General features: G+C 38.8%; 2 protein-coding genes across 3 annotated transcripts; one reads left to right on the top strand and one right to left on the bottom strand.

Annotated features, from left to right (window-relative positions):
• The first annotated feature begins 36667 nt into the window (after positions 1-36667).
• LOC307157820 (uncharacterized protein) lies at positions 36668-40383 on the top strand. 2 transcript variants are annotated; one of them, XM_079869770.1, is made up of 4 exons: positions 36668-37287; positions 37386-37469; positions 39868-39927; positions 40036-40383. In XM_079869770.1, exons 1-4 carry the CDS (start codon positions 36687-36689, stop codon positions 40272-40274), a joined length of 984 nt encoding a protein of 327 aa, XP_079725896.1. In that variant the 5' UTR covers positions 36668-36686; the 3' UTR covers positions 40275-40383. The 2 variants fall into 2 exon arrangements, with proteins under 2 accessions (XP_079725896.1, XP_079725895.1); XM_079869769.1 differs by having other exon boundaries at positions 37386-37475.
• Positions 40384-70230: 29847 nt separating this feature from the next.
• On the bottom strand, positions 70231-72052 carry LOC307157647 (uncharacterized protein; the record flags this gene model as incomplete). Its single annotated transcript, XM_079869573.1, has 2 exons — positions 70231-71128; positions 71739-72052. 2 exons carry the CDS (start codon positions 72050-72052, stop codon positions 70231-70233), a joined length of 1212 nt encoding a protein of 403 aa, XP_079725699.1.
• Positions 72053-72089: the final 37 nt, after the last annotated feature.

Genomic DNA, 72089 nt, shown 5'->3' with positions numbered 1-72089 from the left:
ACCCTAGCAACCGCCTAGCAACACCATATCAACCACCCAGAACAACCTAATTAATTTAAACTAAATTAAACTTCAAACTACTTTAAACTTTAAAGGTGCTCTAGGTAACTTTTTAACCTTAACTGAACAGCTTCGGAGTCAGTGGAATGGTTATATTACTTATTTCGGGTTGAATGGTGGTGGTTTCGCACCCCCCTGGTGCCCGAGAGCGGAAAAAACTCACTTGCAACTTTGGGACGCGGGTCGTGTTCCAGGAAGTATCGCGTGATATCAGGTCTCGCGATGTAACGAATTGCTTGACGGCACTGCACACGTACACGCCCCTATTCAAGCACCGGCGGGCTAGCCGCCTAGCAACACCATAACAACCACCCAGAACACCCTAGCAACCGCCTAGCAACACCATAGCAACCACCCAAAATACCCTAGCAACCACCTAGCAACCACCCAGAATACCTTAGCAACCGCCTAGCAACACCATAGCAACCACCCAGAACAACCTAGCAACCGCCTAACAACACCCTAGCAACCGCCTAGCAACACCATAGCAACCACACAGAACACCCTAGCAATCGCCTAGCAACCACCCAGAATACCCTAGCAACCACCCAGAACACCCTAGCAACCGCCTAGCAAAAAACGTTCTGGTCCAAACTTTCTCAAGCCAACTTAAAGTTTGTCTCGACGAACTTTTGCATCTAGTTATTATTATTCTTCTGAGCGTAAAAATTTACAACTCAAACTCCTCCTAGAGCTTTAACTCCACATACTCCAAACTCGGCACAGACACTCAAACTGATCTGACTCGGTGTGCTATATCTTTTCAGACTGATCGGACTTACGGTTTTCCTAAAAATGACGATCAAAACTCGAAAAAACTCATTCAAAAACTCCCATTGACTTACATTGGGAGTTCTAAAAAATTCAAACCGACAAAAATTTAAATCTAAACACCTTGAAGACTAAACCAAACTGCCATTCTATATACTATATGAGCCATTGAGACTAATTTAAACTAATGCACTCTAAACTCATACACTTATAAACTAATTAACTTATAAACTCATGAATTCATAGACTTATGACCTCTTAAACTCATAAATTAATAAACTTTGAACTCTTAAACTCATTTAAACTCATTTAAACTTATAAACTGTAAACTCATTTAAACTTATAAACTAAACTCAAAAACTTGTACACTTATAAACTCATCCATTTATACACTTATAAACTCTAAACTTATAAACTCTGAGTGTGTGTGTGTGTGTGTGTGTGTGTGTGTGTGTGTGTGTGTGTGTGTGTGTGTGTGTGTGAACACACACACACACACACTTTAAACTCTAAACTCATTTAAACTTATAATCACAAAACTCAAAAACTCGTAAACTACTTTAAACTTCAAACCACTTTAAACTTCTTAAGTTTAAAGCTTCCAGCTCCCAAGCAACTCCATAGCAACCAAACTTGAGTACCCTAGCAACCGTTTTGCAAGACCTATATCTCTGTATCAGAACATCGTATAGAGATGAGGTTTGGCTCTTTTGACTCATGCTAGCAAACAGCACTTCCAACATGCTACACATGCTAGCAGTGAATAGCTACATGCTAATAGCGATTAGTTAAATGCTAAATCATGCCAAGATAATGCTAAGAACTCTATAAAAACCCCATAGTAACCATATGTGACAACTACCAATCACCTAGTAACACCATAGCAACCGCCCAGAACACCCTAGCAACCACCTAGCAACACCCTAGCAACCACCCAGAATACCCTAGCAACCACCCAGAATACCCTAGCAACACCATAGCAACCACCAAAACACCCTAGCAACCACCTAGCAACAGCATAGCAACCACCCAGAACAACCTAGCAACCGCCTAGCAACCACCAAAACACCCTAGCAACATCCTAGCAACCACCTAGAATACCCTAGCAACCGCCTAGCAACACCCTAGCAACCACCCAGAATACCCTAGCAACCGCCTTGCAACACCATAGCAACCACCAAAACACCCTAGCAACCACCTAGCAACATCATAGCAACCACCCAGAACACCCTAGCAACCGCCTAGCAACACCATAGCAACCACCAAAACACCCTAGCAACCACCTAGCAACACCCTAGCAACCACCCAGAATACCCTAGCAACCACCCAGAATACCCTAGCAACACCATAGCAACCACCAAAACACCATAGCAACCACCTAGCAACAGCATAGCAACCACCCAGAACAACCTAGCAACCGCCTAGCAACCACCAAAACACCCTAGCAACATCCTAGCAACCACCTAGAATACCCTAGCAACCGCCTAGCAACACCCTAGCAACCACCCAGAATACCCTAGCAACCGCCTTGCAACACCATAGCAACCACCAAAACACCCTAGCAACCACCTAGCAACATCATAGCAACCACCCAGAACACCCTAGCAACCGCCTAGTAACACCATAGCAACCGCCCAGAACACCCTAGCAACCACCCAGAATACCCTAGCAACCACCCAGAATACCCTAGCAACACCATAGCAACCACCAAAACCCCCTAGCAACCACCTAGCAACAGCATAGCAACCACCCAGAACAACCTAGCAACCGCCTAGCAACCACCAAAACACCCTAGCAACATCCTAGCAACCACCTAGAATACCCTAGCAACCGCCTAGCAACACCCTAGCAACCACCCAGAATACCCTAGCAACCGCCTTGCAACACCATAGCAACCACCAAAACACCCTAGCAACCACCTAGCAACATCATAGCAACCACCCAGAACACCCTAGCAACCGCCTAGCAACACCATAGCAACCACCAAAACACCCTAGCAACCGCCTAGCAACATCATAGCAACCACCCAGAACACCCTAGCAACCACCTAGCAACACCCTAGCAACCACCCAGAACACCCTAGCAACCGCTTAGCAACAGCATAGCAACCACCCAGAACACCCTAGCAACAGCATAGCAACCACCCAAAATACCCTAGCAACCGCCTAGCAACCACCCAGAACACCCTAGCAACCGCCTAGCAACCACCCAGAATACCCTAGCAACCGCCTAGCAACACCATAGCAACCACCCAGAACACCCTAGCAACCGCCTAGCAACCACCAGAATACCATAGCAACCGCCTAGCAACACCATAGCAACCACCCAGAACACCCTAGCAACCGCCTAGCAACCACCCAGAATACCTTAGCAACCACCTAGCAACACCATAGCAACCACCCAGAACACCCTAGCAACCGCCTAGCAACCACCCAGAATACCCTAGCAACCGCCTAGCAACACCATAGCAACCACCCAGAACACCCTAGCAAACCGCCTAGCAACCACCCAGAATACCCTAGCAACCGGCTAGCAATACCATATCAACCACCCAGAACACCCTAATTAATTTAAACTAAATTAAACTTCAAACTACTTTAAACTTTACACTAAATTAAACTTCAAACTACTTTAAACTTTAAACTAATTTAAACTTTAAACTACTTTAAACTTCAAACTATTTTAAACTTCAAACTACTTTAAACTTTAAACTAATTTAAACTTCAAACTTCTTCAAACTTTCTGGTCCGGCTTTCTCAAGCCAACTTAAAGTTTGTCTCGACGAACTTTTTAATCTAGTTAAGTTGGCTTGAGAGAGCCAACATATTGAAATCCTATTTAAACTTATTATTATTATTATTATTATTATTCTTCTGAGCGTAAAAATTTACAACTCAAACTCCTCCTAGAGCTTTAACTCCACATACTCCAAACTCGGCACAGACACTCAAACTGATCTGACTCGGTGTGCTATATCTTTTCAGACTGATCCGACTTACGGTTTTCCTAAAAATGACGATCAAAACTCGAAAAAACTCATTCAAAAACTCCCATTGACTTACATTGGGGAGTTCTAAAAAATTCAAACCGACAAAATTTAAATCTAAACACCTTGAAGACTAAACCAAACTGCCATTCTATATACTATATGAGCCATTGAGACTCATTTAAACTAATAAACTCTAAACTCATACACTTATAAACTAATTAACTTATAAACTCATGAATTCATAGACTTATGAACTCTTAAACTCATAAATTAATAAACTCTGAACTCTTAAACTCATTTAAACTTATAAACTCTAAACTCATTAAAACTTATAAACTCTAAACTCATTTAAAACTTATAAACTCTAAACTCAAAAACTCTTACACTTATAAACTCATCATTTTATACACTTATAAACTCTAAACTCATAAACTCTGAGTGTGTGTGTGTGTGTGTGTGAACACACACACACACACACACACACACACACACACACACACTAAACTCATTTAAACTTAAACTCTAAACTCATTTAAACTTATAAACTCAAAACTCAAAAACTCGTAAACTACTTTAAACTTCAAACCACTTCTTAAGTTTAAAGCTTCCAGCTCCCAAGCAACTCCATAGCAACCAAACTTGAGTACCCTAGCAACCGTTTTGCAAGACCTATATCTCTGTATCAGAACATCGTATAGAGATGAGGTTTGGCTCTTTTGACTCATGCTAGCAAACAGCACTTCCAACATGCTACACATGCTAGCACTGAATAGCTACATGCTAATAACGATTAGTTAAGTGCTATATCATGCCAAGATCATGCTAAGAACTCTATAAAGACTCCATAGTAACCATCTGTGACAACTACCAACCACCTAGCAACACCATAGCAACCGCCCAGAACACCCTAGCAACCGCCTAGTAACCGCCCAGAATACCTTAGCAACCGCCTAGCAACACCATAGCAACCACCCAGAACACCCTAGCAACCGCCTAGCAACAACTCAGAATACCCTAGCAACCGCCTAGCAACACCATAGCAACCACCCAGAACACCCTAGCAACCGCCTAGCAACCACCCAGAATACCCTAGCAACCGCCTAGCAACACCATAGCAACCACCCAGAACACCCTAGCAACCGCCTAGCAACCACCCAGAACACCCTAGCAACAGCATAGCAACCACTCCGAACACCCTAGCAACCGCCTAGCAACCACCCAGAATACCTTAGCAACCGCCTAGCAACACCATATCAACCACCCAGAACACCCTAGCAACCGCCTAGCAACACCATAGCAACCACCCAGAACACCCTAGCAACCGCCTAGCAACACCATAGCAACCACCCAGAACACCCTAGCAACCGCCTAGCAACCACCCAAAACACCCTAGCAACCGCCTAGCAACCACCCAGAATACCCTAGCAACCGCCTAGAAACAGCATAGCAACCACCCAAAAGACCCTAGCAACCGCCTAGCAAAAAGCGTTCTGGTCCAAACTTTCTCAAGCCAACTTAAAGTTTGTCTCGACGAACTTTTGCATCTAGTTATTATTATTCTTCTGAGCGTAAAAATTTACAACTCAAACTCCTCCTAGAGCTTTAACTCCACATACTCCAAACTCGGCACAGACACTCAAACTGATCTGACTCGGTGTGCTATATCTTTTCAGACTGATCGGACTTACGGTTTTCCTAAAAATGACGATCAAAACTCGAAAAAACTCATTCAAAAACTCCCATTGACTTACATTGGGAGTTCTAAAAAATTCAAACCGACAAAAATTTAAATCTAAACACCTTGAAGACTAAACCAAACTGCCATTCTATATACTATATGAGCCATTGAGACTAATTAAGTTGGCTTGAGAGAGCCAACTTACTGAAATCCTATTTAAACTTATTATTATTATTATTATTATTATTCCGAGACTAAAATTTCTATATGAAACTCCTCCTAGAGCTTTAACTCTACATACTCCAAACTCGGCTCAGACACTCAAACTGATCTGACCAAGTGTGCTATATCTTTTCAGACTGATCGGACTTACGGTTTTCCTAAAAATGACGATCAAAACTCGGAAAAACTCCCATTGACTTGCATTGGGGAGTTCTAAAAAATTCAAATTTAGATTCAAACTCACCAACCGACAAAAATTTAAATCTAAACACCTTGAAGACTAAACCAAACTGCCATTCTATACAACCACCTAGAACCCAAAACTCAAAAACTCATAAGAGCCATTGAGACTCATTTAAACTAATGAACTCTAAACTCATACACTTATAAACTAATTAACTTATAAACTCATGAATTCATAGACTTATGAACTCTTAAACTCATAAATTAATAAACTCTGAACTCTTTAAACTCATTTACACATATAAACTCTAAACTCATTTAAACTTATAAACTCAAAACTCAATTAAACTTATAAACTAAACTCAAAAACTTGTACACTTATAAACTCATGCATTTATACACTTATAAACTCTAAACTCATAAACTCTGAGTGTGTGTGTGTGTGTGTGTGTGTGTGTGTGAACACACACACACACACACACACACACACTCACTCTAAACTCATTTAAACTTAAACTCTAAACTCATTTAAACTTATAAACTCAAAACTCAAAAACTCGTAAACTACTTTAAACTTCAAACCACTTTAAACTTCTTAAGTTTAAAGCTTCCAGCTCCCAAGCAACTCCATAGCAACCAAACTTGAGTACCCTAGCAACCGTTTTGCAAGACCTATATCTCTGTATCAGAACATTGTATAGAGATGAGGTTTGGCTCTTTTGACTCATGCTAGCAAACAGCACTTCCAACATGCTACACATGCTAGCAGTAAATAGCTACATGCTAATAGCGATTAGTTAAGTGCTATATCATGCCAAGATCATGCTAAGAACTCTGTAAAGACTCCATAGTAACCATCTGTGACAACTACCAACCACCTAGTAACACCATAGCAACAGCCCAGAACACCCTAGCAACCGCCTAGCAACCACCCAGAATACCTTAGTAACCGCCTAGCAACACCATAGCAACCACCCAGAACACCCTAGAAACCGCCTAGAAACCACCCAGAATACCTTAGTAACCGCCTAGCATCACCATAGCAACCACCAAAACACCCTAGCAACCGCCTAGCAACCACCCAGAACACCCTAGCAACCGCCTAGCAACCACCCAGAATACCCTAGCAACCGCCTAGCAACAGCATAGCAACCACCCAGAACACCCTAGCAACCGCCTAGCAACACCATAGCAACCACCCAAAACACCCTAGCAACCGCCTAGCAACCACCCAGAATACCCAAGCAACCGCCTAGCAACACCATAGCAACCACCCAAAACACCCTAGCAACTGCCTAGCAACCACCCAGAATACCCTAGCAACCGCCTAGCAACAGCATAGCAACCACCCAGAACACCCTAGCAACCGCCTAGCAACCACCTAAAACACCCTAGCAACCGCCTAGCAACCACCCAGAACACCCTAGCAACCACCCAGAATACCCTAGCAACTGCCTAGCAACACCCTAGCAACCACCCAGAACACCCTAGCAACCACCCAAAATACCTTAGCAACCGCCTAGCAACACCATAGCAACCACCCAGAACACCCTAGCAACCGCCTAGCAACCACCAACATACCTTAGCAACTGCCTAGCAACACCCTAGCAACCACCAAAAATACCCTAGCAACCGCTTAGCAACACCCTAACAACCACCCAGAACACCCTAGCAACCACCCAGAAAACCCTAGCAACCACCAAAAATACCTTAGCAACCGCCTAGCAACACCATAGCAACCACCCAGAACACCCTAGCAACCACCTAGCAACCATCCAAAACACCCTAGCAACCACCCAAAACACCCTAGCAACCACCAAGCAACACCCTAGCAACAACCCAGAACACCCTAACAACCACCCAAAAACCTTAGCAACCGCATAGCAACCACCCAGAACACCCTAGCAACCGCCTAGCAACCACCCAGAACACCTTAGCAACCCACTAGAAAACCCCCAACAACTTTTTAACTTTAAACTACTTTAAACTTTAAACTAATTAAAACTTTAAGCTAATTTTAACTTCAAACTAATTTAAACTTTAAACTACTTTAAACTTTAAACTAATTTACTTCAAACTAATTTAAACTTTAGACTAATTTAAACTTTAAACTAATTTAAACTTCAAACTAATTTAAACTTTAGACTAATTTAAACTTTAAACTAAATTAAACTTTAAACTAAATTAAACTTCAAACTACTTTAATCTTCAAACTACTTTAAACTTCAAACTTTCCAGTACAAACTTTCTCAAGCCAACTTAAAGTTTGTCTCGACGAACTTTTTAATCTAGTTTAAACTAATGCACTCTAAACTCATACACTTATAAACTAATTAACTTATAAACTCATGAATTCTTAGACTTATGACCTCTTAAACTCATAAATTAATAAACTTTGAACTCTTAAACTCATTTAAACTTATAAACTCTAAACTCATTTAAACTTACAAACTCAAAACTCAAAAAATCTTACACTTATAAACTCATCAATTTATACACTTATAAACTCTAAACTCATAAACTCTGAGTGTGTGTGTGTGTGTGTGTGTGTGTGTGTGTGTGTGTGAACACACACACACACTCTAAGCTCATTTAAACTTACAGATGGTGGTCAACCAGAATGCCTATTACCGCGGCGAAAATAAACCAGCCGCATTTCAAAGTCGTTCCCGAAATGACCGCCAGGTGGCGCAAAGGGACATTGTGCAAAACAGCAGCAATTGCCGTATTTTAAAATGTAAGTGGGTTAAATAATAGGCATATTTTTCATATATATAAATAGGCCTATTAGGCTACAACAGAATAGAACCAAAGATAGAATCAATTTTACAGCTAAAAAAATAGAATCAAAAGTTAAAAATAGAGACGATGTTAGGAGCAATGACGCTGAATATTTTTACTATTCTATTGAGGAATTAGATAAACGAAGAGCTCTCGTGAGCGATACAATTGCACAGTAATTTATAGTGATTTCAAAAGCAGTCCTTAAAAAAAAAATTTTTACATGGAGTAGTGTGGCATAATTTTTGAGAGATTACGCGGAACACGTTTTAGTTAAGATCCTGGTTTCAATGCCCTTAATGTATATAGGCTAGGCTTTAAAAAAAATTCACAACGCGTTTTGAGATTGTTTTGAATTAAACATTGAAGTTTAAAATGTAGTGTTTTGGCACACCAGGCCGAGTGGCGTTACGCATTGTTCAAAAATCAGGTTTTATTCTGGCATGTTGAATTGGCGTTAATATTTTTTATTTTTATTTATTAGATTTAGATTTTAGGTTTTGTTAGATTTATTTTTCTCATAACAGCTAAAATAACTTAATATATGCCTTGTCTTCATATGATTTTTATCAATGAACTAGTGTTTTCTGACAGTGTCGACTGCAAAGATGAAGTTGACGATCGCCATATTTGTAGTGAACGCACCTGAGAAATGCACAAAGACATAATCAGAGAGTAGCCTTTTTCTTTTTCGTTTTGAATTATTTCGTTTGAAGACATTTCAAGCTTTGTGTATTTGATGTATTTATCATGTCTGTGTGAGGCATACGCTGAGTTTCGTTAAATTAGGAGGATGAGATGCGCTCCAGCTGACGTGCAATGCAAGTGACCTCACGGGCGCCTCTATGATTAGTGTCTGTTATATTTGCTTCTCTTACTTATTGAATCCAGACAATTGGGTGATGAAAAAATGATTAAAATTAAGATACAATTTATAGAAAACGAAATTCACTTTAAAAAAAGGTTTCTACTAAACAAAACTTAATGAAGTGGTCAAAATCATGTCTGACCCACTCCATATCCATCTCTCGATATAATGCATCTTATCTTACTCATGCTGTTCACTTTTCATATTCAACATAGATTGAAAAAACTACATTATAATATTTTAACAAATATGATACTAAATGAGATTATTTAATGTCTACAACAGTATAGTAGGCCTATAGACTCTATTTGTACAAATTGCTGCACGTTAATGTAATTAAATGAAACCTTGTAACGAATTCACACTGTAGACTGTGTACAGTTGAGACACCTTAAATAACTTGCGTTCGCAGCAAGCACAAGTTGTGATTTTTGCTGTGCACTTGCATATTAGTGTCAGCTGGGAAGGAAATATAGAGACCAGACCTCTTGGAACTTTAATTGAATACATAGCGTTGGTAAAGCATACTGAAATTACATCCCTACAAATGTATTAGGCCCTACTGAAAATAAATGTATCGAATTTAAGCAAAGTAGCCTAAATGTTAAGACTGTAAGCCCTTTACTTTTTTACGTAGCCTAAAGGACTCTTATAGCCGACTTTGGGTTAATTTAATTTGTAGAGGATTTTTTAACTCAAACATTAACACTGAAATAAATTAAACTAAATTATTGTAATTTTTTGGCACACCACGACGAGTGGCACTATGCATTGTTCTAAAGCCAGGTTTTATTCTGGCATGTTGGATTTGTGTTCAACAAATGCGGCGGCGCGTTCATTTGAATGAAGAGCGTTTCTCGCTCGTGTGAGCGAACACACACTGGAACGTTAGGCCGTATCGCAACGAGTGAATAGTGGCCGAGTGGTTGAACTTACGTTACGATCATTTAGATGACACGGGTTCGAATCCCGAACTAACTTGGACTACTGGTGTTTTTATATTAGCCTATTAATGCTTTTTATAGTCTATTGTTGATGCAGAGAGATTTGTCTTCTAAAACATTTTTTTTGCCTATTTACAAAATAAAATCGCCATGCATTTCCATTTTACACTAAGGAACAAATATTATACAATGACTTTACTTCTGTAGCCTATAATAATTCATATATATGACGTTTAAACGACAAACAATAAAATCAGAACCAGTATTCTGTTGCGTTCATGGTTCCAGTGGCAGTAATGCATCCACGGCTTTTCAAAATGTCACAAAGCGTTTTGAGATTGTTTTGAATTAAATATTGAAGTTTATAATTTGTTTGGCACGACGAGTGGCAAACTCTTTGTTTTGTTTTGCAAACTCAGCTAGCCTGTGGGGGGTTTGGAGAAGGCAATACTTTGCTTTATCGTGGGGGTGCAGGACAGAGGTGTTAATGTTCCGTCTTTCATATGGAGAGTGTCGGAGCCAGCCTGATGAGCAGGCAAAGGCAAAATTCTTTTAAGGATTAATCTCAAAATCTCCAAAAGTCCATAGCCTATGTACAGTAGGCCCTATATCTTATTAAATTATATATTGTAGTTTTATTGATTGTATAGGTTTTCCACAAACAATTTAAATTTAGCAGATACAGAGCTCTTTTATTGGCGACCCACCTCGTTTTATTGTAAGGTGAATTCAGCAAGGCATGTTGTATCTTTGAAGGAACAAAAGCTATTTGTTACAGTTTTTTCTTTCGTGATTTGTGTGGATGACACACAGCGACATATACAGTATTATCAGCTGTATGGTGTTTTTTTACGCTGAAATGCTTAATTTCGAGAAAGACCCACCGCGCGCAGTGAGGGAGACCAAACTTAATAAAAAAATATCCAGCGCGAGAGAGGCAAAGAAAAACGCCTGTTCTTAATTTATGTTGCTTTGAACTTTTTCCGTTTTGTACCGTTTTAATTTTTTAATTTAGCTGCAATTTCTTTGACAATAGAAATTTAAAATGTTGCAAGAATAGGCCTAAGATTCTGTGTTTCTTATTTTGCATCACAAAGGGAATAAACTCTATCGATGCAACCCTGTTTAAATAAATAAACTGTCCCGACACTTTATTCATATCTTAAAATGTGCGATGGGTTTTCAAACTTAATTAATTTTATTTTTCTTTTACATTTTCATTGTTTATTTTTTAATTGAAAGCAATACTGTATTGAAAGTATTTTTCTGATTTGTTCGATCTGTTTTGAAAAATGTCTTCCGTTGATATGGCCGGGTATACTGTCAGTCATCTCAATCTCGTGAATGATTCACACACACACAAAAAAATAATTTAGCAGATTAAAGACGAGCTTCATCATCTTCATTTTCTGGTGCGATCGACTGACAGTCTTCCTTCATCAGATGTGTCGTCTTTGCAGCGGGAATGTAGCAAATTTATGTTGTAATGTACAATTGATAATTAAACAAGATGATTGACTTTAATAAACAGATACATATTTAAGCATCAACAACACTGTCGGCTACACTGAGATTCGATCTCAGATCGTTTGAAGCTCCGAGAGGCTCTTGTTAATGCTTTGACCACAGAGCTACCGTCTGAATCGCCAACGTCTACTATTTTCTCTGTTTTAAAAGTTTGTAACATGTAAGGCTATATTTAGTTCTGAATATAACAAAGAATGCTTAAACCGACTACATCGGTTAGGAGCTGCAAGTCCTGAAAATGTTTTAATTTCACGGTAAATTATTTTAATTTATTTCACTGTTATGTTTCAGTTAATAAATCTACAAACACATTAAAATAACACGAAGAAAATGACAAGTAACCTATTGACATAGCCTTTCTAAATTATAGAAAAACTGGGCACACAATGTTAACGTGTGTCTACTTTGTTTGAATTTAATGAATTTGAATTCGTTTAACCACAATATTTATCTTGAATTTATCTGTGACCTCAGATCAAATTACTGCCGCGGCAGATTACGTCATAAAGAGAATAAACTGACACTTTTCAAAGTCTGTGATTACAGCGCCACTCAGCGGTAAAAGGCAGCAAATACACATCCCAATTTTGCCGCCGCGGGAACGGCGGCGGTAAAAGTCTCATTCTGGTTGACCACCATCTGTATAACTTAACTCATCAATTGATACACTTATAAACTCTAAACTCATAAACTCTTGAGTGTGCGTGTGTGTGTGTGTGTGTGTGTGTGTGAGGGAGAGTGTGTGTGTATGTGTGAGCGTGTCTGTGTATGTGTGAGAGCGAGTTAGTGTGTGTGTATGTGCGTGTGTATGTGTGTGAGAGAGAGAGAGTGTGTGTGTGTGTGTGTCTGTGTGCGATAGTGAGCGTGTCTGTGTGTGTGTGTGTGTGTGTGTGTGTGTGCATGTGTGAGTGTGTGTGTGCATGAGTGTGGGTGTATGTGCATAAGTGTGTGTGTGTGAGTGTGTGTGAGAGTGTGTATGTGTCTGTGTGTGTGTGTGTGTGAGAGAGAGAGTGTGTGTGTGTCTGTGTGTGAGCGTGTCTGTGTATGTGTGAGAGCGAGTTAGTGTGTGTGTGTGTGTGTGTGCTTGTGTATATGGTTTACAAGGACAATATGTCAGGTTACTCACCAGCATTATGAGGACACCTAGGTTTATGAGGACACCTCAGTGTCCCCGTAATTCCGAGGTCATATATGTTATTTTCTGGCATAAATAAATGCCCATATGAAGTTTGATCATTTTCTAAAAAATGACCTTACATACCATGATGTGAATGTGTATGAATACAACTATGACCTTACATACCATGATGTGAATGTGTATGAATACAACTATGACCTTACATACCATGATGTGAATGTGTATGAATACAACTATGACCTTACATACCATGATGTGCATGTGTAAATATTCCTCTCAAACCAGGTAATGATTTTGGTGTATATGTACAAAATATTGAGAACACTTTGACACAGACACTGTTATTACAATTTGAAATTAAGATTTTTGAGACTTAACATATAATACCTGTGTGGTGTTGTCTAGTTTTTTATAGTGAGGGTAACACTTATAACGTTCAGTTGTAAGTAAGTTATGGTTAGTTAATGATGAACTCATAAATTCATAAATGATTAGCAAGTGATATACTAACATTTTATGTTTATTTATATATATAATATATGATTAACGAATCATTTATGAAACATGACTATCGGATCATAAATTATTAATAAGTGATATGTTCTTTATTCTATATGTAAGTTTTGTAGATTCAGTTAAGTCATTTACAATTGATTAGTTAATGATCTAGCTAATCATTTACAAAACATGACTATGCGTTTCCTATATATATATATATATATATATATATATATATATATATATATATATATATATATATATATATATATATATTTATAAATGATTATTTTTTTTAAAATAGTTTGCTCACATCAGGTGACCAGTGGTTATACCCTATACCTACCCCTTTACCCTCCCCTGTCAGCATTTACACTGCAGTACACACTAGTGTTCAACACTTGTTATATATGATGTGTAAGCATGAATGTACTGTACATGTCCCATCAAGATACAATCATGGACAGATCTAGAATTTTTTTTTCCTATTTAGTGCGTTATCCGATAGAAGCAGAAAGCAGGTAGAACTTGAGCTATCTGAACAGACTCCAGTTTAAAATGAGTAATGCATGCAAGTTTAATGAAAAATGGCTGGAGAATGATGAGTTCTTGTGTTTGAAGCCAGTGCCTGCAAATATCTATAAGGCAAATTGTGCAGTTTTTAGAGATCTGTGCGAGCTGACATTGTCAGCTCACTTTTGCAAAAAAAATTAAATACTCCAAAAGCATTCACTGCGTGATGAAGCCTATTAGAATGCAGTGAGAATGAACCTACGGGTTTTTCCTGGGTCAAAATTGGTCTTTGGTGGTGGCCGACGGACTCTGTCTTCCTTTCTTGCCCTCTTCTTTTTTTTTTTTAAGCTGTGATTTTACCACTGGATTTCATAGCTTTGTAAGATAAAATCCTTCTTTGCTAGACCATCAATTATTTTGGTATATATCAATATAAAAAAATAGAATAAAAAAAAGTACATTTTAACTAATTGTCTATATTTTCTACCATATACAATTGAATACAATTAGCAGCTAGCTAACAACAACTTGCTTTGCCATTTTTTTCTGGTTTCACCTCAGTCTTAATCTTAACAAAAAGTTTTTTGGGTTATTTTTCTTCACATTGTCATGTAAGTAACCTGAAAATACTGTAGTTTATTAAGGTTAAATCTTGCTAACACTCTTACTAAAAACAAATGGGGTAAGCTCACTTATGTTATCATATTAAGAGGTGTTCTGAGTAAATGTGATTTGTTAACATTAATGTAGCCCATGAGCGATACATTTTTTACTGTATTTATTAATCTTTGTTATTCTTAGTTAATACAAATACAGCTGTTCATTGTTTGTTCATGTCACTTCACAGTGCATTATGCTAACTAACTAATGCTAACAAATACAACTTTTGATTTATAGACTACTATTAAAATTTGGTGAATTAACAAAGATTAATAAATAGAAGTGCAGTTTATCAGTTAATAACTGATGTCGTTAACTAGAGTTTAATAAATGGAACCTTATTGTAAAGTGTTACCGATTTGTTATACACCGATTCAGACGTTTTGTGAATTCAGTGTTGAACAGATCCTTTGTTTTAACCATTAATTCAATTGAATCGGTATAAAGAGTCATTAGTTCGCGAATCATTTTTAGCACGTGTGTACCATGGTATGTAGGCTACGACGCGTTGTGTGATTATCACAGCAGTTTAGGACATCGCACAAGATTTGTGGTCATTACTGGATAGTTTTTTGTTTGTTTATTGAGAGTGTGGTTTATGTCAGCTGAATGTGCGGAACGCTTTTCAGAGAAGATAGTTTTTTTTAGCACAATTCACACCCAGCTGTAATTCAGGAAAAAAAAATCTCAGAATGCTCCACGTGAAACTTCGGTCTTATTCCACCCTTTTACCATGCATCAATTCTCAATTGATTTTGATTAATATGCGCGAGGGAGAGAGCTAGAGATTTGCAGCGCTTTGAAGACGGGTGAGAGTGGAGTTCCTTGCTGTCAACAATGGTCATAAACGTGTTTGTGTACAATCATTGTAGTCTATTATAGGACATGTGGTTTAGCAGGACTTGTGTGTATGTAGTAATATAGCTGACAGTTCCTCACTGTCTCAAACGTGTTTGTGTATACACTAGTATTATTGTTATAAATTTAGTATAAGTTGGCTTTTTTCTAAACGGCTAATAACCTTTTTGTGAGAGAAATAAATTCACCACATATTAGAAACTCTGGCCATCATGCACATTCTGCGTCTTATGAGAATGATTGAATGAAATTTTTTTTTTTTTAAATTATATTCTCCTTTAAACTTGTACACGTGATCATCTCTTTCCCGCCACACATCGAAATGTCCTACAGAACTTTCGCGGGGAAAGTCCTGTCAGCTTGCTGTTTATCTGCGCTTCTGGAGAGGGACACAGAAGCTCGACAATTAAAAGTAAGTAGTTATATCATCTATAATTATTAACTAAATAATTTTTTATATAGGTGATAATAGTAATATCAAAAGCTTATTTTCATAAAGTTTGTGAAAGATCCAATCGATCCCTGCCTGAGGAGATCTCGTCAGACGCAGTGATCAGGTGTAACGTTAACGTTTTACGATCAAACATGATCATCGAACATTAATAAGCATATAACTTTAAATCAAAGCTTTTTGTGCGTTATTACATGAAATGGAAGCTAATCAAACATGTTTGTGTAAACATAGTGTACAAGAAAATGTGATTTAGCAGGACTTGTGTAACGTTATGTAAGTTAGTTCTATAGCTGACAGTTCCTCTCTATCAAATGTGTTTGTACACTATTATTGTATAATAAAAATAATAATAGTTTAAATAGTATAACAAATTTGGCTTTTTTCTAGCCATCCTAATGACCTTTTTGTGTGAGAGAAATAAATTCACACTTTGGAAACTGGCCATCATGAACACTCTGCCTCTTATGAGAATAAGTATATATATATATATATATATATATATATATATATATATTACATATATATTATCCTTTATATCATTCTATAAACCTGTACACGTCATCTCTCTTTCCCGCCACACATGGAAATGTCCCACAGAACCTTCGCGGGGAAAATCCTGTCAGCTGTTTATCTGCCTTCTGGAGAGTGGAGGGACAGACAGAAGCTCGACAAATAAAAGTAAGTAGTTATATCATCTATAATTATGTACTAAATTATTTTTCATAAAGGTGATAATAGTAATATCAAAATCTTATTTTCATAAAGTGAAAGATCCAATCGCGTCAGACGCACTGATCAGGTGTATAAGATCAAACATGATCATCAAACAATAATAAGCATATAAATCAAAGCTTTTTCGTGTTACTACATGAAATGGAAGCTATCAAACGTGTTTGTGTAAACACAGTCATGGTTTACAAGGACACGTGGTTTAGCAGGACTTGTGTATGTAGTTCTATAGCCGACAGTTCCTCTCTATCAAATGTGTTTGTGTAAACACAGTCATGGTTTACAAGGACACGTGGTTTAGCAGGACTTGTGTATGTAGTTCTATAGCCGACAGTTCATCTCTATCAAATGTGTTTGTGTAAACACAGTCATGGTTTACAAGGACACGTGGTTTAGCAGGACTTGTGTATGTAGTTCTATAACCGACAGTTCATCTCTATCAAATGTGTTTGTGTAAACACAGTCATGGTTTACAAGGACACGTGGTTTAGCAGGACTTGTGTATGTAGTTCTATAGCCGACAGTTCATCTCTATCAAATGTGTTTGTGTAAACACAATCATGGTTTACAAGGACATGTGGTTTAGCAGGACTTGTGTATGTAGTTCTATAGCCGACAGTTCATCTCTATCAAATGTGTTTGTGTAAACACAGTCATGGTTTACAAGGACATGTGGTTTAGCAGGACTTGTGTATGTAGTTCTATAGCCGACAGTTCATCTCTATCAAATGTGTTTGTGTAAACACAATCATGGTTTACAAGGACATGTGGTTTAGCAGGACTTGTGTATGTAGTTCTATAGCCGACAGTTCCTCTCTATCAAATGTGTTTGTGTAAACACAGTCATGGTTTACAAGGACACGTGGTTTAGCAGGACTTGTGTATGTAGTTCTATAGCCGACAGTTCCTCTCTATCAAATGTGTTTGTGTAAACACAATCATGGTTTACAAGGACATGTGGTTTAGCAGGACTTGTGTATGTAGTTCTATAGCCGACAGTTCCTCTCTATCAAATGTGTTTGTGTAAACACAATCATGGTTTACAAGGACATGTGGTTTAGCAGGACTTGTGTATTTAGTTTTATAGCCGACAGTTCATCTCTATCAAATGTGTTTGTGTAAACACAATCATGGTTTACAAGGACACGTGGTTTAGCAGGACTTGTGTATGTAGTTCTATAGCCGACAGTTCCTCTCTATCAAATGTGTTTGTGTAAACACAGTCATGGTTTACAAGGACACGTGGTTTAGCAGGACTTGTGTATGTAGTTCTATAGCCGACAGTTCCTCTCTATCAAATGTGTTTGTGTAAACACAGTCATGGTTTACAAGGACACGTGGTTTAGCAGGACTTGTGTATGTAGTTCTATAGCCGACAGTTCCTCTCTATCAAATGTGTTTGTGTAAACACAATCATGGTTTACAAGGACATGTGGTTTAGCAGGACTTGTGTATGTAGTTCTATAGCCGACAGTTCCTCTCTATCAAATGTGTTTGTGTAAACACAGTCATGGTTTACAAGGACACGTGGTTTAGCAGGACTTGTGTATGTAGTTCTATAGCCGACAGTTCCTCTCTATCAAATGTGTTTGTGTAAACACAGTCATGGTTTACAAGGACACATGGTTTAGCAGGACTTGTGTATGTAGTTCTATAGCCGACAGTTCCTCTCTATCAAATGTGTTTGTGTAAACACAATCATGGTTTACAAGGACATGTGGTTTAGCAGGACTTGTGTATTTAGTTTTATAGCCGACAGTTCATCTCTATCAAATGTGTTTGTGTAAACACAATCATGGTTTACAAGGACATGTGGTTTAGCAGGACTTGTGTATGTAGTTCTATAGCCGACAGTTCCTCTCTATCAAATGTGTTTGTGTAAACACAGTCATGGTTTACAAGGACACGTGGTTTAGCAGGACTTGTGTATGTAGTTCTATAGCCGACAGTTCCTCTCTATCAAATGTGTTTGTGTAAACACAGTCATGGTTTACAAGGACACATGGTTTAGCAGGACTTGTGTATGTAGTTCTATAGCCGACAGTTCCTCTCTATCAAATGTGTTTGTGTAAACACAATCATGGTTTACAAGGACATGTGGTTTAGCAGGACTTGTGTATTTAGTTTTATAGCCGACAGTTCATCTCTATCAAATGTGTTTGTGTAAACACAATCATGGTTTACAAGGACATGCGGTTTAGCAGGACTTGTGTATGTAGTTCTATAACCGACAGTTCCTCTCTATCAAATGTGTTTGTGTAAACACAGTCATAGTTTACAAGGACACGTGGTTTAGCAGGACTTGTGTATGTAGTTCTATAGCCGACAGTTCCTCTCTATCAAATGTGTTTGTGTAAACACAGTCATAGTTTACAAGGACACGTGGTTTAGCAGGACTTGTGTATGTAGTTCTATAGCCGACAGTTCCTCTCTATCAAATGTGTTTGTGTAAACACAGTCATGGTTTACAAGGACACGTGGTTTAGCAGGACTTGTGTATGTAGTTCTATAGCCGACAGTTCCTCTCTATCAAATGTGTTTGTGTAAACACAATCATGGTTTACAAGGACACATGGTTTAGCAGGACTTGTGTATGTAGTTCTATAGCCGACAGTTCCTCTCTATCAAATGTGTTTGTGTAAACACAATCATGGTTTACAAGGACATGTGGTTTAGCAGGACTTGTGTATGTAGTTCTATAGCCGACAGTTCCTCTCTATCAAATGTGTTTGTGTAAACACAGTCATAGTTTACAAGGACACGTGGTTTAGCAGGACTTGTGTATGTAGTTCTATAGCCGACAGTTCCTCTCTATCAAATGTGTTTGTGTAAACACAGTCATGGTTTACAAGGACACGTGGTTTAGCAGGACTTGTGTATGTAGTTCTATAGCCGACAGTTCATCTCTATCAAATGTGTTTGTGTAAACACAACCATGGTTTACAAGGACACGTGGTTTAGCAGGACTTGTGTATGTAGTTCTATAGCCGACAGTTCCTCTCTATCAAATGTGTTTGTGTAAACACAACCATGGTTTACAAGGACACATGGTTTAGCAGGACTTGTGTATGTAGTTCTATAACCGACAGTTCATCTCTATCAAATGTGTTTGTGTAAACACAACCATGGTTTACAAGGACATGCGGTTTAGCAGGACTTGTGTATGTAGTTCTATAGCCGACAGTTCCTCTCTATCAAATGTGTTTGTGTAAACACAATCATGGTTTACAAGGACATGCGGTTTAGCAGGACTTGTGTATGTAGTTCTATAGCCGACAGTTCATCTCTATCAAATGTGTTTGTGTAAACACAGTCATGGTTTACAAGGACACGTGGTTTAGCAGGACTTGTGTATGTAGTTCTATAGCCGACAGTTCCTCTCTATCAAATGTGTTTGTGTAAACACAACCATGGTTTACAAGGACACATGGTTTAGCAGGACTTGTGTATGTAGTTCTATAACCGACAGTTCATCTCTATCAAATGTGTTTGTGTAAACACAGTCATGGTTTACAAGGACACATGGTTTAGCAGGACTTGTGTATGTAGTTCTATAGCCGACAGTTCCTCTCTATCAAATGTGTTTGTGTAAACACAATCATGGTTTACAAGGACATGCGGTTTAGCAGGACTTGTGTATGTAGTTCTATAGCCGACAGTTCCTCTCTATCAAATGTGTTTGTGTAAACACAATCATGGTTTACAAGGACATGTGGTTTAGCAGGACTTGTGTATGTAGTTCTATAGCCGACAGTTCCTCTCTATCAAATGTGTTTGTGTAAACACAATCATGGTTTACAAGGACATGTGGTTTACAAGGACATGTGGTTTAGCAGGACTTGTGTATGTAGTTCTATAGCCGACAGTTCCTCTCTATCAAATGTGTTTGTGTAAACACAGTAGGGTTGTAACGGTATACCGGTATGACGATTTATCACGATATTGGCATGTACGATTATCATATCGTAAACATTTGCTAATCCACGGTTTTGAAAAAAAAAAAATTCAACCAGATCTCATCTGCGCATATGCAACTTCTTTTCACTTGACTGCTTAGACTCCACCCATACATGTGCGCTCGTTTTCCCCCGCCGAAAATAAGTAACGTTATACTTTTGTTATCTGAATAAACGAACGCGGAATTTTCCTCGAAGATGGGTTTAGAGTGCGGATCGGGCCGAATTTTTCTGTCCGAGCCCGGCCCGCGTCCGAAAGAGCAGTAACTGAACCCGACCCGAGTCCGACAGGCAGAAAGATATGTCCGAGCCCGACCCGAGACCGACAGTTAAAATCTTTTTCCTTTTTTTTCATACTAATGAGACATGTACGTTTGTTTGTGTGGAAAGTCCGCTTTTATTAAGCAACTTTAGGAAGGCATTCGGAAATGTCAACAGGTCAGTCAGTTGTGTCCAGACATATGGACGAAGAGTGGCTGCAAAAGAAGGAAATATGTCGAACATGTTCTCCCATATTCGCGAACATCATCCCTCCCTGCAGATAAATTTATAAATGGTAAATTAATCAAATCGCTATAAGTGTGTGTGTATTAATATACAGCGGAAAAAAAATGTCTGTGTGAATGAGCAGCGCCATTTCGCCTAGTACATACTCAAGTATGTGTGACGCTCATGGTGTTTAAAGCGTCTGCTGTCTCACTCATATGAGGACGTGAACACATGAACATATCCAGAGCTGCTCTGCTTTTATTTAAAAGAATCATCATCAAATACACTCTGACTGAAACTCATAGGTGTTTAGTACAACCTGTCAAAATAAAAGTTCGATTTAGCTTAAAGAAATGTTACTATTGTACAATAGAATATAGCTTAGTTATAACAACAACAATAATAAAGTTTATTTAAACATTAAGAAATATAGTTTTTTGTCTGTTTTAATTTAGTAAACCTATCCAGACAAACAAAAGTTGTTACATTTCATCTGATTGCATTTTCAATAATATATTTGTATTGAATCATAGAATCCAGACAAATTATATCAGACAAGTTACCCAGAATTTCTGAGGAAATAAAATACATTTCATAAGACTCTACTATCTTATAATAAGGCCTATCTTAAATAATAATTAATAAATTAAGAATAAAAATAAGTTAAGGTTTTATGAATTCAATTGATTAGACATGTTTGTTCAAATGGGAATTTATTTTTTCTTTCTTATTTTTTCAAAAGGTAGACTCATACAAAAAAGTTTTTTTTTCATTAAAAAAAGTTTGTTTTAATAAACCATATGTTCAACCAAAAAACCCTATCTGTTTTCATTAATTTAAGGGCCATTGTAGCAGATGATTAAAATAATAATAATGATTGTTTAATACCGTATATCATGAAACCGTGATATTTTCTGAGACGATTATCATACCGTGAAAATCTCATACCGTTACAACCCTAAAACACAGTCATAGTTTACAAGGACACGTGGTTTAGCAGGACTTGTGTATGTAGTTCTATAGCCGACAGTTCCTCTCTATCAAATGTGTTTGTGTAAACACAGTCATGGTTTACAAGGACACGTGGTTTAGCAGGACTTGTGTATGTAGTTCTATAGCCGACAGTTCATCTCTATCAAATGTGTTTGTGTAAACACAGTCATGGTTTACAAGGACACGTGGTTTAGCAGGACTTGTGTATGTAGTTCTATAGCCGACAGTTCCTCTCTATCAAATGTGTTTGTGTAAACACAGTCATAGTTTACAAGGACACGTGGTTTAGCAGGACTTGTGTATGTAGTTCTATAGCCGACAGTTCATCTCTATCAAATGTGTTTGTGTAAACACAACCATGGTTTACAAGGACACGTGGTTTAGCAGGACTTGTGTATGTAGTTCTATAGCCGACAGTTCATCTCTATCAAATGTGTTTGTGTAAACACAACCATGGTTTACAAGGACACATGGTTTAGCAGGACTTGTGTATGTAGTTCTATAACCGACAGTTCATCTCTATCAAATGTGTTTGTGTAAACACAGTCATGGTTTACAAGGACATGCGGTTTAGCAGGACTTGTGTATGTAGTTCTATAGCCGACAGTTCCTCTCTATCAAATGTGTTTGTGTAAACACAGTCATGGTTTACAAGGACACGTGGTTTAGCAGGACTTGTGTATGTAGTTCTATAGCCGACAGTTCATCTCTATCAAATGTGTTTGTGTAAACACAGTCATGGTTTACAAGGACACGTGGTTTAGCAGGACTTGTGTATGTAGTTCTATAGCCGACAGTTCATCTCTATCAAATGTGTTTGTGTAAACACAGTCATGGTGTACAAGGACACGTGGTTTAGCAGGACTTGTGTATGTAGTTCTATAGCCGACAGTTCCTCTCTATCAAATGTGTTTGTGTAAACACAGTCATGGTTTACAAGGACACATGGTTTAGCAGGACTTGTGTATGTAGTTCTATAACTGACAGTTCATCTCTATCAAATGTGTGTAAACACAACCATGGTTTACAAGGACACGTGGTTTAGCAGGACTTGTGTATGTAGTTCTATAGCCGACAGTTCCTCTCTATCAAATGTGTTTGTGTAAACACAGTCATAGTTTACAAGGACACGTGGTTTAGCAGGACTTGTGTATGTAGTTCTATAGCCGACAGTTCATCTCTATCAAATGTGTTTGTGTAAACACAACCATGGTTTACAAGGACACGTGGTTTAGCAGGACTTGTGTATGTAGTTCTATAGCCGACAGTTCATCTCTATCAAATGTGTTTGTGTAAACACAACCATGGTTTACAAGGACACATGGTTTAGCAGGACTTGTGTATGTAGTTCTATAACCGACAGTTCATCTCTATCAAATGTGTTTGTGTAAACACAGTCATGGTTTACAAGGACATGCGGTTTAGCAGGACTTGTGTATGTAGTTCTATAGCCGACAGTTCCTCTCTATCAAATGTGTTTGTGTAAACACAGTCATGGTTTACAAGGACACGTGGTTTAGCAGGACTTGTGTATGTAGTTCTATAGCCGACAGTTCATCTCTATCAAATGTGTTTGTGTAAACACAGTCATGGTTTACAAGGACACGTGGTTTAGCAGGACTTGTGTATGTAGTTCTATAGCCGACAGTTCATCTCTATCAAATGTGTTTGTGTAAACACAGTCATGGTGTACAAGGACACGTGGTTTAGCAGGACTTGTGTATGTAGTTCTATAGCCGACAGTTCCTCTCTATCAAATGTGTTTGTGTAAACACAGTCATGGTTTACAAGGACACATGGTTTAGCAGGACTTGTGTATGTAGTTCTATAACTGACAGTTCATCTCTATCAAATGTGTGTAAACACAACCATGGTTTACAAGGACACGTGGTTTAGCAGGACTTGTGTATGTAGTTCTATAGCCGACAGTTCATCTCTATCAAATGTGTTTGTGTAAACACAATCATGGTTTACAAGGATATGTGGTGTAATTCTATAGCTACATAGATTTTTTTTTTATTATTCATTTAAAAGTTTTTGTTGAATGTCATGTAGTCTTAGATGTTAATCTTCAATGTTTTGTTCATTTAGTGACAAGGATCTGTACGAGATCAAAGGGCGGACGTACCCCCATTGAAGAGGCCTTGTTTTATATACAGGAGAGTAGAGACAAGAATTGTATCCAAGCTGTTTTTATAAATGATGTGAAAGGTAAGTAATTTTATTTATTCTAATGTATGTTTATCAATTAACATTTCTTTAATTAAAATCCAGACATGTTGTTTGCATTCTAGAACCTGTTTATTCCTGATAATAACTAGCAGCATTCCCAAAATCAAACTGCGTTCACACCACTGATCTATATAAATGACTGGATTGCTCATGAGTCATGACACCATAAATAGGGAAGCCACTGTGCCACCATATTGGTGTTCCCTAGTATTTAGAATTAATTATCAGAAATTATCTGATTTTAATGAGGGAAAGAATCACTTAACGAGTCAGCAGATTTTATATCTGTATTCTCCCTGTACAATCCTTCCATGCAAACATCCTAAACTAGGGCCCTATAATTTCCGCGATCACGGAATCGCGGAATTGGCAAATTAACGCAGAATCTAGTGTCAACGCGGAATTTCGCGGAATTTTACATATTTGGAATAAAATTCTTTTTTTTGTGTGGGAGAAAAACGTATGTCTGAGGAAAATCGCATATTACTGAAAGAACGAGCAGAGAGAGAGGCCCGGTCGCACGCGCGTCTTCAAACTGTCTTGCTCTCTCTCACTCCCTTGCGCTTATTAATCTAAATCAATTGAGAATTGACACAATGGTAAAAGATCGGAAGAACAAAGTTTCACGTGGAGCATTCGGATATTTTTTTCCCGAATTACCGCTGGGTGTGAATTGTGCAAAAAAAAAACTTTTTTACCTTGCCTTCTTCTCTGAAAAGCGTTCCGCCCATTCAGCTGACATAAAAAACACTTTCAATAAACTAAACAAAACCTATCCAATGATGAAATGTGTTGACAAATCTTGTGCGATGTCCTAACTGCCGGGATAATCACACAACACGTACAAGTCTGCTAATGGATACGTCCGATTCGCGAACTAATGACACCTTTCAGGGTTCCCGCGGGGTCTTAAAAAGTCTTAAAATGTCTTAAATTCTGAACTTTAAATTCTAAACATCTTAAAAACAGCCAGATTTTCATCCGCGGTCTTAAATTTCATTTAGTCAGGTCTTAAAAAAGATTTTACCTTCGTTCATTTCCAGAAACGCTGGCCGCATAAAGTTATTACAAAGTAGCAAAAAAGTATCGAAGTCGCTCGCCAAGAGGCAGTTCACATATTGCGTCTTTTTCGCGCTCAAGTTCATTCAAATGTAGGCGCGGTAAGCGCGCTTTATAATTGAAAGACATGAAGGATGTGGGTGCACCCTAACACTACGGGTGTTTTTCTCTTCTCCGTAAATAAATCTTGTAACAGAGCTCCAGCAAGCGTTTTTCGGCGGTGGAAATCCATTAGCCACTAAAACTTTTTTGTCATTGTGGAGTTGCATAGCAACGACAGACGCCACGGGAAAATCGGACCAAATTTTACTATTAATAATAAAAGATAAGCTAAAGTCCATTGTAAATGTCACTAAATCATTTTTTATAAAAAGAATGAGTCAAAAAAAAAAAAAAAAAAAAAAAATTAAAGTCTGAAAAATGTGAGGTTTATCTTTTTATAAAAACCTTTTTTTTCAACTTTATTTGAACTTGTACATGTTAGTATATAACATGTTGCAAGACAATTTAAAATCTGGCTATCATTTTTAATCGTATTATTTTAATGTTTATGTTAGTGCGTATTGATGCTAATTTTATTTTTTTGCCGTTTTTCGACATATAACTTGGTGAATTGATTTCATTGTGTAGTATTAGTACTTTTTGAACAGGATTCTGTGATAACAGTGATAATTTTTGGCACTATAATAATTAAATGAAATGTTCATGCCATTTCATCTCTAGTTATGATCAACTAAAATCAACTAATTATGTGTTTTTTACAATTTTCAAGTACAATTTTCTATAAAAAAATGTATATCTAATTCTGTTCTTTTCTCTGACACGCGTTGTTGGGTCTGGAAGGTTACTAATGTGATTGCTTTATCTGTAAATTAAGTCAATGCTTTTTCAATTACTGAATTCATTGAAATAAATTGAATTCTTTGATTTGAATATTTTTTGCCAATGCGTCGTGTAACTTAGGTCTTAAATTTCAATCTTTATGGTCTTAAAATGTCTTAAAAAGGTCTTAAATTTGACTAACTGAAACCTGCAGGAACCCTGTCCTTTGAACTGATTCACTTTAATGAATGGTTAAAACAACTGATCTGTCCAACACTGAATCGGTTCGGTGTATAACAAAATCGGTAACATTTTACAATAAGGTTCCATTTATTAAACTCTAGTTAACTAGATCAGTTAACGTTAACTATTAATAAACTGCACTTCTACAGCATTTATTAATCTTTATTAATGTTAATTTCACCATTTAGTAGCCTACATTATTTAAATGAAAAGTTGTATTTGTTAACATTAGTTAGCTTAATGCACTGTGTGAAGTAACATAATAAAAATACAGGGTTAGGGTTAACTAAGATTAACAAAGATTAATAAATACAGTAACAAATGTATTGCTCGTGGTTCATGTTAGTTAGCCTAACACCGTGTCCTAACTACACGCGACACGCGATAAAAGGTATCTTTTCCATGTTAATCAGAGTTTTTGTCCTAACCAGGCACGACGGCGACACGCGAAATTTCTATTTTAGAAAAGGTTTCTATTTTTCTGCGACGTCGCGCTGGAACATCAAACACAAAGTGCGGCAATGATAATCTCAGGTACTGTTTATGTGCTTTATTTAATGTTAAAAGCGTGAAATGTGACTTTGAATATCATTTAGTGCTCCAGCTTTGTAGCTGTAAAATATGCCAGCAGCCATATCACCCTGTAGCCCAAGACTGGTTGCCCACTGAAGCTAAGCAGGGCTGAGCCTGGTTAGTACCTGGATGGGAGACCTCCTGAGAAAAACCAGGTTGCTGCTGGAAGAGGTATTAGTGAGGCCAGCAGGGGGTGCTCACCCTGTTGTCTGTGTGGGTCCTAATGCCCCAGTGTAGTGACGGGGACACTATACTGCCAAAAGAGCACCGTCCTTCGGATGAGACGTTAAACCGAGGTCCTGACTCTCTGTGGTCATTAAAAATCCCAGGATGTCCTTCGAAAAAGAGTAGGGGTGTAACCCCGGCATCCTGGCCAAATTTGCCCCTTGGCCCCTGTCCATCATGGCCTCCTAATCATCCCCATATACTGATTGGCTTCATCACTGTCTCCTCTCCACCAGTAAGCTGGTGTGTGGTGGGCGTTCTGGCGCAATATGGCTGCCGTCGCATCATCCAAGTGGATGCTGCACATTGGTGGTGGTTGAGGAGATTTCCCCATCTATGTAAAGCGCTTTGAGGTCTCAGAAAAAGCGCTATATAAATGTAACGAATTATAAAAGTAACAATGGATATATTTCACCTCAGATCTTGAAATTAAACAAATGGAAACATGAACGTTAAAACTGTGAACAAACAAGTGTATTATTTGACAAGATTGTTTTAGTAACTCAGTAGCCTATGTATTTTTTATATGGTGTAACATTTGTGAATTAGATTATGTAGCTACTTATCCATTTTCTTGCGAGTGCCGTCAAGTTTACTCTCTAGTGCTGTGCACTTGCCGCGAGAGTCCGCCCATACGCTGTTTTGATTGGCTATGATTTTTGATTGACGTTGTGGCGTCTCACTGTCGCGTCGCGTGTGGACAGACACACTGCCTGTCGCTGGAATTTTGTCGCGTGTAGTTAGGACGCGGTGTAATACATTCACTAATGTAAACAAACCAAACCACATTTAACACCTCTTAAAATGAGAATTTTGTTTGTTACCTCAATAAATTTAGGGTCATTCCTATTTTATTTGTGTACATTTTAATCATTAACATTAAAAACACTCTTTTTATGACTAAAATAACAGTAAAGGGTAAAAAAAACTGAATTCCCAAATTAAAACGAAAAAAATGGAATTTGCAAAAATTTAAATGGAAAAAACGGAATTTGGGAAAAAATAAAATGGATTTTATAGGGCCCTACTAAACAAGTGTTTACTTGTTTAAACTAGGGATGGGCATTTTTGCATTTCAATCATTGATAGGTCGCCTAAATGAATAAAGGGCACCTATTATGCCCCTTTTTACAAGATGTAATATTGGTCTTGGGTATCCCCAGAATGTATTTGTGAAGTTTCAGCACAAAATACCCCACAGTTAATTTATTATAACCATTTGAAAATGTCATTTTTTAGGCCTGTTTTAAAAAGAGCTGTTTTGGTGTGTACCACCTTAAATGTAAATGAGCTGCATATCCCCGCCCTGCTTTTGGATGAGGGCGTAACTTAAATAATAATTTGCATACCTATGGCAATAAACAGTCGGTAGAAGCAGAATGGCTGAGAGTGAGAGACCCACTGTTCTGTATGGCATTCAGCTGTACATGTATGAACCGGAATCAGACCCAGATGATGAAGAGACTCCGGCAGAAGAAACACGAATGAGAATGGACCAGAATATACTTTATAAATATAATATACGAATACTTTATAAAAGAATATAAAAATACTTTATATATATTAAAATATATATATTAAAAAAAAAGTATTTTTTGTTAAACTTCATTTAAATAAACGAATATTCGTATATTCTATTTTTATGAGCCTGATTATTCGAAAGCAATATTTTAGAAAAATGCCCATCCCTATTTTAGATAGTGCCTGATTGTTGACAATCATACACACTGCGCAAACGTTCTAAAACTCTTCAAAACCAGTTGAAACAACTGGATTGAACTCTTCAATTGACTTTTGAACATGTTTCACAAATAGACCTAACAATCTCTGTGTAAAACTATGCTGCCATCTAGACATGTGCCGGTATTTGGTAATGCGATAAATCGCAGTAATGAATATTCACAATATTGTTATCGCGGGCACTTTAAAATACCGTGAAAAATAATAGATCCGAATTTAGATTTTTAGAACGCGCATTAGTTTATTTTCCATTAACCGCTTAAACAAACACTGCGTATCTGCGCGAAACACATGCACACTCTGATGTAAACAATTGCCACATGTATAAGCACTGTGAGCATGCAACGCAGTGCGCACTCTAGTCTAATGTAAGCAATCCTCACATGGGAAATTTGAGGGAAAAAAACACATTTACCTCAGCAAAGCCATTTAATGACCAGCACGTTAGTCGACTAGAAGAAATAGCTATAGAGGAGTATTTTGCTGAATAGGTGCCCTTTATTACATAATCATTATATTTTTACTTGTGTCCTTACATAATTGTTATGAACTGTATGGTTACTTACATGTTTGATTTTTTTTTTTTTTTTTCATGAGAAAAAATAACATGGGCTATCTACTGTAGCTGTAGCCTACATAATATTTATTCAAATGAGTCAAGATTGAAATCAAATCCCAAGTATTGAATTGAAATCGTGAAAATTGTGTTGAGCAATAATACAAACAGTAGCCTACCAGTCATTGTACCATGTAAACATTGTAACATGTTGTCACTAAAATGAATAAAATTCTGTTTAGTTACCGGGTTTTTTTACATCCCCACCCAATCTATCCGTTTCTCTTGTGCAAATAATATATTGTGAAAATACTGTATACTGTGATAAAAGCTCAATCAATTAGGGCTGTAATCAACCAAAGAAAATCTTGGTCAACTAAAGTCCTAAGATTTTCGACTAAAAATCGACTAAAATTGATGTTAGAAAAAAACGTCCGCCTAAATGAATGATAAATAAACATAAAAACTAGTAGGCTATTTGCAGTATATTAAATCGTTTTTGACCTAATTATTTTGCACCGAAATGATACACGAGTCTGTCGGCTCTGACAGCGTTGCATCACGTGCACCTGCACAATATCATAGCCTATATGATTTCCGAAAACTGTCAACTAGTGATATCGGCACAAAAACTGTTGAGGAAAATGCAACATAAAAAATAAAGCATAGGCTCAAAACATATCCTCATATCCTGAGCAATAAAGTCGACAATTCCTTCCGTGATATTATTTTTGCGTTTGGATGATAGAGGAGGAAAGAGAAGAGCAGGGCCGCGCCGCGTCGCGTCTAGGACAACATCAAGTATCTCACACCGGACGCGCACTTTCTCAGTTTATGGCCAGCAATTTTGTTATGTTTAAGGACATTATGAAATTAAGATAATGTATGTACTATGTTCGGATTGTACTGTACAATTAAATACAATCGTCGTTGCTAAGTCTGCAGTCAAAACACTTACCTCAGATCATCCGTTAACTGAAAGAATTGAGAATCTCACCTATAATTCCGATAACATCTGCAATTTTCATTCTATCAGCTGATTTCTGTGAATGAATGTAAAACTAAATGTATATTGCAGCACATGGTGAAGGCAGTATATACATTAATGACGATTTGAGACAAATATAATGTCAATTAAATATAAAACTATGTAAATAGTGCTCTGTGGTGCGGCAGGATTTTGAACGCGGTCCTGAGCTGTTGCTGGGCGCCGCGGACAGTCAGACATGCCTACTGCCATCTTATAAAGTCATTTTTACTCACCAGTAATTTGGTTCCATTTAATATTTTACCTTTCTTCATCATACATGTACTTCTTTCATCAGAAGAAAAATTATCAAAATGAAACATTTGAGTCTAGATTTTTTCCACACAAAAAAAATGTATGGCACGGAATGACTCAGTTATATACATACTTAATGACTTTTAATGATGCCTATTATTTTTTTGTCAGGACATGGAGTATTCGCTACCCAAAGCATAGCGAAAGGAGACTTTATTTTGGAGTATAAAGGAAAACTTGTGGAAAAACAGGTTAACAATCCGTATGCATACAACTTCAGGCACCACAATATAGATTTCTGGTGAGTACTAGTGACCATGCAAAGTCTTATTCTTAAAGTATGTTTAAAGCATTACTTCTAACCCCTCATTTACACTACACACGTCTGCGGCGCATTACGGCTGCGACAAGGTTTTAGTCCGTCCTTCATGCGGTGCCAACTCACACCGGGAGCATATCAGAAGCGGAGCGACTGGATGCGTGAGACCACGTGATTTGCCTGACCCCGACGTGTTTTTTCTTGATTTTGGGGTTTCTAGATACCATGGCTAAATGTTTATGTTTTGTCCGGTGTAATTGACCCTTCGCTAAGCCCCGCCCTCCTTAGTTACTGTTGCTACGCCTGTCAAGCTTTTGTGCCTGGCACGTCTATTACAGTATGTATGCACTGGTTTCGGAAAGGGAACAAAATCCACCACCCCGTCCAAACTTTTAGGATAGCGGGTATCAGATTTGCACAATCCGGCATAGTTAATACACTTAAATGTCCACCATAGTGGAAATTTGTTTGTATGTGTGTGTGCTATAAGTATACTAAAAATTCATTTACATATTTATGTGCTTAAAAAAAAAAAAAAACCTGAAAATTTACTTTTTTTTACCTCCTAGGATATATTGCCAATATACGTCTTTATTTTGAAATTGACAGTTTTTTTTTTTACTTTTATTTTGTATTACCAGTGCGACTTGGACGCGCGTCCATCAAAAATAGACTAGGCGCCTATTTTTAGCAAAGCAGGGCGGAGAGCCGCTTCTGGGAAGCTTCTGAAACGCGCCGCGTCGCGCCCGGTGTAAACACAAGCATTGACTAGAATGGGCGCGATCAGCTCCGGTAGCCGTGTCGCAGCCGTAATGCGCCGCTGACATTTGCAGTGTAAATGAGGGGTAAGGAAGAATTGATTACTTATTATTCCCCTATTTAGCATTAGCTACTGAAGGGGTAGTTTTATTTTAAAACCAGAACACTTTTTTTTCTAATTTCCTTCTTTAAGCCATGTATTTTCATCTGTGAAATAGTTGACCATAAATTTAAGATTTTATTTGGGCACATTTTCAGTGAAATGTTACTGCTTTTTTGTAATACCTGTTTACCTATATATGCAACAAGTTCTTTGCTTAGTTGATCTTCCTCTAATAACAATCTCTCCTTTTATTTATTAATTAATTATTATTAATTATTAATGGAGGCTTGTGTTAAATAAAACTGCCAATTTGAGTTTTGAATTTAAGTAGTTCCTTACAAAATAGTTTTTTTTTTAAAACACCATATTGTTGTTTCATTGTTACACACATTTAAACTGTTGACATATCACGCTCCTACTTGTGTTATATTATCATAAATAATCTTGGAGTTTTAGGAATTATTATTAAGATTATTATTAAAAAGAGATTGTAATTAATTGGAGGATTATTATTTTTAACCAGCCATATGATTCAGAAATACTGTAAGAAGTAGCCTATTAATTTATATGATTGTTTTATTATTTACTCCTTTTCAGTATTGATGCCTTAATGGATGATGGGTCCCTAGGAAGACGCGTCAATGATGACGCAAAACCCAACGCAAAAATGAAAAAACTTGAAGTTGATGGCCTCCCCCATTTATGTTTATTTGCAATAAAGGACATTTTTTTTGAAGAAGAAGTCACATATGATTATGGAGGAACTGGATTGCCGTGGCGTGTTAACACAACGTCAAAAAACAAGGTATGTTTACAAAAGTTCATGACTGATACTAGGGGTGTAACTGTTCACAAAATTCACGGTTCAGTTCAAAACGATACACTTGTGTCACGGTTCGGTACGTTTTCGATACAGCAAAAAGAAAGAAATGCCAGAGAAATTTCCTTGATTTTTTTTTTTTTTTTTATTCTTTTTTTATTAAAACTAACATCATAAAGTATGATATTTTTTACTTTGAGCAAAGATGGTAATTGACTCTTCTTAGGAGCATATAAAACAAAATAGCTCCTTGGAAAAAATGAAATGTAATATTTTGTACTTCAGTTCAGATTAACATTTGAGGGCAGCAATGTTATTCATAATGTCAAAATAAAACCGACGTAATGTTACTTGAAAGCATTGTAGCCTGCTATTCCTGCCAAACTTCCAAAGTTACAGTTAGTTTTACTACAGTACAACTAAAAATGGTGAATATGGTGAATGTTGCTGATCTGTGGACACATAGTTCATTCATGGCACAATGTTTCTTCCTGGTTTCCACGTCAGCGTTGTTTGATCCGTTAATACCGGAGAAATGTGAATGCTTCTCACTAGATCTCGCAGCGATGTTATTACTTCAGTGGCGAATTCAAATGCTTTCTTTACTGGATCTCTTAGTGCTGTGTAGTATAAGATCGGCTCGCGCTGCTTTGGTCCAAACTGATAAACGGTCCGTCACGAGTAGCTCAGTTTCGTTCTGTTTACATTACGTTTGCCATTTGATGTTGTGGTCGCGCCAGCGTCTCTTACATTTAGCGCGCTCGCGACGCGCGTACTTTTGAAATAACCGTTCGGTTTGAAAATGCGTACCTAACACCGAACCGAAAGCCTCGTACCAAACGGTTCAACACGAATACGCGTACCGTTACACCCCTAACTGATACAGACCTTTACAACTAAAAATCAATGTTAAATTGACGTCTGTCTGCTATCTGGGTATTATGTATTAAAAATATACTTTTGAATATATTTTGAAAACAGTCCTCTCCAAAGCACACTCCTGCCCATGAATCAGCTCCAGAGCCCGTTCCTGCCAAAGAACATACTGTAGAATCTGCTCCAACCCATGAGCCCGCTTTATGTACATTAGGTAAGAGCACCGCTTTTCTTATTTTCTTTTCCTGATGTTGGTTTGCAGCCCTCTTGAATTTAGTCAAAATCACACAACACAACTTCTATTAACACAACAGAATCCACTCCAGAGCGTGATCGAGCCCATGAGGCCACTCCAGAGCGTGATCGAGCCCATGAGGCCACTCCAGAGCGTGATCGAGCCCATGAGGCCACTCCAGAGCGTGATCGAGCCCATGAGGCCACTCCAGAGCGTGATCGAGCCCATGAGGCCACTCCAGAGCGTGATCCAGCCCATGAGGCCACTCCAGAGCGTGATCCAGCCCATGAGGCCACTCCAGAGCGTGATCCAGCCCATGAGGCCACTCCAGAGCGTGATCCAGCCCACGAGGCCACTCCAGAGTGTGATCCAGCCCATTGGCACCCTAAAGAATTCAGTCAAGCCGATGAGCCTGCTCAAGGTACATCAGGTAAGAGCCACACTTTACCTTTTTTCCTCATGTTGGTTTGCAACCCTCTTTCAAATGTAGTCAAAATCATGCAACGCAAATTCAGTTTATGTAATCAAAATCAACACATCATCAATGCATTGTGATATTAAATTGAACCGAATTGTTGACATGATAATCCTATTCTAATCAAATCATGACACCAGTCAAGGTTCACACACCTAGTGTTCAATAAAGTTTTGTTGAGTTTAATCACCCTCTCAGTGTGATTTATCCTGACAAGGATAGCTAAGGACATTAGCTGAATCTATCAATTTCAAAAGTGAAAGTGTTTATTTTCTGCTTTCTTTCAGTTTGTAAGAAACACACTATAAAACCTGAACAACTGTCCTCTTTTGAGAAGTGTCTTGCTTGCCATGGACCATTTTCCTCTCTAAAGTGGTCTGGAGTCAAATGTATAGGTAATTTTTAAATTGTCTGGATTTTTTTATAGATATTTTGAATAACACTAAATTATAGTCCAGTTCTCAACAACAATGAATGGTGAACAGTTTGTTATTGTGAAATAATCAAATTACATTTACCATATTTGAAAATCTCATTTGAACTGATTAAATGATTTTTACTTCTCAGGTTGCTTCACTGTATGGCATGCAAAATGTTTTGAAAAACTGCAAAATGATGTAAGCAATTACCATAAATAATTACATTAAAATATATTTAATAAATTTCTATGCATGCATATGAAATTTAATTCTATAAATCTACTACACTGTTTCTTCAGTATACATCAGGATCAGCTGATGAAAGTGAGGGGGATGAAAGGTCCTCTGGAGAGGAATATGTCCCCTGTTCTGCATCTGATAATGACACAGACATTGAAAGTGAAAACCCAGTCAGTAGTCCACTTGATGCATCAATTACATGTAAAATACATGTAGAAACGACACCAGATGAAACGACACCAGATGAGCCTATTTCTATGGACTACACTGAAGTTCAAGATACAACACAAAAACATTACTTTCCTGACTGCTATTCAGAAACTCAAACATCATCATCACTTGCCAAAGCAGGGCAGAATTTTTGCTTTGTCTGTGGAGAACCTCAGTCCAAAATTTCAAGACACTTTAAAGTCCATGCCAAAGAAGACATGGATATAGCAAAGGCTCTGAGTTTACCTGCAAATTCGAAAATAAGAAAACAACTGCTTGAAAAATTGAGAAACAGAGGCAACTTCAACCACAACAACAATGTCCTTAAAAAGGGAGAAGGTACATTAAAAGTAAAACGACGAGCATTTAAAAACACAGGTTCAACCCAGAAGAAATATGAATACTGCGTGTATTGCAAGGGAATGTTTTTGCGAAATGAGCTGTGGAGGCACATGAGAGGATGCAAGTCCAAACCAGCTAAGATAGATAAAGCTACTGAGGGCAGACAGAGAGTCCTCACCATTGCTGCAGTGGCCAAATCTTGCTTCTCTGGTAAAACAGAGGAAGGGTTAATGAAAATATTGAGTAAAATGAATGAAGATGAAATTGCCCATGTTGTGAGACATGATTCTGGCCTTCTTCAATTTGCCCAGTCCCTATATAATCGCCACGGATTTCACACTTCAAAGCATGAATACATCCGCCAGAAGGTCCGTGAGCTTGGCAGATTCATGATAACACTACGTAAAAAATGCCCATCTGCATCTCTGGATGATGCCATGAAGCCAGCAAATTTCATGAATGTCATTCAAGCAGTTAGAGAAACTGCAGGGTTTCATGAAAATACACATTCTTTCCAAATTCCAAGCTTAGCTTTAAAAATCGGACACTCCCTCTTAAAAGTTAGCGAAATTATCCAATGTCATGCTCTTATTGCTGAAAATGCAGAGTTGGCAAGCAGTGCAGAAGCATTCCAGAAACTGTACAAATCAAAGTGGTCGGAATTCATATCGAACTCAGCGTTAAGCACCATTAATGATTCGAAATACAACAAGCCGGCCAAAATGCCACTCACTCAAGACATTGAAAAGCTTAATGACTATTTACAAAGAAGTGCAGAATCGGCCCTCCAGGAACTTAGCCAAAATACCTCTGAGAGCAACTATGCATGTCTCACCAAGCTAACAATGACCAGGATCATCCTGTTCAACAGACGACGGGTTGGAGAGGTCTCCAAGATGCCTCTAAAAAATTTCCTCCAAAGAGAGGACTCTTACACATCTGACGAGCTGGGTCTTTCAGCTTATGAGAAGAGCTTGTGCAAATATTTTACACGAGTTGAGCTAAAAGGAAAAAGAGGACGAAAAGTAGCTGTTTTGCTCAACCCAGACATCACAAAAGCTCTGGAAATGCTTATTGAGAAGCGGGCACAATGTGGAGTACTGCAAGAGAATGAATTCCTCTTTGCCGTTCCAAAGTGCTCTAGCTACTACAGAGGTCACGACTGTCTCAAGAGGTTTGCTGCTGAGTGTGGTGCAACTCACCCAGAGTACTTGAGATCGACACAACTGAGGAAACAAGTTGCAACAACTTCCCAAATTCTTAATTTAAAAAATAATGAACTGGACCAACTGGCAGACTTTCTAGGCCACAATATTAATGTGCATAGAGAATATTACAGACTACCTGAGGCAACCATCCAGGTGACCAAAATTTCAAAACTGCTTCTAGCCCTTGAAAAGGGTAAGCTGACAGAATTAAAAGGAAAATCTCTTGATGAAATCCAAGGTACAGTTACTATACAATTTTTTAATCAATTAAGTAATGAGTACTAACTAACATGAAATGAGCAATGTTAAGCTTATTTTTCCATTGTGTTTTCTAAGATTTTACAGACGAAGATGACGACCAGGACATTGACAGCGATGAAGACTCCAATGGAGCCAGACCTCTGGAGCTCAACTCAATCAGTAATGGTTAATGTTATTTAATATTTGTGTAAACGTGTATGTATGATGATTAATTTTAGTTCATTTTAGCATTCTGTCTGTGTGATGGATCTTATTGCAGTCAGAAACAGATTTTCAAAGTGTGAAGGGGAGAACGCAAGGGTATGTGAGGGGAGGTATGTTTTATATATCCTGGTTAAAATATGAAGCAGGTGTGTTTAATTGGGGTTGGAGCTAACTGCAGAGCAATGACCCTCCGGGAGCAGGATTAGACACTGGACAAAAGTTGCAAATACTGCTGGTCAAACATAACTTTAAGCATCAACTAAAACTGTTTTGGATGAGAAATCAACATTTTATTAATGTTACCTTGTTACCATTCATCCAACCATTTTCTTCCACTTACCCTGAACCAGTCCACGGTGGCAGCAGGCCAAGTAGGGCTTTCCATACTTTCCTTTCCCCAGCCACTTTCTCCAGCTCCTACTGTGGGAACCAAAATTGTTCCCAGGCTTGCAGAAAGATATCATCCCTTAAGCATGTTCTAGGTCTTCCCCAGAGTCCCTTTCCAGTTAGATATGCCTGGAAAAAATCCTCTGGAAGCCATCCGGGAGGTATCCTAACCAGATGCCTGAACCACCCTAGCTGGCTCTTTGTAACTTGGAGGAGCAGCTGCTCTACTCCCAGTACCTCCAGCATATATGAGTTTTTCGCCCTCTTTCTCAGGGTCAGCCGAGACACCCTAAAGAGAAAACTTCTCTCAGGTCTTGCATGTAACATTTTTCACCCCTGATTAGTTGCATCACTATGTCAAGCATAATGTGTCAAGTGTCAAGGAATCACCATGCTCCACCCTCACTCCATTCAGCCTTACCAGACTTCTAATCTCCTGCACCTTTCACTTATCCAATCATCTCATCAACCATATAACCTCTGTATAAGCTGACACCAGACACAGTCATTGTCAGGTCTCGACTGCGACAAGGACTTTCGTGACGTTCCGATGAGCTACTTACCTGTGCTACCTACCTCCCAATCGATCTCCTGGTTCCGTGTTCCTTGTTTGCTCCCTGGATATCACTAGCCTGGATGCCAGCCCGAACCCCGCCCACAACATTTCTTTGTTCGGGAAGTTCGGTCTGGACCTGATCCGTTGAGGAGTAATTATGCTCTACTCAGCGAAGACCGTGCAAATCAAATTTCCAGGGCGGGCTTTATACAAATTGATGGACAGATGATCTACAGTTACGTAATCATCCACATCACCAAAGAGCGCTTGGGTTGAATTAGTTTACAACAAAGATGACTGCCACTGGAGAATTGCGATTTCACGAGTTCACACTTACAAATAAGTTAGGTAGAATAAATGCCTCATAGTTCCGAGATCCCCTTCCTTTAGTTCACTCAGCCCTGAAACAACTACGTCGTAACACCTACAGGCCACATTGAATGATGTTTTATTAACAAAGTTTGGGAGGAGCATGTTCAGATAATTAACCTAATTAACACGAGAGGAGGACATTCAGTTAAATCAACTCCATTAACGATAAGAGGTATATATACAGCAGACCTGCCTCTGTTTGTTGACAGTTTATCAGCATCCCTCCACCACCCCATCTCCTGACTTCTTATTATTCCTACCACAACAGGGGGGAGTACTCTGGGTTCGGGCCAAATTCCGTGCTCAAAACCCCTGCCCTGGACAGCACACCAAATACACATAAACCTTAACTCTATCTAATTATATGTAAGTGTGAACTCGTGAAATACCTTTTGATGGGCTGGTAAAAGCCACCTCCGTGTTCCAAGACTTCACGCATGAGGTGCTCCGGAATTTCCTCCACTGATTTGTACTGGTCTACTACAACAACATCCTCATTTACTCCCGGAGTTTGGATCAACTATTCTTGAAAGCAGAGAAGTGCCAGTTCCATCAGTCAGAGATCCAGTTCCTCTGGTACGTCATAAACAAACAAGGCACCATGGATGAAAGGAAGGTGGATACTATCCTAAATTCCCACCGCCATAAGGGAACTCCAGAGATTTCTTGGTTTTGATAACATCTATCTCTTCATCAAGAACTACAGTGTCATCACCGGCCCCCTCACCTCTCTCCTCCGTGGAAACCCCAAGTCTCTGTCCTCAAGTCTCTGTCTCTGTCCCTATTGAATGAGATTTCATATTCATTCACTGCGTTAAGCTACACCTTTTATCTTTTTGAATAAGCGACCTGTAGCGGCACAACTTACAGTTACATACTGTGCCTTTAAAATCTCCGAATAAAAGTGTAGTATATGTTTCTTATGCATCATGCAACTGATTTTTGAGAGGGAAACAATGTCATATGATTTCATATGCAATGAAATTTGGTAAATATGCCATGAAAAAAGGTTTTAATTTGATTTTTTACACGGTATAGGTGAAAATGTGCGAGATGAACAAGTCTGCAGAGATGCTACTTCATCCACTAAAGTTAAAGGTATGTCTGGTTTTGTTTCAACTTTGCATTACCTTGGTATTCATTTCTCTCTTATATACATTGGATTTAACTATGTTGTACTTTAACCATCTAATACATTTCTAATAGAGCTTGACAGACCAAAGAAAAAAAGGGCCTATGTAAAAAGACCATGGACCGCTTCAGAGGTCAAATCAGTCATGAAATTCTTTGGAAACCACATCACAAAAGGGAAGCTGGCAACTTTGACTGAATGTGAGGCTTGCAAGAAGGCATACCACCCCATTCTTGCTTCACGGACAAGCCAAAACATAAGAGACTTTGTCCGGAACAAGGGCACAGCTTACAAGAAACAAATATGTAAATGAGTTTATTCTATCTGTCTTCTATTCTATTCTTCTATTCAAACTGCTTCCCTAACTTACAAGAAACGAATATGTAAATGAGTTTATTCTATCTATCTTCTATTCTATCTGTCACAATTCAGTAAGTGACCGTCAAATCAAACTGCTTCCCTAGCTTACAAGAAACAAATATATAAATTAGTTTATTCTATCTATCTTCTATTCTATCTGTCACAATTCAGTAAGTGACCGTCAAATCAGAAACAAGTATGTAAATGAGTTTTTTCTATCTATCTTCTATTCTATCTGTCACAATTCAGTAAGTGACCGTCAAATCAAACTGCTTTCCTAGCTTACAAGAAACAAATATGTAAATGAGTTTATTCTATCTATCTTCTATTCTATCTGTCACAATTCAGTAAGTGACCGTCAAATCAGAAACAAGTATGTAAATGAGTTTTTTCTATCTATCTTCTATTCTATCTGTCACAATTCAGTAAGTGACCGTCAAATCAAACTGCTTCCCTAGCTTACAAGAAACAAATATGTAAATGAGTTTATTCTATCTATCTTCTATTCTATCTGTCACAATTCAGTAAGTGACCGTCAAATCAGAAACGAATATGTAAATGAGTTTATTCTATCTATCTTCTCTTCTATCTGTCACAATTCAGTAAGTGACTGTCAAATCAAACTGCTTCCCTAGCTTACAAGAAACAAGTATATAAATTAGTTTTTTCTATCTATCTTCTATTCTGTCACAATTCAGTAAGTGACCGTCAAATCAAACTGCTTCCCTAGCTTACAATAAACAAATATGTAAATGAGTTTATTCTATCTATCTTCTATTCTATCTGTCACAATTCAGTAAGTGACCGTCAAATCAAACTGCTTCCCTAGCTTACAAGAAACAAATATGTAAATGAGTTTATTCTATCTATCTTCTATTCTATCTGTCACAATTCAATAAGTGACCGTCAAATCAGAAACGAATATGTAAATGAGTTTATTCTATCTATCTTCTATTCTATCTGTCACAATTCAGTAAGTGACCGTCAAATCAAACTGCTTCCCTAGCTTACAAGAAACAAATATGTAAATGAGTTTATTCTATCTATCTTCTATTCTATCTGTCACAATTCAGTAAGTGACCGTCAAATCAAACTACTTCCCTAGCTTACAAGAAACAAATATATAAATAAGTTTATTCTATCTATCTTCTATTCTATCTGTCACAATTCAGTAAGTGACCGTCAAATCAAACTGCTTCCCTAGCTTACAAGAAACAATAGCTTACAAGAAACAAATATATAAATAAGTTTATTCTATCTATCTTCTATTCTATCTGTCACAATTCAGTAAGTGACCGTCAAATCAAACTGCTTCCCTAGCTTACAAGAAACAAATATGTAAATGAGTTTATTCTATCTATCTTCTATTCTATCTGTCACAATTCAGTAAGTGACCGTCAAATCAAACTACTTCCCTAGCTTACAAGAAACAAATATATAAATAAGTTTATTCTATCTATCTTCTATTCTATCTGTCACAATTCAGTAAGTGACCGTCAAATCAAACTGCTTCCCTAGCTTACAAGAAACAAATATGTAAATGAGTTTATTCTATCTATCTTCTATTCTATCTGTCACAATTCAATAAGTGACCGTCAAATCAGAAACGAATATGTAAATGAGTTTATTCTATCTATCTTCTATTCTATCTGTCACAATTCAGTAAGTGACCGTCAAATCAAACTGCTTCCCTAGCTTACAAGAAACAAATATGTAAATGAGTTTATTCTATCTATCTTCTATTCTATCTGTCACAATTCAGTAAGTGACCGTCAAATCAAACTGCTTCCCTAGCTTACAAGAAACAAATATATAAATGAGTTTATTCTATCTATCTTCTATTCTGTCACAATTCAGTAACTGACCGTCAAATCAAACTGCTTCCCTAGCTTACAAGAAACAAATATATAAATAAGTTTATTCTATCTATCTTCTATTCTATCTGTCACAATTCAGTAAGTGACCGTCAAATCAAACTACTTCCCTAGCTTACAAGAAACAAATATATAAATAAGTTTATTCTATCTATCTTCTATTCTATCTGTCACAATTCAGTAAGTGACCGTCAAATCAAACTGCTTCCCTAGCTTACAAGAAACAAATATGTAAATGAGTTTATTCTATCTATCTTCTATTCTGTCACAATTCAGCAAGTGACCGTCAAATCAAACTGCTTCCCTAGCTTACAAGAAACAAATATGTAAATGAGTTTATTCTATCTATCTTCTATTCTGTCACAATTCAGTAAGTGACCGTCAAATCAAACTGCTTCCCTAGCTTACAAGAAACAAATATATAAATAAGTTTATTCTATCTATCTTCTATTCTATCTGTCACAATTCAGTAAGTGACCGTCAAATCAAACTGCTTCCCTAGCTTACAAGAAACAAATATGTAAATGAGTTTATTCTATCTTCTATTCTGTCACAATTCAGTAAGTGACCGTCAAATCAAACTGCTTCCCTAGCTTACAAGAAACAAATATGTAAATGAGTTTATTCTATCTATCTTCTATTCTATCTGTCACAATTCAGTAAGTGACCGTCAAATCAAACTGCTTCCCTAGCTTACAAGAAACAAATATATAAATAAGTTTTTTCTATCTATCTTCTATTCTATCTGTCACAATTCAGTAAGTGACCGTCAAATCAAACTGCTTCCCTAGCTTACAAGAAACAAATATGTAAATGAGTTTATTCTATCTATCTTCTATTCTATCTGTCACAATTCCAAGTGACCGTAAAATCAAACTGCTTCCGTAGCTTACAAGAAACAAATATGTAAATGAGTTTATTCTATCTATCTTCTATTCTATCTTGTCACAATTCAGTAAGTGACCGTCAAATCAAACTGCTTCCCCTAGCTTACAAGAAACAAATATATAAATGAGTTTTTTCTATCTATCTTCTATTCTATCTGTCACAATTCAGTAAGTGACCGTCAAATCAAACTGCTTCCCTAGCTTACAAGAAACAAATATGTAAATGAGTTTTCTATCTATCTTCTATTCTATTCTTCTATTAAAACTGCTTCCCTAACTTACAATAAATAAATATGTAAATGAGTTTATTCTATCTGTCTTCTATTTTATTCTTGCTTACCTATTCCCTATTAATATTTTGTAAACACAAACATGGTATACAAGGACACATGGTTTAGCAGGACTTGCTAGAATCTTTATTGATTTTAAGAAACCTAACTGATTCACATTTTGAATTTGTGCAATCCACATTTGGACGGATGTGAACCTAATTCGATTTGACTTATATATACATATAAGTGTGATTTATTTTATAAGGTGCACCTATAGTTTTTTTTTTGTTGTTGCATAATCTAACATTTGTACTCTGTCATACCGGTATACTGTTTTTGGCTATCCTGTTGTTATCTTTATGTCTGATTGTTCCTTTTGGGATGTTTACAGATTTTCCCTTATTTACCATTTAATATAGTAAATTCCCAGCTGGGGGAAAAAAACTCATTCAAAAAATCATTTTATCTGCACAAGTCTTTTTAATCACAAGATACATTAATCACAGGCTCCATAGTCGACCCTAACTGGTCCAAATAAAAAATCATAGTTGCACTTATTATTTGAATTTTTTCCAACAATATTCATAGCTATTATAAAAGCAAAGGGGTGCTACACATGGTTTACAAGGACACATGGTTTAGCAGGACTTGTGTATGTAGTTCTATAGCCGACAGTTCCTCTCTATCAAATGTGTTTGTGTAAACACAACCATGGTTTACAAGGACATGTGGTTTAGCAGGACTTGTGTATGTAGTTCTATAACCGACAGTTCCTCTCTATCAAATGTGTTTGTGTAAACACAATCATGGTTTACAAGGACACGTGGTTTAGCAGGACTTGTGTATGTAGTTCTATAGCCGACAGTTCCTCTCTATCAAATGTGTTTGTGTAAACACAGTCATGGTTTACAAGGACACGTGGTTTAGCAGGACTTGTGTATGTAGTTCTATAGCCGACAGTTCCTCTCTATCAAATGTGTTTGTGTAAACACAATCATGGTTTACAAGGACACGTGGTTTAGCAGGACTTGTGTATGTAGTTCTATAGCCGACAGTTCCTCTCTATCAAATGTGTTTGTGTAAACACAGTCATGGTTTACAAGGACATGTGGTTTAGCAGGACTTGTGTATGTAGTTCTATAGCCGACAGTTCCTCTCTATCAAATGTGTTTGTGTAAACACAGTCATGGTTTACAAGGACATGTGGTTTAGCAGGACTTGTGTATGTAGTTCTATAGCCGACAGTTCCTCTCTATCAAATGTGTTTGTGTAAACACAGTCATGGTTTACAAGGACACATGGTTTAGCAGGACTTGTGTATGTAGTTCTATAGCCGACAGTTCATCTCTATCAAATGTGTTTGTGTAAACACAGTCATGGTTTACAAGGACACGTGGTTTAGCAGGACTTGTGTATGTAGTTCTATAGCCGACAGTTCCTCTCTATCAAATGTGTTTGTGTAAACACAATCATGGTTTACAAGGACACATGGTTTAGCAGGACTTGTGTATGTAGTTCTATAACCGACAGTTCCTCTCTATCAAATGTGTTTGTGTAAACATAGTCATGGTTTACAAGGACACATGGTTTAGCAGGACTTGTGTATGTAGTTCTATAGCCGACAGTTCCTCTCTATCAAATGTGTTTGTGTAAACACAGTCATGGTTTACAAGGACATGTGGTTTAGCAGGACTTGTGTATGTAGTTCTATAGCCGACAGTTCCTCTCTATCAAATGTGTTTGTGTAAACACAGTCATGGTTTACAAGGACATGTGGTTTAGCAGGACTTGTGTATGTAGTTCTATAGCCGACAGTTCCTCTCTATCAAATGTGTTTGTGTAAACACAGTCATGGTTTACAAGGACACATGGTTTAGCAGGACTTGTGTATGTAGTTCTATAGCCGACAGTTCATCTCTATCAAATGTGTTTGTGTAAACACAGTCATGGTTTACAAGGACACATGGTTTAGCAGGACTTGTGTATGTAGTTCTATAGCCGACAGTTCCTCTCTATCAAATGTGTTTGTGTAAACACAGTCATGGTTTACAAGGACATGTGGTTTAGCAGGACTTGTGTATGTAGTTCTATAGCCGACAGTTCCTCTCTATCAAATGTGTTTGTGTAAACATAGTCATGGTTTACAAGGACATGTGGTTTAGCAGGACTTGTGTATGTAGTTCTATAGCCGACAGTTCCTCTCTATCAAATGTGTTTGTGTAAACACAATCATGGTTTACAAGGACATGTGGTTTAGCAGGACTTGTGTATGTAGTTCTATAGCCGACAGTTCCTCTCTATCAAATGTGTTTGTGTAAACACAATCATGGTTTACAAGGACATGTGGTTTAGCAGGACTTGTGTATGTAGTTCTATAGCCGACAGTTCCTCTCTATCAAATGTGTTTGTGTAAACATAGTCATGGTTTACAAGGACATGTGGTTTAGCAGGACTTGTGTATGTAGTTCTATAGCCGACAGTTCCTCTCTATCAAATGTGTTTGTGTAAACACAATCATGGTTTACAAGGACATGTGGTTTAGCAGGACTTGTGTATGTAGTTCTATAGCCGACAGTTCCTCTCTATCAAATGTGTTTGTGTAAACACAGTCATGGTTTACAAGGACACATGGTTTAGCAGGACTTGTGTATGTAGTTCTATAGCCGACAGTTCATCTCTATCAAATGTGTTTGTGTAAACACAATCATGGTTTACAAGGACATGTGGTTTAGCAGGACTTGTGTATGTAGTTCTATAGCCGACAGTTCATCTCTATCAAATGTGTTTGTGTAAACACAATCATGGTTTACAAGGACATGTGGTTTAGCAGGACTTGTGTATGTAGTTCTATAGCCGACAGTTCCTCTCTATCAAATGTTTGTGTAAACATAGTCATGGTTTACAAGGACATGTGGTTTAGCAGGACTTGTGTATGTAGTTCTATAACCGACAGTTCCTCTCTATCAAATGTGTTTGTGTAAACATAGTCATGGTTTACAAGGACATGTGGTTTAGCAGGACTTGTGTATGTAGTTCTATAGCCGACAGTTCCTCTCTATCAAATGTGTTTGTGTAAACACAGTCATAGTTTACAAGGACATGTGGTTTAGCAGGACTTGTGTATGTAGTTCTATAGCCGACAGTTCCTCTCTATCAAATGTGTTTGTGTAAACACAATCATGGTTTACAAGGACATGTGGTTTAGCAGGACTTGTGTATGTAGTTCTATAGCCGACAGTTCCTCTCTATCAAATGTGTTTGTGTAAACATAGTCATGGTTTACAAGGACATGTGGTTTAGCAGGACTTGTGTATGTAGTTCTATAGCCGACAGTTCCTCTCTATCAAATGTGTTTGTGTAAACACAATCATGGTTTACAAGGACATGTGGTTTAGCAGGACTTGTGTATGTAGTTCTATAGCCGACAGTTCCTCTCTATCAAATGTGTTTGTGTAAACACAGTCATGGTTTACAAGGACACATGGTTTAGCAGGACTTGTGTATGTAGTTCTATAGCCGACAGTTCATCTCTATCAAATGTGTTTGTGTAAACACAGTCATGGTTTACAAGGAAACGTGGTTTAGCAGGACTTGTGTATGTAGTTCTATAGCCGACAGTTCATCTCTATCAAATGTGTTTGTGTAAACATAGTCATGGTTTACAAGGACATGTGGTTTAGCAGGACTTGTGTATGTAGTTCTATAACCGACAGTTCCTCTCTATCAAATGTGTTTGTGTAAACATAGTCATGGTTTACAAGGACATGTGGTTTAGCAGGACTTGTGTATGTAGTTCTATAGCCGACAGTTCCTCTCTATCAAATGTGTTTGTGTAAACACAATCATGGTTTACAAGGACACATGGTTTAGCAGGACTTGTGTATGTAGTTCTATAGCCGACAGTTCCTCTCTATCAAATGTGTTTGTGTAAACATAGTCATGGTTTACAAGGACATGTGGTTTAGCAGGACTTGTGTATGTAGTTCTATAGCCGACAGTTCCTCTCTATCAAATGTGTTTGTGTAAACATAGTCATGGTTTACAAGGACATGTGGTTTAGCAGGACTTGTGTATGTAGTTCTATAACCGACAGTTCCTCTCTATCAAATGTGTTTGTGTAAACACAGTCATGGTTTACAAGGACACGTGGTTTAGCAGGACTTGTGTATGTAGTTCTATAGCCGACAGTTCATCTCTATCAAATGTGTTTGTGTAAACATAGTCATGGTTTACAAGGACATGTGGTTTAGCAGGACTTGTGTATGTAGTTCTATAACCGACAGTTCCTCTCTATCAAATGTGTTTGTGTAAACATAGTCATGGTTTACAAGGACATGTGGTTTAGCAGGACTTGTGTATGTAGTTCTATAGCCGACAGTTCCTCTCTATCAAATGTGTTTGTGTAAACACAATCATGGTTTACAAGGACACATGGTTTAGCAGGACTTGTGTATGTAGTTCTATAGCCGACAGTTCCTCTCTATCAAATGTGTTTGTGTAAACATAGTCATGGTTTACAAGGACATGTGGTTTAGCAGGACTTGTGTATGTAGTTCTATAACCGACAGTTCCTCTCTATCAAATGTGTTTGTGTAAACATAGTCATGGTTTACAAGGACATGTGGTTTAGCAGGACTTGTGTATGTAGTTCTATAGCCGACAGTTCCTCTCTATCAAATGTGTTTGTGTAAACATAGTCATGGTTTACAAGGACATGTGGTTTAGCAGGACTTGTGTATGTAGTTCTATAGCCGACAGTTCCTCTCTATCAAATGTGTTTGTGTAAACACAGTCATAGTTTACAAGGACACATGGTTTAGCAGGACTTGTGTATGTAGTTCTATAACCGACAGTTCCTCTCTATCAAATGTGTTTGTGTAAACATAGTCATGGTTTACAAGGACATGTGGTTTAGCAGGACTTGTGTATGTAGTTCTATAGCCGACAGTTCCTCTCTATCAAATGTGTTTGTGTAAACACAGTCATAGTTTACAAGGACACATGGTTTAGCAGGACTTGTGTATGTAGTTCTATAATCAACAGTTTTCTAAAACAAGCCACAATTTACCAGTCTATTTGTATACCCCTAAAAGAGCAAAATATATATTAAAATCCCCAGATTATAATAACCTTTTCAGGGTTAAAAAAGATTACTTGTATGATAAAGAGTAGTGTTATACAACTAGGGGTTGTCCATGGTTAACCGATTAACCGTTAAAAATTGCGTAACCGAGTGAAACATTTTGCTCGGTTAAGTGGCGTCAGTGGCGTGCATTGAATTTAGTTGTAATACATTTTTGCACCACCAGAGACCGCTAGACCAGTTTTCTAATATGAAGCGGGCAAAGAAAGCGCGCGTCCGAGAGTGAAGGCTGTGCGCGAGCCAGAAACAAACATAGTATCCGCGCCACTGATCGCAGCACAATAATATCTGTCTGCAGAGCCACAGCTTTACCCCAGCAGTTTTACCCCGCGCATGCGCAGTTTCATCACAACAGTTTTACCTGCAGAGTCCGTTTACCGTTACATTAACCCATACAATTTGTATTATGCATTTCCTAAACATGTACTTGCTAATCAAACACTTTATATGAACAAACTACTAATCTATAAAACACAATCGGTCTTCCGACCTTTTACTATTGTGTTGATATGCGCGAGGGAGAGAGAGCAATACAGCGCTCGTGTTGTTTGAAGGCGGTGAGAGTGCGCGCGTGCGCGGCCGGTGTTGTACCGAAATCCGACTCCCCGGACAAATCGCACTCCCCTTCGCGTGCACGCGAGTTTAAATGCACTTCCTTTGCCATTTATCCGTTTATCGATCGATTTTTCACACAGCAAGCACCTAGATCATGCATGGAAGCTTTGTCTACACTTAAATAAATTAACAGAAAGTGAACTAGTGTGGATAAAAGATGCAAAAAAAACATGGCAGATCGATTCAGAGTTCATCAGATACATACTGTATATAATATGATCTTTTTTTTTTTTTTTTTTTTTTTTTGCTTAACTGCGTCTTAAAAATAGAAATAAAACATTATTAGTGATAATTGACACTTAAAGCTAAGAATGTAAAAAAAAAAAAAAAAACCTTAGACATTTTTTAAAATAAATTAATAGTTATTTTCCAGCACATTAGGGCCCCCAAAAGCATTATTTATTTATTTCATTCTTTCACTTTTACATCTTATGGATATGGCCTACAATTAAAATAGCTGGGGTAGCACACTAGCACACTACTGCCCCTGTCACATCTTGGTTGAGAGATTGTGTGGTGACAAAGGCATTTGATTGTAACTTCATTAAGATGGGTTTTCCAGGGGGAGTCGGATTTTCACAGCACTAAAATACGGACTGGTGAAATCACACTCCCCTCTCCAGCACAGGTGTATAAGGTCATAGACTCACCACACTACTGCCCCTGTCACATCTTGGTTGAGAGATTTTGTGGTGACAAAAGCATTTGATTGTAACTGCATTAAGATGGGTTTTCCAGGGGGAGTCGGATTTTCACAGCACTAAAATACGGACTGGTGAAATCACACTCCCCTCTCCAGCACAGGTGTATAAGGTCATTTACTCACCACACTACTGCCCCTGTCACATCTTGGTTTAGAGATTGTGTGGTGACAAAAGCATTTGATTGTAACTGCATTAAGATGGGTTTTCCAGGGGGAGTCGGATTCTCACAGCACTAAAATACGGACTGGTGAAATCACACTCCCCTCTCCAGCACAGGTGTATAAGGTCATAGACTCACCACACTACTGCCCCTGTCACATCATGGTTTAGAGATTTTGTGGTGACAAAAGCATTTGATTGTAACTTCATTAAGATGGGTTTTCCAGGGGGAGTCGGATTCTCACAGCACTAAAATACGGACTGGTGAAATCACACTCCCCTCTCCAGCACAGGTGTATAAGGTCATAGACTCACCACACTACTGCCCCTGTCACATCTTGGTTTAGAGATTTTGTGGTGACAAAAGCATTTGATTGTAACTTCATTAAGATGGGTTTTCCAGGGGGAGTCGGATTCTCACAGCACTAAAATACGGACTGGTGAAATCACACTCCCCTCTCCAGCACAGGTGTATAAGGTCATAGACTCACCACACTACTGCCCCTGTCACATCTTGGTTTAGAGATTGTGTGGTGACAAAAGCATTTGATTGTAACTTCATTAAGATGGGTTTTCCAGGGGGAGTCGGATTCTCACAGCACTAAAATACGGACTGGTGAAATCACACTCCCCTCTCCAGCACAGGTGTATAAGGTCATAGACTCACCACACTACTGCCCCTGTCACATCTTGGTTTAGAGATTTTGTGGTGACAAAAGCATTTGATTGTAACTTCATTAAGATGGGTTTTCCAGGGGGAGTCGGATTCTCACAGCACTAAAATACGGACTGGTGAAATCACACTCCCCTCTCCAGCACAGGTGTATAAGGTCATAGACTCACCACACTACTGCCCCTGTCACATCTTGGTTTAGAGATTTTGTGGTGACAAAAGCATTTGATTGTAACTTCATTAAGATGGGTTTTCCAGGGGGAGTCGGATTCTCACAGCACTAAAATACGGACTGGTGAAATCACACTCCCCTCTCCAGCACAGGTGTATAAGGTCATAGACTCACCACACTACTGCCCCTGTCACATCTTGGTTTAGAGATTGTGTGGTGACAAAAGCATTTGATTGTAACTTCATTAAGATGGGTTTTCCAGGGGGAGTCGGATTCTCACAGCACTAAAATACGGACTGGTGAAATCACACTCCCCTCTCCAGCACAGGTGTATAAGGTCATAGACTCACCACACTACTGCCCCTGTCACATCTTGGTTTAGAGATTTTGTGGTGACAAAAGCATTTGATTGTAACTTCATTAAGATGGGTTTTCCAGGGGGAGTCGGATTCTCACAGCACTAAAATACGGACTGGTGAAATCACACTCCCCTCTCCAGCACAGGTGTATAAGGTCATAGACTCACCACACTACTGCCCCTGTCACATCTTGGTTTAGAGATTTTGTGGTGACAAAAGCATTTGATTGTAACTTCATTAAGATGGGTTTTCCAGGGGGAGTCGGATTTTCACAGCATTAAAATATGGACTGGTGAAATCAGTTGATTGTAACTAATTTTGTGTGAGTGTATACTGTACATGTTACTACATCCAAATAAAATGTATTTAATAATTTTATGATTGTATACATTTTTTGTATTGTATTTTTTAATATCCAATGTATTTTTTATTTAAAAATATTTTAATAATAATTCATATAATAATCTAATAATTACAATATATGTATAGTTTTACTTAATTTAGAAATAATTTTTAAGAATAATTTTATAGAAATTAGTTATATGATATATTATATTAATATTATTATATTTAATAAATATAACTTAATAATAATTTTAAAAAATACGGTTTTGCTTGGAAATTGGTTTTATGATAAATATTATATTTATTATATTAGTATGATAGATTTTTTATTTTAAAAATATATTTTAATAATAGTTATAATATATGCCTATATATTAATTTACGAATAATTAAAAATATACTGTTATAGTTTTACTTAGAAATTGTCTGAATGTCGTATTCATCTAAGGGGGGATGTGCACTTGTGAAAATCGCGCGCGCTAATTCATTCCAGGCATAGCTAACGGTAAGTTACCTATTTGCACGCTTAACACGTTTTCCAATGGATCCTGGGATCTACGATGACATCTTTTCCTACAAGTCCCATGGGACATACCCTGATGGGTTGGGCAAGACTGAAAAAAACACATTGCGCAAAAAAGCGCACAACTTTGAGATCGAAGGTAAAATATATATTTTTTATATTGAAAAAATTTAACTTGTAATGTGATGTGATTTGTATATATATTTATTGTAATTGATATATCATAAAATGTTTCATATACATTTACGTTGGCTTCACCAATTCAATATAACGTTAGGCCTACCGTAACTTACACTTTATAAATTAGCCAGCTCATACACACCACGTTATCAGGATTTAGTTAAATTATTTAATTAAACAGAATAACCGATTTAAGCTATAATAAATAATTCATAATTTTACTAGTGTTACTTCTAATACACACAACAAAATATATTTAAATTAAATTCAGTAGGTTACTGCAGTTGTTAAAACTTCCAAGTTTCCCAATTTATGTGAATGTTTATTTACAGATATGCATATGCAATATCCACGTTCATATTTATTAGCTAAATTATTTGAATCCACGGCATCGAGGTAAAATACCGTGACGACGAGTTAAAGTACCATGATGACCGCCCTAGGCTTCACACACACACACACACACACACACACACACACACACACACACACACACACACACACACACACACAGCGTATTTTGTCAATTTGTTTCTGATTATATTCATTCTCTAGGTCTAACAAACGAATGATTCAAATTCATTCCAAAATAAATATATTTTTACAAAAATATATATCCCGTCAAAAAATAACCACACACAAGGTGATATCATTTTTACATTTTTTGAGGGTTTAAAACAGATAACATTATTAATCACATTCCAACATAAAAAAAGTTCCACTATCAATCAAACTCAAAAACTGTAAACAATGTTATATACAGTATAATAACACCTATTCTATTCAACATATATGAACAACTCTTTCTTTTGTCATAGATGGCCAATTATACTATATACGGAACCCAAACACTGTAAAAGAAAAAAAAGCCAAGGTTGTCAAAGGGGCTGAAGAAGCGAATACCATATTCACGGAGTTCCATGCCAGCAGTATGGGAGCACATACTGGGCAAAATAAAACAAGAGATGCAGTCTCCCACAGATTTTATTGGCCTGGCATGTCACAGGACATTGACAAATGGGTAATAACACATTTGCTGATTCAGTGGAGAATTTTTTTGTTTGTTAACTAACACAAAACATTTTTTTACTACAGTTTTTCTGTGTTTATTTTAATACTCTATTTATAAACCAATTAATAATTTAATAATTTCCAATTCAACAAATTCAAATGTTTTGTTAGGCTAACACTTCTATCTGCTTTGAAAAGGTGGCACAGTGTGAACAATGCCAAGCCAATAGATCCTCTCTAAAACAGGGGACTGACTACACACCTATTGAGGTACAAATTATTTTATAGAACAGATATTGAAACGAGGCTGTACAAATATAACTGAAACTGGGGGCAATAAATGTACACCCTAACTGAGGAACAAAACAAGACACAGGTAAATAATTTTTTTTTATTAACTCTAGGTTAAACAGCCCTTTGAGCTGGTGGGCATGGACCTCATCGGCAAATTGTCATTGACAGGTGACGGTAATCAGTATATTTGTGTCATCATTGATTACCTCACAAAGTGGCCCCAAGCTTACCCTTTGCGCTCCAAAACTGCCAAAGAGGTCACCGAATGTTTAATCAAATTTGTGCATCAGTTTGAAGCCCCTAAGAGGGTCCTAACTGACCAGGGGAAAGAGTTTGTGAATAACCCCCTGGAAAACCCATCTTAATGAAGTTACAATCAAATGCTTTTGTCACCACACAATCTCTCAACCAAGATGTGACAGGGGCAGTAGTGTGGTGAGTCTATGACCTTATACACCTGTGCTGGAGAGGGGAGTGTGATTTCACCAGTCCGTATTTTAGTGCTGTGAGAATCCGACTCCCCCTGGAAAACCCATCTTAATGCAGTTACAATCAAATGCTTTTGTCACCACACAATCTCTAAACCAAGATGTGACAGGGGCAGTAGTGTGGTGAGTCTATGACCTTATACACCTGTGCTGGAGAGGGGAGTGTGATTTCACCAGTCCGTATTTTAGTGCTGTGAGAATCCGACTCCCCCTGGAAAACCCATCTTAATGCAGTTACAATCAAATGCTTTTGTCACCACACAATCTCTCTACCAAGATGTGACAGGGGCAGTAGTGTGGTGAGTCTATGACCTTATACACCTGTGCTGGAGAGGGGAGTGTGATTTCACCAGTCCATATTTTAATGCTGTGAGAATCCGACTCCCCCTGGAAAACCCATCTTAATGCAGTTACAATCAAATGCTTTTGTCACCACAAAATCTCTCAACCAAGATGTGACAGGGGCAGTAGTGTGGTGAGTCTATGACCTTATACACCTGTGCTGGAGAGGGGAGTGTGATTTCACCAGTCCATATTTTAATGCTGTGAGAATCCGACTCCCCCTGGAAAACCCATCTTAATGAAGTTACAATCAAATGCTTTTGTCACCACACAATCTCTCAACCAAGATGTGACAGGGGCAGTAGTGTGGTGAGTCTATGACCTTATACACCTGTGCTGGAGAGGGGAGTGTGATTTCACCAGTCCATATTTTAATGCTGTGAGAATCCGACTCCCCCTGGAAAACCCATCTTAATGCAGTTACAATCAAATGCTTTTGTCACCACAAAATCTCTCAACCAAGATGTGACAGGGGCAGTAGTGTGCTAGTGTGCTACTCCAGCTATTTTAATTCTAGGCCATATCCATAAGATGTAAAAGTGAAAGAATGAAATAAATAAATAATGCTTTTGGGGGCCCTAATGTGCTGGAAAATAACTATTAATTTATTTTAAAAAATGTCTAAGTTTTTTTGTTTTTTACATTCTTAGCTTTAAGTGTCAATTATCACTAATAATGTTTTATTTCTATTTTTAAGACGCAGTTAAGCAAAAAAAAAAAAAAAAAAAGGTCCTTTTATATACAGTATGTATCTGATGAACTCTTAAAGCCTATCTATCTTCGTGGAAAAAAAGATTAAATATTATTATTTTTAATGACATTCATGTGCAATGGGGAGAATATTTTCCTATGAACCAGCGTGTTTAACACAAACGATAAGTTCGGTCAAATTAAGCGAAATTAACAGTTTTGTTTTGATAGCTGGTAGCGTTATTCCTTCGTCGAAGTTTATATAGTTTGAATCGATCTGCCATGTTTTTTTTTTTTGCATCTTTTATCCACACTAGTTCACTTTCTGTTAATTTATTTAAGTGTAGACAAAGCTTCCATGCATGATCTAGGTGCTTGCTGTGTGAAAAATCGATCGATAAACGGATATATGGCAAAGGAAGTGCATTTAAACTCGCTTGCGCGTGCACGCGAAGGGGAGTGCGATTTGTCCGGGGAGTCGGATTTCGGTACAACACCGGGGCTCTCTCACTGTTTGTTCTTATGCGCCCTGTCCACTGATCTAAATAATTAGTTGTTACGACGACTTATTTGTTCCCTCGTTTTAATAAATCGTGGACACGTTGAACTAATTCCCTCCCTCATTTTGATTTAACGAATTACAACGTGGCCAAAAACAGTTTGATACTATTAATTAGTGAATGCTAAAGACCTATTTTTTGTGAATTGGTGAATATTCAGGTGAATTATTTCGTGGCCACGAATTAATAATAATTATTAAACTGTTTTTCTTACCTGTGAAGATAGCTCTTCAGTGAAGGCCGACTATTCTCGTACAGCTTTTTATTCCTTTTTTTTTTGTGTGTGTGAATTGGTGAATATTCAGGTGAATTGTATCGTGGCCACGAATTAATAATACCTCAGCACGATTTACAAGACCCTTCTCGATCGCAGCGACAACGAGCACTTTGATCACTTGATTTAAAAAACAAAACATTTCAGCGCTAGATCGCCAAAAAAAAAAAAAAAACGAACGAAATGAATGCTCTGCTAGTTAACTGGAGATGTTTTGTTTATTTGTATTGGTATTCGTGCCGCGAGATGTTTCAAAGTGGTGGGGACAATATCGACCTTAGAAAATAGTGGTGGGGACATGTCCCACCCGCAAATTTCGCCTATCTCGGGGTTGCGGCGCGCACACTATGGTTAAGCGAGTATTAACCGCTAAGGGCCTCGGTTAACGGTTAATGAAAAACTTGAAAACGTGCAGCCCTATATACAACTTATATTAAACAACTTAATTCTACTTTCTACACACTTATTGACTCTGTCAGTTGTTTGAACTAGGAAGGACTATAGTCCATCAAACTAGGACCATCATTTGGACTAGTGCATATATATATATATATATATATATATATATATATATATAACCCTCATGATACCATTTCTCCTTGTCTAGCTTGATTCCCTGCTAATTACAGCTAATTACCTCCACACCAAGCTTTATTGCACAAATATCTATTGGTAGTTCTGCCACAAAACTTGACAGGAGGAATATGCCAGATAAGTAAAAACAATTTTTTTTTGTTATGTTAACTATTCCTTTATGCTGAGGGAACACAATCTATTTCTTGAATGCATAAACAACCTACGAGACCATAGCAACCAGAAATTATCAGAAAATATGTGCTATACCACATATCCTTGTACACCATGATTGTGTTTACACAGACACATTTGATAGAGAGGAACTGTCGGCTATAGAACTACATACACAAGTCCTGCTAAACCACGTGTCCTTGTAAACCAACACAATCATTGTTTACAAGGACATGCGGTTTAGCAAGACTTGTGTATGTAGTTTTATAACCAAGAGTTCCTCTCTATCAAATGTGTTTGTGTAAACACAATCATGGTTTACAAGGACATCCGGTTTAGCAGGACTTGTGTATGTAGTTTTATAACCAAGAGTTCCTCTCTATCAAATGTGTTTGTGTAAACACAATCATGGTATACAAGGACATGTGGTTTAGCAGGACTTGTGTATGTAGCTCTACAGCTGACAGTTCCTCTCTATCAAATGTGTTTGTGTAAACACAATCATGGTATACATGAAGAACACCGGGTGATGAAGAGGTTCCACTTCAGAGCATAGACGTGTCTTGTGGAGGCCCTAGCAGAAGTGATGGTGGCCACCACCTGAGGTGGTAGGGTACTGAAACCTGCCGCGTCCTGTCCAGAACACACACATGCAGCCGTCAGTTGTGTGCTAGTGCATCCAAGCCGAGGGTCCCCTCGGTCAGGGAATAAAGTGGGAAGTGTCTGGGGAGGAAAAACAGATCTACCTGTGCGTCGCCGAACTGTTCCCAAATCAGCTGAACCGTCTGGGAATGAAGTCTCCATTCCCCGGGAAGTGGCCGAAATCGTGAGAGCCTGCGGTTGCACAATTCAGCTCTCCCGGACTGTAAATGGCTCAAAGCGACCTCAGATGCTTCTGACTCCATAAGAGTGAAGGGTGAGTTGCGATATACGGCGGGAGCTTTGTGCCGATAGACGATAGTATCGTGTATCGACGATAGACAGAGATATCGCCGATGGCAGATGCCTTTGACGATATCAATATGATAATTGGCTCGTTTTCCCATTAATGTATTAAATCATTATTATTATTATTATTATTATGAAGCTAGTATAGTTATTAAATTAATTAGGAACTACAATTATATTTGCCTTGCCTAAATTCATAACGGCATCACCACATAACCACACTTGCGACATCACCGACGCGCGCGTATGAGGACTCCTCAAAGAAAATGTTTTTAAAACAGACTAAAAAAAAACTACATCCCACAACGAAATTTTATTGCAAGGTGATCCATTCACAAATTGTCAAGAGTGCTTGTTTTAACAGACGCATCATTCTTATACAGAGCCAAGATGAAGACGCGGCATCGTCAGTATTTTGTTTCCATAGCACATTAACAAAATATTTAATGACACTAATAACACTAAAAACAATACAATTACAAAATATTAATTATAATAATAATATCAATAAAATTATATAGGCCGCCTAGGCCTAATAAAATTCTTTAGTTCACGAAGCATCTGTGAAACTCTGCCATCTGTGAAAATCACAAGAAACTTCAAACTTGTTTAACAATAAATATTCTTCTAATTGTTTCACTGTCAATAATGTAAGTCCACAAGAGAAATGTTAAGCCAGTAAATTAAGATAGTTGCTGTAGCCTACCGTTATATCCACCGTCGTCTCTGAGAGAACGCGCCGTTAATGCAGCGAAAGCTCAGTCCGTTTCTGCTTTCGTTTTCAGGGAATGAGCGCGTTTACATGCACGTTATTAACTCGATTATGCTGAATAAACTGACAATGCATGTGGTCATGTAAACGGATTAACCCGTTTTCCTTTATCAGAGTCAAGTCATAAGTTTAAGTATAACGATCGACTTTTAGATTTTTGCCTCTGATTTCTCCCGGCATTTAAAACACATTAACCCGCGTTATTTGGGCTTATTGAAGTGCGGTGCACATAAGTGAAGTGCATCCAGAGAGAGAGAGCACTGGTAGGAGGACATATCGCAGACTCCGACTCTTTCTTGACCCAATAAATTAAAACGTGTTCTCATAGAAGTAGAAGTAGCCTTCAGTCAAAATGCTGCATCTGTAACGGCATGATCGAGAGGATAATGTGTGTCCGTAAATTTCCCGCTGACATGTTGGAATACTCAGAGTCAGATACAAGAATGATAAGGATCTTTTTTTACCTCACTATACCAGGAAATAACCTGATTTAGCCTATTAATAAACACTCCACCTTTGCTAGCAAAATAGAAAAAGATTCTCATTTAAAACGAAGTAATAAAACAAGCAAATTGATGAGTAAATAAGCAAGTTAATAATCAAATAAGTAAGCCCCGCCCCCCCTCACGATAATATCGTGTATCGCCGATCTCACAGGCTGACGATAGGACGATATGAAAATGGAGCATATCGCCCAACCCTAGCGGGAGCGCAACCTTGTTGGTTGATATACACTACTGTCGCCATGATGTCTGAACGGACTAGTATGTGTTGGTCCTTGAGCAAACGTAAACGGTGCAGAGTGGCGTGGCAGCCGCTGCGGATGCCATATGCCCCAGGAGCCTCTAAAATAACTTCAGTGGAACCGCACTCTTGCCCTTGAATTGACTCAAGAGTCAGTTCAGCAGTGACTACACGCGCTCGCTCGTAAGCTTTGCGTACATGGCTACCGAGTCAATTTCCATACCAAGAAAAGTGATCCTCTGCACGGGGGAAAGTTTGCTGTTTTCCCAGTTGACCCGAAGGCCCAGACGGGCAAGATAGTTCAGGTTGTGAACCCTGTGTTGCCGGAGTGGCACAAGGAGTGCCTCAACGACTTGAAGATGCAAGGAGACACTAGCCTGAATGGAAGTACCGTGTACTAGTATGCCTGCCCCTCGAAAGCAAACCGTAGAAATTGTCTGTGTCGAGGAAGAGTGGAGACTTGAAAGTATGCGTCCTACAGGTCGATCGCTGCAAACCAATCCAATGGACGAACGCATTCAAAAATGCGTATGGCTGTCAACATCTTGAATGGAAGCCTGTGAGCCTGTATATATATATATTCAAAATGTGCAGGTCCAGGATTGGCCGTAACCCACTGCTCTTCTTGGGTACAATGAAGTAGGAGCTATAGAAGCCGGACTACATTTCGGCCGGAGGGGCGGTCTCGATCGCACCCTTCGCCAGTAGGGTGGTGACTTCTGCACGCATGACAGGGGCATTGCCACCCACCATGGTATAGCAGACTCCCTGCTTTCAGGGAGGAGACTGCGAACTGAAATGCATAGCCGAGCCTGATGGTTCTCGCGAGCCAGCGGGACAGCTTAGGAAGCTCCAGCCAGGCTCCCAAAAACTGAACCAGCGGGGTCATGTGAACCACAGATGTACCCATGATGGGGCAGCAAGGCTGCGTCCTGACCATAGACTGTAAAAAAAGATGGACGACGCCCCTTCGCTCTCTTCCATTGATGAGAACTGAAGCCGCCAGTGTCCCGATATGGCGCTGACATATTGGAACTTGAGTCTGCGCAGGAGCGATCTCGGGACCAGACCTGCGCAGTAGTGAGCAGGAAGTAAAGCCGCGAAATCAACGCTCCGCCCTCACTCTCACAGTTCTGCACACTTTTTTTAAAAATTGATTTGCAGTACAACAAGAGGCTTGTTAAAATAAAGTAAATACAATCTCCTCAGTCCTCCGAAGATCCCGAAAAAAATGTCCGTTGGTGCTTCAGTGACTACTTCGCTCAGAGAACCTGTCAATCACAGCTGTCAATCATGACGTTCCACCACCGCATCACGTAACTAAATAAAAAAAAAACTTATTTTTGAAACAGACACTTGAACTTACATCAGCGTGATAAAAACGACAGCAAATGAAAGAAACCACCTTTGGAAAAAAGATATTTAAAGTGTAATTTAATTGTTTAGTTGGTCTCACATCCCGTTGAATAACACGGGGAGGCGGGGCTTATGACCTATACTAGGACCAGTCACCGGGGGGCGATCGAGACGTTTTGGCTTCACTTTTCAGGGCTTGTGCGGCACGCTTGGTCCTGACAGAGAAGGCCAGGGAAGGACGAGTCTGGCGACAGAGGGGGATGAGAGTGGCGAGGTGGAGCTTTCACATTTCCATCTGCCCGTATCAGGAGTGCCGCTTTGCCTGCCGTTTGGCAGGCTGCAGGGCTGGTGAATGCTGCTGCTGGGTCCGGGCGGGAGGAGCGGGAGCCACAGTAGGGCGTCCTCGGCGGTGAGCGGACTGTGGCGGCTGAGGCGGCGGCTGGGTGGAAGCAGCAGCTGGCCGCCGGGGCAGAATGTTTAATGGCCTCGGTCTGCTCCTGGGTGAGCGAAAACTGTTGGGCAAAGTCCTGGGACGCGCCGCAGAAGAGGCCAGCCTAGGATATGGGGGTGTTGAGGAACGTGTTTCGCTCAGCCTCCCGCATATCATGTGAACCACAGACATACCCTCAATGGGGCAGCAAGGCCGCGTCCAGACAGAGGAGGCTAGGGAAGGACGAGTGTTCCGCGGTGACAGGAGAAAACACACACTGTTGGCAGATCACTGCACAGACCAGCAGCAGGAAAGAGATCTCGCTGGAACACGCCATCAAACCAACACCGCTGAAGAGTCGCTCGTCTCGTACAGTATCTAGAACTCGTAGACAGCTTGCAGTGGAGAGAAGTAAAGAAACACCCGGCTCCGAAGCAAAAACATAATGCGAGATTGCCGCGCTGCTCCTTTTATACCCACGCGGTGGGGCGGAGTTGCGTTATGCAAATTCAAGTTTTGCCATTGGCTCGTTTTGTAAGATCTCGAAGGTGATAGGCTTCCAAGCGAAACCCCCATTCGTCAATCACTTACGTAACTCAGAGTGACTGAACGAAAGGGAACTGTCCCTTTAAACCTGGATGTCCTAGCAAACCATGATTCAGTTGACCATGGAAGCCTGTGTAAAATCAGGTGTGTTATTTTCCATGATTTTATAGTTTGAACAACACTTTTAAGTGAGATGTATCTTAAAGAGACCATATAACATTGTTTAGCATGTCTGTTTAATTTGTAGAGTGTTAGGCACTGGGTGTCCCTCTAAACCACATTGGTTACATGCTGTCCTCGTAAACCATATAAAATCAGGTGTGTTATTTTCCATGATTTTATAGTTTGAACAACACTTTTAAGTGAGATGTATCTTAAAGAGACCATATAACATTGTTTAGCATGTCTGTTTAATTTGTAGAGTGTTAGGCACTGGGTGTCCCTCTAAACCACATTGGTTACATGCTGTCCTCGTAAACCATATAAAATCAGGTGTGTTATTTTCCATGATTTTATAGTTTGAACAACACTTTTAAGTGAGATGTATCTTAAAGAGACCATATAACATTGTTTAGCATGTCTGTTTAATTTGTAGAGTGTTAGGCAATGGGTGTCCCTCTAAACCATAGTGGTTACATGCTGTCCTCTTAAACCATATATACCAGTATGTGTGTGTGTGTGTGTGTGTGTCAGTTACAGTTTGACAAGAGTTTACAGTTTGACAAAAGCACAATGTTGGGTTTTACACAAATATAAGTAGGCTAAACACTTTTTGCAGTTTTAATGATGTCCTGTATGAAAATGACGGAGTATGTTTTTATGTTTCCACTGTTCGATCGCGCCCGTTCCTCTCTCTCTCTGACACACACACACTCCAGCATTGCAATCTTGACATCGCAGCCTGTTCATTTTGCTGCGTTCACACCAAATGCGAATAGAGCGTCAAATTTGCGTCTATCGCGTCTAGTTCGATGCTTGAAGAGTTTGAATCCATTCGCGCGTCCAAAGTGAATAGGACGCGCCGCGCGCGTATAATGATAAAGTGAGCGTTTGAAGCGATATAGACGCGCGTTCAGAGCTACAGATTAGGTGTCCCTAAAGAACCCGCATATGCGCGTATCTAACAGTAACGTTAGTTCCGTATTACATTAATTAATGTGCACGCGATATTTATTTATTTTTATACCGTGTATTCTCTGTGTAAATCCATGCACCGAACGTACGTTCAGTACGAATACGTACCGTTCCACTCCTAATGGGTATCGGATCATAGGTATCGGATAATTTTTTTTCTCCCCTCCGATATCCGATCTAGCGTTTTGGGCCAGTATCGGCACGATACCGATGCCGTGGATCGGATCGGGACATCCCTAATTTTAATTAAAGACTTGTATTTATTTTATTGGTCAGGACACTGCTGCCTTGCAAGTTGTAATGCCTCAAAGAGAATGTCCATCCCAAAGCACATGCTGTGTCTGAGCGGATCAATTCTTCCATGAAGGTGTTGGTGTATGAGGATTTGTAGGGCCTCTGCTGGCTCTGGAACATCAACTGTCCCTTCAGGATCAAGTGGCACTGGTCCCCCCCAGTCAATCCCATAGTCTTCAAGATTTCCCTATATGAGAACAAAATGTGGTCACAAACGTGTTTCAAAAAGTATCTCATCTCTTAACTATAATGCATGCTGAGAGAGCACTAACCTCACAAAATCAAATGCTATATCTCAAAATGTTTATACAAAAAATAAATATTGTCTGGATCTGAGCGGTAGTTTTATGGGTTCTGCATGAGTCACAACTCCTGCCCACAAGATTTCATGACAAATTGACCCGTTATAGGTCGATTTTCTAGGCATCTGACTTTGAATAAGTAAATCATGCAGTAAATAAAAATTGCTCCATACATAGCATCACATTTGAGATATTGTAGGATTGAGTGCGAATCAAACACAAATTAATCTTCCAGGTGATTTGTTCAAACGTAACTCCACACAGAACTAAACATTCCAAGCCCCCCATCACCCATCCTGGCTCCAGCCAGTCTACCTAAGAACTTTTATGAGCCCAGCTAAAGGAAGAACTTGTCAATATGAGATGGCTTGAAAAAGAATGATTGGTTCAGAGATGACAACTCAGTGCCCAATAAAGATAACAGCAGAAGCTGCTCGAGCCCACAACATTCCAGACCCCCTCCACCTTAAGGACCTCTGAAGGAACATACCAGAATTCTCTTCTCTTCAAACCAGGGAACTGAGATTTTACCCATAACTATACATAAAATCATTCAAGAACAATTTTCAATGGACTTATAAATCAAACATCATGCAACGACATGATTCTATTTTGTGTCTACAATAAATGTATCTGATATGCTTAGATGCCATACAATTTATGTAATTGTTATAACTATTAGATGCTTGAATGAAAGTGTGTCGTGCTTCCTGTCAGCATGATTGTATGTTCTTAATTCAAAAGATGGCTTGATTGAAATCTGTGTAAAATGTTTCGTATTCTTATAATAGTAATAATGTCTTAGCTGTGGCCTCTGTACTCTCTGCTAGCTTAGAGAGTAAGGAGAGCACAGAAAAGCTTGATTTATGATAAGAAGTGAAGAGAACGCCACCTCCTAAATAAAGACAGTGTCTAATTGGTTAGAACTGATCCAGGAGGCTGGGCGGACATTTGAGTTTAAAATCTTAACACCAGAACAAGGTTTAGGTTTTTAATGCAGAACCAAAAATGCAGCGGGAGATGAAGATCTAGACAGACAAGTAACCATGTAAAACGCGCAGACGAAAGAACCCAAATCAAGATCTGAAGAACATCGAACAACTTCATTCAAGCCATCATCATACTCTCCTCTCAATTTCCTTTCTTTTCTTAGTTTCCTTTCTTTTCCGTTGTGAGTCTCGGTTCTAAGTTAAGTTTTGCGGCAAAGTTTCGTTCCACGATTCGACAAAACCAGCTTCAGACAAAGACTTTCAATTCATCCGCCAGCACAACACGTGATTGGCCGCCCCAGACATCAGGCACGAGGAGACCAGCCAGCGAACGAACTCGGGAAACCCCTTTTACGCAGACAAAGGGAATCCCCGAAGCAAAGACAAGCAAGTACCTCCAGACTCTTAAGCTGAACTGGTGTATTGATATAAGTGTAATAACCTGTCTAAGAAACGATAGAAGGGTTAAATTAATGATTGATGGTTCTTTCCAGGTCATGTCTTATAAGTGCATTATAGAAACTTGGGATTACATCATCTCACTCTTAAACTCACTCTTAAAACTTAATCTTTCCTTACTCTCTTTCTTTCTGCAACGCGTATGAATGTGTGTGTGTGTCTGTGTTAGATATTAGTTGTATGTGTTAGAATAATCAAAGTTTTGTTTGTATTTTAAAGAGAAATATTACTTGTGTTATGTGCTTACAAAATTTAATGTCTTAAACTTCTGATCTAATTACCTTGCTAACTATAGTGTTTCACTATAGTTCGGATATTTATATCCGCTGCAGAGTTGATAGTTACAGCCAGTTCAAATGAACCGCGAACGAGTAATTTGCTCGGTTGTAATAAGTGACTCTTTCGAATTCCCTATAAATTAATTAATAATTCCTTTGAGCTAAATTGACGAATCACTACAAATTACAAATATCTTGCAATATGTTTGAGTTGTAACCTCACAGTATATTCACCAAATTACATACAAAATATTTTTTATGTAAATATTTTGTAAGGCAGACCTGCTCATTGACTGGGTCTGCAATTGGATTGTGGCCCATTAGTTGCCCTGCAATCCACAGTTGTTGAGGTGACCTTCCCTGTTCTGTGGAGAGGGAATGGTGATCCCATGCTTGTTTAAAAAGCTGCAAATGTCTATTAATCCGGGGCAGCATCACGTAATGAAGACAAATAAGGTCCAGTTCATTGTCAGGGTTTAGAGTTGCAGTGTCCATCAGATGTTGGAATGCTGTCTGATAGTTCACGGTCACAGCACACCAAACATCTCTCCATAGCCTCTCAATCCTTTGATTATGGACGCTGCGTCCAGTTATGAAACTTCTTCTGTCTGTGATAATTGACAATATAATGCACATTACATTATTTTGAAATAAGACAAACTGTATAAATACTGAAAAATATTTTTCAATGGCAAAATTACTTTAAATTAAAGGTGCTCTAAGCGATGCCGGGAGTTGTAACTTCTTGTTGACATTAGAATTATTGTCAAACAAAACGGAGGCTAGCTAGACCCTCCCTCCTCATCCAGTCTCCTCCCTCCTCCCCTCCCTTCCGGCATAAAGGAAAGTCAAAGTAGTCACTACAAACAAAGTTAAGTTTTACTGATACTTCATTCAATGTGTAATGTCGCCAAGTTAGATAAATGCTTTTATATATTGCAGAACAGAATGCAGAAAAAGAGAAACATTGTCTTAAAGGTCCCGTTCTTCGTGATCCCATGTTTCAAACTTTAGTTGGTGTGTAATGTTGTTGTTAGAGTATAAATAATATCTGTAAAATTATAAAGCTCAAAGTTCAATGCCAAGCGAGATATTTTATTTAACAGAAGTTGACTACATCGAACGGCCCCTTTGGACTACATTCCTCTACTTCCTTCTTTAATGACGTCATTAAAACCGTTTTTTGACTAATGCCGCGTTCCAGGCAACCTGTAACCCGTGTTTTTCCAACTCGTAACTGGGAGTACATCGATCTAGTACGAGTTCACGGGTGGGAAGTTACGGGTTTTACTGCCGTTCCAGTGCACTTTCACGGGTATAAGGTTGGAAAAACATGGGTTACAGGTTGCCTGGAACGATGTACTCCCAGTTACGAGTTGGAAAAACACGGGTTACAGGTTGCCTGGAACGCGGCATAACCTCCGCCCACAGGAATGCTCCCTCAACTCTACCGAAATTCGTTTATGTATTTGCGCACTTCTAATAACTTACTGTGTTTACTCAGCTCTTACGGTGATTTTCTGAAGTAAAACTGACGCTTCATCTTTTGTGTGATGTACAATAAACTTTATTAAACTCATCAGTATATGTTTGATCATCATTCAGACAGCAGACTTGTAGGCTATTAATAAATAATGGATACATACAAGCAGATGACAAATATGTTATAATAACCGTAATTAAACTACTAAACTATACCTGTTTCATCTCTATACAGCACTCTGACTCTGTAGGCATTATTGTCCGACTCGAAATGAACGCCGTTACTGAGAGTTTATGATATTATCATCATTCCGTGAGATGAAATTGTCCTGAGAGACTGAGCGCGAGCTCATGAAGCTCCGCCCTCTGTGTCGTCCAGCAGCAGCTCATTTGCATTTAAAGGGCACACACTAAAACGGCGCGTTTTTCTGAGCCCCAAAAAATGACAATTTAAACATGCTGTAAAAAATGATCTGTTGGGTATTTTGAGCTGAAACTTCACATACACACTCTGGGGACATCAGAGACTTATTTTACATCTTGTGAAAAGGGGCATAATACGGGACCTTTAAAATCGTTTCGCCACCTGAGGTTATAACTATAGCTCCCATACAAGGACGCAATAATAGCAAGATAACGTTAGCTTCGCGTTTTCCAGTGAGCATAAACAACGGCGGCGGCGTAAACAAATTTAGTCAAAGTTGTCAACAGCCTATAAATGAACATTTAAATTCATAACAAACAGTGAGTGAAAACAATCATTCACACAAATTGTCGCCCTACTGTGAATTTGCTTGACCATTTACAATAGAGATTGATCGCTAGCTGCTAGAAACATAGCCTATATGTTGTTTTCACCAAAGTTAACGCTGACTGCATAGTTCTAGCTAATTACATTCTTGTGTTGGTTTGGCGAACATGAACGTCAGTTTAGAAAGAAATATGGATTTACCTGTCCAGCAAAAACAGAGCAATTGATTGTCGGATTGGAAGCCCTTCTGCCGGCGGAGTTCTCGCCACCTTTCAAAGGTTTTTCCGATGTAAATTCAGTACTTTGCGCGTTCCTTATCCTTGTCCCTCTTCTCTGCTATTTGTTCATCGGAACATCGTCTCTTTGGTCGTGTGTCGGCCATAATTCAAACTTCCCTCTCCATGCTTCTCTCTCCTCCACACGCTCCACACCCACTTCATGTGCACGCGCACTAACCCCCCAAACCTCACCCTCAAATACTTCTTGCCAGTGATTGGCTGGAACACTGTGTGTTGTGTTTCATGGTGCGGGTTAGCCCAGTTTGTTTTTCTTGCTGTTTGTGGAGCCTGTGGTGTCTAGAGAGACCGCGTTTTTTACAGTGTGTTCAGGGGACAGGCAGCTAGTGGATAGTGAGGAGATGTTTGCTGTATGTGATGTTTGCTGTATGTCCTAAAAAACGCGTGGCATCGCTTAGAGCACCTTTAAATAACTGAAAGTATGTTTAATATACCTGGTCCTCGTTGGGGATGCTCAAGCATGAAGCGAGCCACATCAACATTCTCTCCACCTTTATCACTGCAACACGTGTTGGAACTCCAAACTGTTGGACAGCTCCAAGAAAGGCTGTGAGAACAGTGGAGGCTCTATTGTTGTTTGTTGCAGTTAGGTACATTATTTTTCTGCTATACCCATCAATTCCTCCATGGATCACAATTCTCCAACTAGAAAAAAGAATGACTTCATTTTCTGTATTATTGAGATAGTATAATTGTTGGATAAAATGTTTTCATGAAAGATACTCACCGAATTAACTTGTGATTTCCATCAATGTGCCAAAGAGCCATAGGACCAGGTACTGAGTACACTCTTCTTGTGATGAGGTTTATGCCAAACCCACGACAAATTGTGCCCAAAGGATCGACAAGCCGCAATGTTTCCATCACTCGAGATCTTTGAATCCTTGACAGAAAGGGGAATTTTTTTTTTTACTGTTGTGAATATTTGTACATTGCTTCCCTGCCACTTTAACTTTAGTACAAGACTGTAACGCTTCCTCCAGCAGTGCTATATCGAGCCAGCTGTGGCCTATGTGAGAGCTGGAAAAGGAGTGGTTAGTGTCGGTGCACTTTTTAGCTGCAAAATAATAAAATGCTGAGAAGCATGTAGCTATACGAATTGTCCCAGTGTGCTTTTGTTTATGGAACAGACATTCTTTCTCATCTACAGTTTGGTCAAGCCTGGTAACACTCGGTGTGTGTTACAGTCGGTGTGGTAATATCATTTTTTTTCAAGTCAATAAAAGCATGTTCCCTTTGTCACTTTTGATGTGCAGTCTCACCCTTATCATGCAAAGCTTCAGATAGTGTAGTTTTTGGACAATTTGAACTCTATCTGCTGTAAAACGTCATACCTGGGAGGTTTTAACCCTCTGGGGTCTGAGCTGTTTTCTGGGCCCTGGAGGTGTTCTGACATGCTCTGACATTTGTGCTTATTTCTGTTACTTGTGACATTTTCATGGCTAAAGTCTAATTACACTGTATTCAGCACAAACTCTGCTACAATAATATATCAGCAGCATGTATGTAAAAGTTTGTACCACCGTGGGCCACCGCTGTCTGCGGATGAACAATTCCTCCTCAGCCTTTCTGCAGAGCATGCCGCCTCAAACAAAAGAAATGATCAAATTTAAAATTTATAAATTGGCTATGGAAAACAGCACTGTTGTGCTAAATTTGGAACAATTAGACCCCCACAGCCCATAGTAGGCTTTAAAAAAAATTAAAAAATGAGGCAGCAGGCTCTGCAGGAAACGCAGAATGCCCTCCTTCCTCTTCTCCTTTGTTCCCTGAGGCTTTTCCAGTCTTGCATCTTCCAAGCGAGGTCCTTTTTATTTCTGTCTCTGTATGTAAATAGTTTGTACAATATTGTATTTTTCAAAGTTTATTTTGTTATTTTAAATTTATAATCAAATTATTTTATGTTTGGCCTGAATAAATTATTTTGAAATATGACTAAATGCCTAGTGTGGTTCTAATGCACAACAAAGCAAGTGTTTTATCACATATATGACACATATTCATTTTGTATTGAATGCTATTTATTCCATATCTAAATCTTAATTATATGAAATAGTATTATAGTGTAGTGTGTCTACTACACTATAATAACAGAACAATAATAATTATAATAGTGTGTATTCTTTTGTGTGTCTGGACAGTGTTGTGTGAGGAAAACAAAGAAATATCAGGACAGGTTAAATACTTTTGGAGGCTGGCTCCATTTATCATCAAAACAAAAATAAATAACAGATTTTACAGTAATAACCTGAACAAAGAAATGGCACAGACCTATAGAATTATTATACATCAAAGGAGGAATGACATTGTTAACTATGAATGTGACACTGAACACTTGCAGTCATACATTTCTGAATTAGATTAACAAAAACTCCAAATATGGGATTGTTTATCATGTTATATTAATAGGACTAATAATAATGTATGTTTTTATCACTTTACCTTATAAACTAACGTGGAAAACCTACCATTTGAAAAAGTTAATGACTCAGGGTCTAAAATTATTAAATGTGCATGTTGTGGTGGACCTGACAGCCTGGAACTGGGCCAGCAGGAGTAGAGCAGACAGATAGACCAGACATGACCTGCAAACAGAGAGGAGGCAGAACAAAACAACATACAAACCAATAATCAACATATATATATGTGTGTGTGTGTGTGTGTGTGTGTGTGTGTGTGTGTGTGTGTGTATATATATATATATATATAAAAAATAATGGAGGTAAAACTCTTTTAAGATAGTCATGCTCTTTATAGGTTTGTGGGTGGCTCTTAAAAGAGCCGTTGTGGGGAAGTCGTGAGGAGGACTTCAAACACTACTCCGTCGGCTGCCATGCTACTGCTCCCTCCGCCGAGAAGTGTTCCATGAAGACATCCCTCACTCGGACTGCCTCTCTGGAGGAGTTGTTTGCTGCAACCCGACCCAGACCTGGCAGTGGCTCCTCTCCAGCCTGTCCCACGACCCTCACAGCAGGTGCCTCTCTCCTCTCCGAACACCTCATGAAATTGTGGAGAACACACGTCGCCTTCACACACTTCTCCGCAACTTCAGGATGGACCTCGATGAGCCGCCGGTACATCCTCCACTGTGAGGAGAGGATGCCAAAGGCGTTCTCCACCACCAGCCTGGCTCTGGAGAGACGGTAATTGAAGACACGCCTCTCTGGAGGAAGCGTGCGTCCAGGGAAGGGCCGCATGAGGTTCCTCCGCAGTGGGAACGCCTCATCAGCCACGAAGACATGGGGCTGGGGTCCTCTGTCTTCAGCACCAGGTAGAGGGTGGTCAGGAGGCAGATGAAGTGTGCCAGCCCGGAGAGCCTGTCCAAAGGCGGAGTTCGCCAGAATCCCACCATCACTGGTCCTGCCGTACCCCCCAACATCGATCACCCGGAAGCGATACTTCGCATCCACAACTGCAAGCAGAACGATGGAGAACGTTCCCTTGTAGTTGTGGAACTGGGATCCTGAGTTTGGGGGTGCCTTCAGCACCACATGCTTCCCATCCACCGCTCCAACGCACAGAGGGAAGTTCCACCGCTCCTGAAATCCCTCTGCGATGGACCTCCAGTCATCAGTGGTGGGCACAGCCATGTAGTCCTCCACAAGGCAGTCCCAGATGGCAGTCACTACCTGGGCGACGATCTGGCACACAGTGGAGACACCAACCCGGTAGCTGGACGCTATCGTCCTGAATGAGTCCCCAGTGGCAAGAAACCTAGAAAACATTTTTATAAATATTATTACAAGTACACTTGTAGTTACATATTCAACTATACAATCAACAGGTATACTAGTAAATGGTTTATGGTATATTAAAATGCCAATAATCAAGCACTACATATTGCTTACAGATAGAGATATTTAATTTCTAGGTTAATCTCTAGGTTATGGCAGTTAACTCAGTACTACTAGAAAGATCACTGTGTTTATACAGAGAAACATGACAGCATCACGTCTGCCAAGAGAATATTTTAATTTCTAGGTTAATGTCTAGGTTATAGCTAACTCAGTATCACTAGAAAGATCACGGTGTTTACAGAGAAACATGACAGCATCACGTCTGCCAAGAGAATAATTTCTAGGTTAATGTCTAGGTTATAGCTAGCTCAGTATCACTAGAAAGATCACTGTGTTTACAGAGAAACATGACAGCATCATGTCTGCCAAGAGAATAATTTCTAGGTTAATGTCTAGGTTATAGCAGTTAACTCAGTATCACTAGAAAGAGCGCCAACAGTGGTATCTGTACCACAGTTTTAAAAAAACATTGATAGCATATGTTAGCATATTGAATATACTGTAAAATATCATATACATTTACTAACCGAAGACAGATGGACAGGCGCTCCGCAGCCGGGATAGAGCTCCTGTAGTTGGTGTCCTGGAGGGTGATCCTCGCTCCGATGCGGGACAGCAGGTCATCGAACTGGGCGCGGGACAGGCGGAAGTACCGCTGAAAGCGGCCGTCATCCAGGCGCAGCTCCTGGAGCAAATGATGAAACTCGCCGAACTGGGTTCGCCTCCGAAGGGTCTGATGGACCCAAATACGGCGACGATGATCCCTACGCCGCTGTTCTGCTCTCCAGAGCAAATACAGAGCGGTGACTCTCTCGATAAATGACCGATCAACAACAGACATCTTGTAAAAAGATGGCCGCCAACGGGGTTCGAAACTT

The sequence above is a fragment of the Squalius cephalus genome (genome assembly GCF_949319135.1).
Source record: "Squalius cephalus genome assembly, chromosome: 4".
Classification (NCBI taxonomy): Eukaryota; Metazoa; Chordata; class Actinopteri; order Cypriniformes; family Leuciscidae; genus Squalius; species Squalius cephalus.
The sequence above is the reverse complement of the archived record's forward strand: the minus strand, read 5'-3'. Positions and strand labels throughout refer to the sequence as shown.

Excerpts from the sequence above, each read along its gene's own strand:
- LOC307157820 (XM_079869769.1), top strand. The coding sequence starts at position 36,687 with ATGACCAGGATCATCCTGTTCAACAGACGACGGGTTGGAGAGGTCTCC. Across the intron at positions 37,288-37,385 it reads ATCTCTTGATGAAATCCAAG|ATTTTACAGACGAAGATGAC; the intron begins GTACAGTTACTA and ends GTGTTTTCTAAG. Across the intron at positions 39,928-40,035 it reads TTCATCCACTAAAGTTAAAG|AGCTTGACAGACCAAAGAAA; the intron begins GTATGTCTGGTT and ends CATTTCTAATAG.